The sequence below is a fragment of the Bufo bufo genome, chromosome 5 (genome assembly GCF_905171765.1).
Source record: "Bufo bufo chromosome 5, aBufBuf1.1, whole genome shotgun sequence".
NCBI classification, from domain to species: Eukaryota; Metazoa; Chordata; class Amphibia; order Anura; family Bufonidae; genus Bufo; species Bufo bufo.
Genome location: NC_053393.1, coordinates 197,506,439 through 197,578,527, shown reverse-complemented (window position 1 = coordinate 197,578,527; position 72,089 = coordinate 197,506,439).

Below are 72,089 nucleotides of genomic sequence, written 5' to 3'. Positions count from 1 at the left end.
TTCCACATAGATGTTATCAGAACTAGAGTTGAGCGGACACCTGGATGGTTGGGTTCGACGAGTTCGGCTGAACTTGAAAAAAAAGTTCGGGTTCGGGACCGAACTTGACCCGAACGCAAACCCCGAACGCAAACCCCATTGAAGTCAATGGGGACCCGAACTTTTGGGCACTAAAATGGCTCTAAAATAGTCCTGGAAAGGGCTAGAGGGCTGCAAAAGGCATCAAAATGTGCTTAAGAGCATGGCAACTGTTCTGCAAACAAATGTGGATAGAGAAATGACTTGAAATAACATAAAATACAGAAAAATTTAAAATAACAATCTGGATCTAGGAGTAGGAGGTTGAGGAGGCGGTGGATGGGTGGATGTGGCGGTGTACAGTCGTGGCCCAAAGTTTTGAGAATTACATAAATATTGGAAATTGGAAAAGTTGCTGCTTAAATTTTTATAATAGCAATTTGCATATACTCCAGAATGTTATGAAGAGTGATCAGATGAATTGCATAGTCCTTCTTTGCCATGAAAATTAACTTAATCCCAAAAAAACCTTTCCACTGCATTTCATTGCTGTCATTAAAGGACCTGCTGAGATCATTTCAGTAATCGTCTTGCTAACTCAGGTGAGAATGTTGATGAGCACAAGGCTGGAGATCATTATGTCAGGCTGATTGGGTTAAAATGGCAGACTTGACATGTTAAAAGGAGGGTGATGCTTGAAATCATTGTTCTTCCATTGTTAACCATGGTGACCTGCAAAGAAACGCGTGCAGCCATCATTGCGTTGCATAAAAATGGCTTCACAGGCAAGGATATTGTGGCTACTAAGATTGCACCTCAATCAACAATTTATAGGATCATCAAGAACTTCAAGGAAAGAGGTTCAATTCTTGTTAAGAAGGCTTCAGGGCATCCAAGAAAGTCCAGCAAGCGCCAGGATCGTCTCCTAAAGAGGATTCAGCTGCGGGATCGGAGTGCCGCTAGTGCAGAGCTTGCTCAGGAATGGCAGCAGGCAGGTGTGAGCGCATCTGCACGCACAGTGAGGCGAAGACTTTTGGAAGATGGCCTGGTGTCAAGAAGGGCAGCAAAGAAGCCACTTCTCTCCAAAAAAAACATCAGGGACAGATTGATCTTCTGCAGAAAGTTTGGTGAATGGACTGCTGAGGACTGGGGCAAAGTAATATTCTCCGATGAAGCCTCTTTCCGATTGTTTGGGGCATCTGGAAAAAGGCTTGTCCAGAGAAGAAAATGTGAGCGTTACCATCAGTCCTGTGTCATGCCAACAGTAAAGCATCCTGAGACCATTCATGTGTGGGGTTGCTTCTCATCCAAGGGAGTGAGCTCACTCACAATTTTGCCCAAAAACACAGCCATGAATAAAGAATGGTACCAAAACACCCTCCAACAGCAACTTCTTCCAACAATCCAACAACAGTTTGGTGAAGAACAATGCATTTTCCAGCACGATGGAGCACCATGCCATAAGGCAAAAGTGATAACTAAGTGGCTCGGGGACCAAAACATTGACATTTTGGGTCCATGGCCTGGAAACTCCCCAGATCTTAATCCCATTGAGAACTTGTGGTCAATCCTCAAGAGGCGGGTGGACAAAAAAAAAACACTAATTCTGACAAACTCCAAGAAGTGATTATGAAAGAATGGGTTGCTATCAGTCAGGAATTGGCCCAGAAGTTGATTGAGAGCATGCCCAGTCGAATTGCAGAGGTCCTGAAAAAGAAGGGCCAACACTGCAAATACTGACTCTTTGCATAAATGTCATGTAATTGTCGATAAAAGCCTTTGAAACGTATGAAGTGCATGTAATTATATTTCACTACATCACAGAAACAACTGAAACAAAGATCTAAAAGCAGTTTAGCAGCAAACTTTGTGAAAACTAATATTTGTGTCATTCTCAAAACTTTTGGCCACGACTGTAGGTTGACGTGGCGGTGTAGGTGGAAGCGGCGGTGAAGGAGGAATAGGTAGCCAACACTGATTTGTTTTATTTATTTTTTTTAAATTGGGGTATCCCCCAAAATATTGGGACATATAACAAAATAAGAAAACCACAGAAATAAGATAATAATGCACTTAGTAAAGTAGATGCAAGCATTATATATGGACAAAGTCCTCACTCTGATATGATAATATCTGAGACACTTAGTCAATATAGTTTGATCAAAACACATCTAAGTCCGCCTACCAAGCGCCAAGGTGGTCTCAGGTCAGGCGGGTCCTACGCTAAGCCTACCTAAGCCATTGGGCTTCTATGTTCAGGAGCGCAGACGCCGCACATATGGTGTGCTGCTCCTAGTCACCTCCATGTGCATGAAGCAACCAATGGGAGGAGGAGCAAGCACACCCATATGTACCACCTAATCAAGGCGCTCTATTGGATAGGAAGGGCAAAAGTGCAGAGGAATGCTACTCCCAAGATAAAATAGGTGCGCATTCACACTTGAAGGTGCCACTCCCTCAAGCAAATACTACAGACAAAAAAATTCCACAGAAAAAACTAAGATAAAAACATCCTGCACGATATGATATACAAATGTGCGGATGTCCCTGGCCATATTATTGAAGAAAACCACAGAAATAAGATAATAATGCACTTAGTAAAGTAGATGCAAGCATTATTTATGGACAAAGTCCTCACTCTGATATGATAATATCTGAGACACTTAGTCAATATATTTTGATCAAAACACATCTAAGCCCGCCTACCAAGCGCCAAGGTGGTCTCAGGTCAGCCGGGTCCTACGCTAAGCCTACCTAAGCCATTGGGCTTCTATGTTCAGGGGCGCAGATGCCGCACATATGGTGTGCTGCTCCTAGTCACCTCCATGTGCATGAAGCAACCAATGGGAGGAGGAGCAAGCACACCCATATGTACCACCTAATCAAGGCACTCTATTGGATAGGAAGGGCAAAAGTGCAGAGGAATGCTACTCCCAAGATAAAATAGGTGCGCATTCACACTTGAAGGTGCCACTCCCTCAAGCAAATACTACAGACAAAAAAATTCCACAGAAAAAACTAAAATAAAAACATCCTGCACAATATGATATACAAATGTGCGGATGTCCCTGGCCATATTATTGAAGAAAACCACAGAAATAAGATAATAATGCACTTAGTAAAGTAGATGCAAGCATTATATATGGACAAAGTCCTCACTCTGATATGATAATATCTGAGACACTTAGTAAATATATTTTGATCAAAACACATCTAAGCCCGCCTACCAAGCGCCAAGGTGGTCTCAGGTCAGGCGGGTCCTACGCTAAGCCTACCTAAGCCATTGGGCTTCTATGTTCAGGAGCGCAGACGCCGCACATATGGTGTTCTGCTCCTAGTCACCTCCATGTGCATGAAGCAACAAATGGGAGGAGGAGCAAGCACACCCATATGTACCACCTAATCAAGGCGCTCTATTGGATAGGAAGGGCAAAAGTGCAGAGGAATGCTACTCCCAAGATAAAATAGGTGCGCATTCACACTTGAAGGTGCCACTCCCTGAAGCAAATACTACAGACAAAAAAATTCCACAGAAAAAACTAAGATAAAAGCATCCTGCACAATATGATATACAAATGTGCGGATGTCCCTGGCCATATTATTGAAGAAAACCACAGAAATAAGATAATAATGCACTTAGTAAAGTAGATGCAAGCATTATATATGGACAAAGTCCTCACTCTGATATGATAATATCTGAGACACTTAGTCAATATATTTTGATCAAAACACATCTAAGCCCGCCTACCAAGCGCCAAGGTGGTCTCAGGTCAGGCAGGTCCTACGCTAAGCCTACCTAAGCCATTGGGCTTCTATGTTCAGGAGCGCAGATGCCGCACATATGGTGTGCTGCTCCTAGTCACCTCCATGTGCATGAAGCAACAAAATAATATAACAAAATAAAACAAAGAATAAGTGCACTTGAGTACAAGAATGGATGGTTGAGGCTGGTATAAATGTCGATTCTGCACAAGTCCTGTGGGATCCATGCCTGGTTCATTTTAATAAACGTAAGCTTGTCCACATTGGCTGCGGCCTGTGATAATGCTCTCTGCCGTGCTAAAAGCACTTTCACACTATACACTGGCTGCAGGGCAGGTCAGCACCTCCAAGGCTGACAAAGCTTTTCCATGGTTCATTCACGGCAAAAGGGGGTTCTTGTCACCCAGCAATAGAACAGAGGATTTTGAGAGATTTAGGCCCCTATCACCCAGGCACAGCAGGGGTTCATTCACGGCAAAAGGGGGTTCATGGGTTCATGTCACCCAGCAATAGAACAGAGGATTTTGAGAGATTTAGGCCCCTGTCACCCAGGCACAGCAGGGGTTCATTCACGGCAAAAGGGGGTTCTTGTTACCCAGCAAAACAACAGACGATTTTGAGAGATTTAGGCCCCTGTCACCCAGGCACAGCAGGGGTTCATTCACGGCAAAAGGGGATTCATTTCACCCAGCAATAAAACAGAGGATTTTGAGAGATTTAGGCCCCTGTCACCGAGGCACAGCAGGGGTTTATTCACGGTAAAAGGGGGTTCATGTCACCCAGCAATAGAACAGAGTGACATGAACAAAATAGTCCTTGAAAAGGCTAGAGGGATGTAAAAGGCAGTAAAATGTGCTTAAGAGCATGGTAACTGCTCTGCAAACAAATGTGGATAGGGAAATAACTTAAAATAAAATAACTAAAAATTACAAATTATTAACCTGCAACTCAGAGAAGGAGGTGGATATGGAGTCGGAGGTTGAGCAGGCGGTGAATGTGGTGTTGTGGGTGGAGGCAGCCAACAATGTTTTTTTTTTTTTTTTGGGGTAGGTAGCCCCCAAAATATTGTGGTGGTATAAATGTCATTTCTGCACAAGGTACAGACAAGTCTTGTGGGATCCAAGCCTGATTAATTTTAATGAACGTGAGCTTGTCCACGTTGGCTGTGGACAGGCGGCTGCGCTTGTCTGTGATGACGCCCCCTGCCGTGCTAAACACACGTTCAGATAATACACTGGCTGCAGGGCAGGCCAGCACCTCCAAGGTGTAAAGGGCAAGCTCAGGCCATGTGCCCAATTTGGAGACCCAGAAGTTGAAGGGGGCAGACCCGTCATTCAGTACGTGTAGGCGTGTGCACACATACTGCTCCACCATGTTGTTGAAATGCTGCCTCCTGCTAAGACGTTCCATATCAGCTGGTGTGTCACCGCCAGTTCTGTAAGAAGATCTGGCAGATGTTCTTCTCTACCTCTTGTATGATGTTCTTTGTTTTGGTTTGACTTTCTCATCTCCTTTCCTTCTGCCAGGTGTGACTTATTTCGACTAATCGTCTTCCTTTATAATCCCTCCCATACTGCCTCACTTTGTGGTTTATGCTACTTCCTGGATGAGGTGTTCACTGCTGGAGGCTGCTTCGGCTGTTTGTTCAGATAAGTCTTTTACTTTATTGTGTTTCCTTGCTGGCTTGATTCTAGGTGACCCTGACTCCGTCCGTATTAAGTGCAGGGAGCCGGTGGTCGTGTCCCCTCACTATTTTAGGGTTTTCATGTGTCACACAGGATTAGGTACGCGGGCATGCAATCGTCTTCCATACAGACCCTTGCATGTGCATAGCAGTCAGGGAGAGCTCTTAGGGTTTTATAGGGCTCACCTAAAAGCTCCTTAGTTTGGGATCAAGCCAGTCGCTTGTTTATTTATATGTTCCAGCTATCTGCTAACTTCATCCGTGACATTATAAACTACCATAACCGTCTTAAGCATGGATCCGGTTTCAGCCTTGATTGACCGCATGCAAGGTCTTTCGCTGGAGGTAGCAGATCTCTGTAAAACTGTGTCTCAGTTTCAGGTGACCGGTTCTGCTAGCGTTCATGGAGTTTGTTCCGAGCCTAGGGGGATATCAGAGGGCCTGAGCCTCTGTAGGCCTGAAGTAAATATATCTTTGCACAAAAAGGCTGTATTTCAAATGGCTGTATTTCAAATGCCTAATTCAAACCCCTGTATGTAGGGGGGTATCTCACACGGTCTGAACCTGTGTAGGCCTGAAGTAAATATATCTTTGCACAAAAAGTCTGTATTTCAAATGGCTATATTTCAAATTCCTAATTCAAACCCCTGTATGTATAGAGGGGATCTCACACGGTCTGAACCTGTGTAGGCCTGAAGTAAATATATCTTTGCACAAAATGGCTGTATTTCAAATGGCTGTATTTCAAATGCCTAATTCAAACCACTGTATGTAGGGGGGTATCTCACACGGTCTGAACCTGTGTAGGCCTGAAGTAAATATATCTTTGCACAAAAAGTCTGTATTTCAAATGGCTGTATTTCAAATGCCTAATTCAAACCCCTGTATGTAGGGGGGTATCTCACACGGTCTGAACCTGTGTAGGCCTGAAGTAAATATATCTTTGCACAAAAAGTCTGTATTTCAAATGGCTGTATTTCAAATGCCTAATTCAAACCCCTGTATGTATAGAGGGTATCTCACACGGTCTGAACCTGTGTAGGCCTGAAGTAAATATATCTTTGCACAAAATGGCTGTATTTCACATGGCTGTATTTCAAATGCCTAATTCAAACCACTGTATGTAGGGGGGTATCTCACACGGTCTGAACCTGTGTAAGCCTGAAGTAAATATATCTTTGCACAAAAAGGCAGTATTTCAAATGGCTGTATTTCAAATGCCTAATTTAAACCCCTGTATGTAGGGGGGTATCTCACACGGTCTGAACCTCTGTAGGCCTGAAGTAAATATATCTTTGCACAAAAAGGCTGTATTTCAAATGGCTGTATTTCAAATGCCTAATTCAAACCCCTGTATGTATAGAGGGGATCTCACACGGTCTGAACCTCTGTAGGCCTGAAGTAAATATATCTTTGCACAAAAAGGCTGTATTTCAAATGGCTGTATTTCAAATGCCTAATTTAAACCCCTGTATGTAGGGGGGTATCTCACACGGTCTGAACCTGTGTAGGCCTGAAGTAAATATATCTTTGCACAAAAAGGCTGTATTTCAAATGGCTGTATTTCAAATGCCTAATTCAAACCCCTGTATGTAGGGGGGTATCTCAAGGTCTGAACCTGTGTAGGCCTGAAGTAAATATATCTTTGCACAAAAAGGTTGTATTTCAAATGGTTGTATTTCAAATGCCTAATTCAAACCCCTGTATGTATAGAGGGGATCTCACACGGTCTGAACCTGTGTAGGCCTGAAGTAAATATATCTTTGCACAAAAAGGCAGTATTTCAAATGGCTGTATTTCAAATGCCTAATTCAAACCCCTGTATGTAGGGGGGTATCTCACACGGTCTGAACCTGTGTAGGCCTGAAGTAAATATATCTTTGCACAAAAAGGCTGTATTTCAAATGGCTGTATTTCAAATGCCTAATTCAAACCCCTGTATGTATAGAGGGGATCTCACACGGTCTGAACCTCTGTAGGCCTGAAGTAAATATATCTTTGCACAAAAAGGCTGTATTTCAAATGGCTGTATTTCAAATGCCTAATTTAAACCCCTGTATGTAGGGGGGTATCTCACACGGTCTGAACCTGTGTAGGCCTGAAGTAAATATATCTTTGCACAAAAAGGCAGTATTTCAAATGGCTGTATTTCAAATGCCTAATTCAAACCCCTGTATGTAGGGGGGTATCTCAAGGTCTGAACCTGTGTAGGCCTGAAGTAAATATATCTTTGCACAAAAAGGTTGTATTTCAAATGGTTGTATTTCAAATGCCTAATTCAAACCCCTGTATGTATAGAGGGGATCTCACACGGTCTGAACCCGTGTAGGCCTGAAGTAAATATATCTTTGCACAAAAAGGCTGTATTTCAAATGGCTGTATTTCAAATGCCTAATTCAAACCCCTGTATGTATAGAGGGGATCTCACACGGTCTGAACCTCTGTAGGCCTGAAGTAAATATATCTTTGCACAAAAAAGCTGTATTTCAAATGGCTGTATTTCAAATGCCTAATTTAAACCCCTGTATGTAGGGGGGTATCTCACACGGTCTGAACCTGTGTAGACCTGAAGTAAATATATCTTTGCACAAAAAGGCTGTATTTCAAATGGCTGTATTTCAAATGCCTAATTGAAACCCCTGAATGTAGGGGGGTATCTCACACGGTCTGAACCTGTGTAGGCCTGAAGTAAATATATCTTTGCACAAAAAGGCTGTATTTCAAATGGCTAATTCAAACCCCTGTATGTAGAGGTAGTATCTCAGAGGGCCTGAACCTCTGTAGGCCTGAAGTAAATATATCTTTGCACAAAAAGGCGGTATTTAAAATGGCTGTATTTCAAATGCCTAATTCAAACCCCTGTATGTAGGGGGGTATCTCAAGGTCTGAACCTGTGTAGGCCTGAAGTAAATATATCTTTGCACAAAAAGGTTGTATTTCAAATGGCTGTATTTCAAATGCCTAATTCAAACCCCTGTATGTATAGAGGGGATCTCACACGCCCTGAATCAGTGTAGGCCTGAAGTAAATATATCTTTGCACAAAAAGGTTGTATTTCAAATGGCTGTATTTCAAATGCCTAATTCAAACCCCTGTATGTAGGGGGGTATCTCACACGGTCTGAACCCGTGTAGGCCTGAAGTAAATATATCTTTGCACAAAAAGGCAGTATTTCAAATGGCTGTATTTCAAATGCCTAATTCAAACCCCTGTATGTATAGAGGGGATCTCACACGGTCTGAACCTCTGTAGGCCTGAAGTAAATATATCTTTGCACAAAAAGGCTGTATTTCAAATGGCTGTATTTCAAATGCCTAATTCAAACCCCTGTATGTAGGGGGGTATCTCACACGGTCTGAACCCGTGTAGGCCTGAAGTAAATATATCTTTGCACAAAAAGGCAGTATTTCAAATGGCTGTATTTCAAATGCCTAATTCAAACCCCTGTATGTATAGAGGGGATCTCACACGGTCTGAACCTCTGTAGGCCTGAAGTAAATATATCTTTGCACAAAAAGGCTGTATTTCAAATGGCTGTATTTCAAATGCCTAATTTAAACCCCTGTATGTAGGGGGGTATCTCACACGGTCTGAACCTGTGTAGGCCTGAAGTAAATATATCTTTGCACAAAAAGGCTGTATTTCAAATGGCTGTATTTCAAATGCCTAATTGAAACCCCTGAATGTAGGGGGGTATCTCACACGGTCTGAACCTGTGTAGGCCTGAAGTAAATATATCTTTGCACAAAAATGCTGTATTTCAAATGGCTAATTCAAACACCTGTATGTAGAGGTAGTATCTCAGAGGGCCTGAACCTCTGTAGGCCTGAAGTAAATATATCTTTGCACAAAAAGGCGGTATTTAAAATGGGTGTATTTCAAATGCCTAATTCAAACCCCTGTATGTAGGGGGGTATCTCAAGGTCTGAACCTGTGTAGGCCTGAAGTAAATATATCTTTGCACAAAAAGGTTGTATTTCAAATGGCTGTATTTCAAATGCCTAATTCAAACCCCTGTATGTATAGAGGGGATCTCACACGCCCTGAATCAGTGTAGGCCTGAAGTAAATATATCTTTGCACAAAAAGGTTGTATTTCAAATGGCTGTATTTCAAATGCCTAATTCAAACCCCTGTATGTATAGAGGGGATCTCACATGCCCTGAATCAGTGTAGGCCTGAAGTAAATATATCTTTGCACAAAAAGGTTGTATTTCAAATGGCTGTATTTCAAATGCCTAATTCAAACCCCTGTATGTAGGGGGGTATCTCACACGGTCTGAACCCGTGTAGGCCTGAAGTAAATATATCTTTGCACAAAAAGGCAGTATTTCAAATGGCTGTATTTCAAATGCCTAATTCAAACCCCTGTATGTATAGAGGGGATCTCACACGGTCTGAACCTGTGTAGGCCTGAAGTATATATATCTTTGCACAAAAAAGCAGTATTTCAAATGGCTGTATTTCAAATGCCTAATTCTAACCCCTGTATGTAGGGGGGTATCTCACATGCCCTGAATCAGTGTAGGCCTGTAGTAAATATATCTTTGCACAAAAAGGTGGTATTTAAAATGGCTGTATTTCAAATGCCTAATTCAAACCCCTGTATGTAGAGGTGGTATCTCACAGGGCCTGAACCTCTGTAGGCCTGAATCCAATATTGGTGCACCAAATGGCGGTATTTAAAATCTCTGAATGTAACCCAAATGTATTAAGGGTGTATCTCACAATGACATCTGCATCAAAGGCTGTCAACTAAATTTTTGGAGCCCAAACGACTGTTTGTTTATCAACTGAATTTGACAGCAGTATATAAGCCTGTAATTTCACACGTGCTGATGCTGCAAGTTCTGAAAATAGTGTTTTTTTTGTCAAATAAGTGTGTTTTTCAAACCCCAGAAAATGATGGGTGTATTTCTAGCTTAAATTGCACACTGACTAATACAGATGTTGTAGATTGCCCAAAAAGTCATTTTTTGCTAACAGAATATGAATGCTGTATATATTAAACTTGAATTTAACACTTGCAGATCTGGCAAATACTGTTTTTTGGGGGGAAAAAGTGTGTTTTTCAAACCCCAGAAAATGATGGGTGTATTTCTAGCTTAAATTGAACACTGACTAATACAGATGTTGTAGATTGCTCAAAAAGTCATTTTTTGCTAACAGAATATGAATGCTGTAATATTTAACTTGAATTTAACACTTGCAAATCTGGCAAATACTGTTTTTTGATGGGTGTATTTCTAGCTTAAATTGCACACTGACTAATACAGATGTTGTAGTTTGCCGCAAAAAAATTGTTATTTGCAATGTCCCAAAAGCTCAGATGCGGTGATGGTGCACTGAGCATGCATAAAATGCCCGCCGCCGCCACTCACCTAACTAACAGAATTCTAAAAGTTAGTATTTTTGGTCAATGAGCTCAGGGCAGGGTAAAACGATAGTGCCCTACACCCACACAACTATTTGTCTGTAGATCTGTAGATCGCTGAGTTAAATTCTCTCCTATGCTCTCCCTGAAATCACAAGTCCAGCAGCATCCTCTCCCTACACTTGTAACAGCAGAGTGACTTGAAGCGCTACGTGACCCAAGCTTATATAGAGCCTGGGTCACATGCTGCTCTGTCCAATCACAGCCATGCCATTAGTAGGCATGGCTGTGATGGCCTCTTGGGGCAAGTAGTATGACGCCTGTTGATTGGCTGCTGTGCAGCCTTTCAAAAAGCGCCAATAAAGCGGCGAACACCAAACCCGAACTTTTACGAAAATGTTCGGGTCCGGGGTCCAAAAATCCTAAAGTTCGGTACGAACCCAAACTTTACAGTTCGGGTTCGCTCAACCCTAATCAGAACCTGTTCTATTAAACGCTTATACAAGTAGAGCCCCCTGACAGAGTGGAGAGGGTGTCAGCAGTAAGTTTGTGTTTACGTCACTGATTATTTTGCCCTTCGTCTGATCCGTCAGAACAATAACTCCCAAAAAACAGATCCTGTCTGTTGAGCATCCGCCTTCACTCGTTCAGCATTTGGTCAGTAATCCATCAGTATTGCTAATGCCAAATAAAACAGGAATGGATCTAAAACTGAGATGACACGTTTATAAAATATTTGCATGTCTTCTGTCTTTTGTACCCATTCCTGCTTTTGGCTACCAAATCATAATCCAATTATGATGGGACCATACAGGCCTTACAGCCGCTACACAGAAAGTATCTGTTGTGCGTCTCATTTTTCCTTCCTTCTGACAGATCAGAAGAAGGGTCAACTAAATGATGATGTCAGCCAGGCTGAAAGGAAGAATAGTGGCTGTGGGGATTCGCTCTAGTAGGCAGGATAAGCGGACGCAGAACAGAGGCACAAAAATAGTTTGTAAAGCAAAACTTCAGTGTTTATTCAACACAAGGCAAAAACAAAGCAACATTTTTCAGTCTTGGTGTTAGTTCACACAAAGGAAAGTCCACAGAACAAAATAATCACCTTGTTGATGGTGCAATCTCCAGCAATCCACAACAGGCTTTAGGAGGGCCTGTTTCCCCAGCGTGTGGCACCATGCCTCAGATCCCAAAAGAGAGACACCTTGCTGCTGAGCCCAGCTGCCTTTTAAGGACAGCTAGGTGTTGTCAAAACCCGGAGAGACACCTAAAATCCCACCTGGCTGCAAATCAGCCCAGCAGCACACACTGGGAGAAAAATACCTGTCCTCCAAGACCATACCCTTCACTGTGTCACATACCCCCCCCCCCCTTTGTTCAACCTCAACCCTACGGGGCTGAACACTCACCAGACAATGTACTCGGGACAGGGCATCCGCCTTTCCCTGTAACCGGCCTGCCGTGTGCTCCACTGTAAATTTTAAGTTCTGTAGGGAAAGGAACCATCGGGTGACCCGGGCATTTCTGTCTTTGGCCTGGCTCATCCACTTGAGAGGGGAGTGGTCGGTCACCAAGCGGAATTTTCTCCCCAACAAATAATAGCGGAGAGACTTGAGTGCCCACTTGATAGCCAGGCACTCTCTCTCCACTATACTGTACCTGGTCTCGTCTGGGGTGAGCTTACGGCTGAGGAAGACAACGGGATGCTCCTCCCCTTCCTGGGACAGTACAGCAACGTAGTACAGGGCCGACTTCAAAGCGGAGAACGCCTCTTCCGCCTGATCATCCCAGCTAACCATCATGGACCTATGTCCCTTCAAGAGTCCTGTCAATGGCGGGGCTATCGTAGCAAAGTGGGGGACGAAACTCATGTAATAGCCCACCATCCCCAGGAACGACTTTACTTGCCTAGAGGTGACAGGTCCGGGCCAATTCCATATCACCTCTATTTTGTTTACTTGGGGTTTGAAGACTCTGCGCTCAATGACATACCCTAGGTATTTAGTCTCCTCTAACCCTATCGCACATTTCTTTGGGTTAGCTGTTAGTCCAGCCTTCCGAAGCCTGTACTTTGGCCAGTTGACTTTCCCAGTCGGTACAGTGTATGACAATATCATCCAGGTAAGCTGAGGCGTACCGCCGATGTGGACGAAGCACAATGTCCATTAGACATTGAAAAGTGGCGGGGGCGCCATGCAGACCAAAGGGTAACACCTTATACTGATACAGCCCCTCAGGCATGATGAAGGCAGTTTTCTCTTTGGCAGCCTCAGTTAAGGGCACCTGCCAGTACCCTTTCGTGAGGTCCAAAACACAAAAATGCTGTGCTTGTCCTAACTTCTCGACTAGCTCATCCTCCCCGGGCATGGGATATGCATAGAATTTAGATATTTCGTTCAGCTTACGAAAATCATTACAAAATCGTAACATCCCATCCGGATTGGGTATTAAGACTATAGGACTGGCCCACTCATTTTTAGACTCCTCAATGACGTCTAGCCGCAGCATAAGCTGCGCTTCCTCCGAGATGGCTTGTTGCTGAGCCTCGGATACCCAGTATGGCTTTAACCGGACTTTAGCCTGAGGCTCAGTGACAATGTCATGCCGGATTGCCAAAGTGCGTCCAGGGAGGTCCGAGAACACGTCCATGTTCTGACTAATGAACTCCCTGGCCTCCTGAGCCTGTTTAGAGGAGAGGCTGTCAGCAAATTTTATTGTGGCAACCGCTTCCCTTTCATCAGACAGAGGGGCCAGAACCTCTTCCCCTAGAAAACCCGGCCGCGGTCTGTCTTCAGTACAGGTCTCCCTATCTTTCCAAGGTTTTAGCAAATTAACATGGTAAACCTGCTCCGGCTTCGGCCGCCCTGCTGGTGTACCTTGTAATTTACCTCTCCAACTTTCTCGAATACCTCGTAGGGCCCCTGCCACCTAGCCAGGAACTTACTGTCCACGGTCGGTACCAGAACCAGAACCCGATCACCCGGGTAAATATCTGGACCCGGGCCTGCCGATTATACATCCGACTTCGTGCTTGTGAGCTGCCTCCATATGCTCCCTAACAAGAGGTAACACTGTCTCTATGCTTTCTTGCATCTGGGTAATGTACTCAAGAACACTTTTTTGTGGAGTAGGTTGCTGTTCCCACACCTCTTTGGCTATGTCCAACAAACCACGAGGAAGTCTGCCATATAGCAGTTCGAAGGGCGAGTGCCCAGTAGGGGTACCTCTCGCATAGCGAACATGAGATAGGGCAGAAGAAGGTCCCAATCCTTCCCATCTTTTGACACCACCCTTTTTAACATGGTTTTTAATGTTTTGTTAAACCTCTCTACCAGACTGTCCGTTTGCGGATGGTACACGTAACTGTTTGATATGCAGCAACTTACAGAGCTCCTTCATGACCTTGGACATAAAAGAGGTCCCCTGATCAGTCAGAACTTCTTTAGGTAGCCCCACTCGGGAGAACATCTCCATTAGCTCCTTAGCTATAAGTTTAGCCGATGTATGTCCCAGTGGCACCACCTCCGGGTACCGAGTGGCGTAGTTTAGGTTCAACCAAGATGCGTTGGTGTCCTCTAGCGGATTTCGGCACTGGGCCTACGAGGTCCATAGCTATTTGCTCAAACGGTACCTCGATGATCGGGAGAGGGACTGCGGAAAAGCTGCTGGGGGCTAGTTGCCTGGCAGGTTGGGCAAGACTTACAGAATTCTTCCACCTCCCTAAACACACTGGGCCAGTAAAACCGTTGTAGTATCCGGTTCTTTGTTTTCTACTTTCCCAGATGACCCCCAAGAACATGTTGGTGGGCTAACTCTAACACAAGTTTGCGATAAGCGTGGAGCACCACCAACTGTTCCACCCCACAGCTGGTTTACCTGATACAACATATCCTGATAAACCACAAAACGGGGGAACACCGACTCTGCCCCAGCTTGTTGTGGTTCACCATCTATTATTAATAAATTTTCCCAGGCTGGGGATAAGGTTGGGTCCTGGTGTTGTGCAGTACCAAATTATCCCCGGAGACATTGCGGTCTGCCAGCTCAGGCCCCAGCGGCAAGTCCTCCACCATTACACTCAGTGGGGTAGTCTTCCACCGAAGTGGTGGTCACCCTTACCGCTGGCCTTCGGCCTCGGATTCCCAGGGTTCTGGCCTCCCTCTGGAGCAAGGCCACTCTGCTGGGGTTATCCCTGTCTCATGGGCACCAGTCACCCTCGTAGCAGGCCATAGTGCCGGGAAACCCGGGAAGTCTCTCCTGATTATATGTTCGTAGTGTACGTTTGTGGCCCCGTGGTTAGCGACACCAGGGCAGTGGGATAGTCTTTCAAGTCCACATGAATGCAGATGACCCCAACTTTCCGGCCAGTATACTCAGTGGACCGTACCAGGGGAGCCCTTACTACACTCCAGCAGGGCCTCCGCTGGAGTGTCTCCCACCTGGCACAAGTGATCTAGAGTCTCTGGGGTACCTGTTGCACACAGCTTGCTGGCATATAGCGACTGACAGTAGCCATAGTTAGTGTCCATGGGCTCAACCCGATGGGGACAGTTAGCCCTTACATGGCCAGGCTCCTGACACCGCCAGCAGATTATCGGAGCCAGGTCCACAGTGGGTACATTCTGAGCAGGTTTTATCGGCTCAAACCTCCGGGTCGGGGGTGGAGATTTCCAGGGTTTGACTGGCCCACTCCCGAAAGAACCCCCCTTTAGATTCCTGGTAGCCTCATAGCGTTCCACCAGGTGCACCATCTCAAGGGCATTGCCAGTAGACACCTGGCCGATACAGTGCTGGAGAGGGAGGTGGCAAAGCCGTCCAGAACATATCAGCTAACAGACGGTCCAGCATAGCAGTGGGGCTCAGCACATCAGGCTGTAGCCACTTTTTCAAGAGGTGAGGCAAGTTATAAAACTGGGGGCTCACGGGCTCAGCCGGGTTGAACCCCCACTGATGCACCCGCTGGGCCCGGACCAACACATTCACCCCCAGTCTTGCCAGAATCTCACCCTTGAGTTTCTGGTAGTCGGATGTCAGGAACGGAGAGACGGAGAGACGAATTCAGCCCACTGATCTCGGGGTAGATTCTCCCTTGTGGCCACCTTCTCGTACATCGCCAGGTAGGTTTCGACGTTATCTTGGGAATCGCCACACAGACCGCTTTCCGGACATCATGGACACTCTGGGACGCTCCTTCCATCTGTAAAGCCATCACGTGTTGTAACAGCAGCTGGTTTGTTTATTGCTGGTGCTGGTTAGCCTCCACGAGAGCTTTCATTACAGCCTCCATTTTGTCACATGAGAATTTAATTTAGCTGGTTTAATCCAGGACATCCAGCTGTACCTGAAAACAAAAATATTTCGGCGTTTACGCCAGCCTCACTGCGCGTGCACGCATCCTCCACTAATTCTGGGGATTCACTCTGGTAGGCAGGGTAAGCGGACGCAGAACAGAGGCAAACAACCAATTTGTAAAGCAGAACTTCAGTGTTTATTCACACACAAGGCAAAAACAAAGCAACATTTTTCAGTCTTGGTGTTAGTTCACACAAAGGAAAGTCCACAGAACAAAAGAAATCACCTTGTTGACAGTGCAATCTCCAGCGATCCACAACAGGCTTTAGGGGGGGCCTGTTTCCCTAGCGTGCGGCTCTCAGCCCTCTAGTACGGCACCATGCCTCAGATCCCAAAAGAGAGACACCTTGCTGCTGAGCCCAGCTGTCTTTTAAGGACAGCTAGGTGTTGTCAAAACCCAGAGCGGCACCTAAAATCCAGTCCGGTGTTTGACCCCACCTGGCTGCAAATCAGCCCAGCAGCACACACTGGGAGGAAAATACCTTTCCTCCCAGACCATACCCTTCACTGTGTCACATGGCCCAGTCATGAAGTGGGGAGAGTGGGAACAGCACGAGAAGTCCACAGAGTGTCCCTATAATATAGTGTTGAGGTGGAAGCAGCATGATGATGCCACATAGTGGCACAATGACAGTGTGAAGGTGACAGCAGCAGCATCAGGAGGAGGCCACAGAGTGGCACAATGACAAAGTCTGGAGGTGGCGGCAGCAGCAGCATCAGGAGGAGGCCACAGAGTGGTAAGGTGACATAGTGTGGAAGTGGCAGCAGCATGAGCAGACCACAGAGTGGCAGAATGACAGAGTGTGTTGGTGGCAGCAGCATGAGGAGACCACGGAGTGGCAGAATGACAGAGTGTGGTGGTGGCGGCAGCATTAGGAGGCCACAGAGTGGCAAAATTACAGAGTGTGGATGTAGCAGCAGCATGGTGAGACCATATAGTGGCACAATGACAGAGTCTGAAGGTGGCGGCAGCATCTGGAGGCCACAGAGTGGCAAGGTGACATACTGTGGAGGTGGGTGGCAATACCAGTACCCTCTGAAGATGGTGGGTGAAAAAAGGAGCACTTGGTATCAAATGTGTGGCATCAGGCGTGTGACAGCATCAGAATAGTAGCTGAGGCAGGTAGCCAGAGGAAACCGGTCTCTTTTGTCAAAGTGTTGGTGTCGCAACATGGATGATCTAGTCTGATGCATCAGACCTTGGTGTGTGGAAATCCTGGCTGATCCACGTCTGATTAATCTTGATGCAGTGTCCCACTATGTGCTATATGTGGGCACTTTAAACTCTTGCTAAATGTCATATCAAATGTATTGCGGTATCATGCTGTAATTCCCTTTAACATCCTGGCAGTGTCATTTACCTTTTTTTGCCCCTAGGTGGTGCTGGCACCACTTATATACAGTATATAGCTGGGGGGGGGGGGGGGTCAAGTCAGTGTGTGTTGAGGATGAGAATGAACAGAGGAGGAAGTTAATGGAGGAGGTGAATCAGAGTATCATAGCAGTCCACAAGTTAGCTGCTATTTTAGCCCCTTAGCTAAGGCAGTATATAGAACACTATTACAGCAGCACAGCACAGACCATTGAGTCTACATCTGGATATATAGAAAGTCTAGTGGAGGTTAGAGCTAAATTAGTTAACCTTACCACATGCCTCTATGGACATTGTGGATTAGAGAAAATGAAGTCATCCTTACAAATAATAGAGCAGAGGATTTTGCCTACCGTTAGGGAGACCGCCCTGTGGATTGCTAATTACAAGTAAGTATTTATTATATCCAGTACCTGAGTGCTAGAGTGTGGACAAAGTCTTGAAAGATATAGAAAGAAGGAAAACTCGTCAAGTTATAATTGCGATATATAAGGGATCGATATTACGGTACAAGAAGAGGAAGTGGAAGCTCCTCCCTTGAAACCCCTCCTTTATCACCAGTGTGTGCTAGCCAGAGAGGTAACAAAATGACGTGTCCTCGTCAGCCAAACTGGGGCAATGAAGTGCCCGAGATGCAGGCAGCACCCGAAGAGATAAGCGTCTCTCAAGTGCAGCGGCGCCTTAAAAGGGAAAAAGGTGGCATTCCCCGTGCAGGCTGATGCTGCAGAGGCAGCCGGAGTTACCACTCCGCTGCCCAGGAAGCATGGCTCTTTTGAAGGAATAAATCCCATGGTCCCCAGAGAGATTACGGCCCATGGGGTAAATATGTGGCAATATCGGAAAGCTATTGAGGACTGGGCAGTCAGGGTCAGGGATCGACCCCAGCACAGGGACCCGAATTTTGAGAGTAAGATCGGGAGCGTGGTGTGGTTCTCGGTTGAGAGGGGGTCTGGCTTCATCCAAGATGACAAGACCAGGCAGGAGCTGTATGTTAGCAGGTGCTCTGTGAAGTGCCTTTACCCTCCTCAGGCCCGCCACAGCCTTCATAAGGTTGACATTGTAGAATACATTCCCATGGTGTCCCTTCAGGGTCCATTTGCTGTAGCGTTAATCTGCCTAGAGAAATCTCTGATCCTGTTGTCAGCACCAGAGTTATGACCAGATGAACCAGCTGCAATAAGAAAAGTGCGCTGTCTGCAAGAGTTGGTAGACGGTGTGCTCCGCTTCCGAGAACGACCTCAGCCAGAGCCGCTCATCCCAGGGTTTGCGTACTCCACCTGAGAGATGGGAGGAACACCAGACCACTGACCTCCCTGCCTGTGGCCTATGTACGACCCCAGAAGGTCTTTGCTTTGGCCCTGTCTCCCAGCCGGAAGTTTGGGCTGAACCTTCCCAACTTCCTTCAGAGAGAGAAACATGTACCAGTGTAAGAAACATGTGGCTTCAGCTTCCTCTGATGTGTATGCCTATGGAGTCCTTTTGTTATGACTTTGCACAGGGAGCAAGAATGGTATGCACAATTCTGATGGAACTCCTGATCTTAAAAAAAACTGGACTTGGACTCCAAAGCAGAGGCTGTTTTGTGTGCTGTGGAGATCGAATGCAGACAGAGCAGATAAAAACACATGAATGTTTTCAACTTACTGAAGCTGCTTGATTTAATTATGCATAGATGGTAAAGGCAAAGTCTGCTGGTGTGTTGTCATCAGCGTCTTCATTATGTTTACTGCTGGACCCACGACAACCTAATTTGGTCTATACTGCAAAAGAAGGTCTACAAACACCCATCAATTTTCCCTGAAGAAAACATGGTTGAAATAAAAAATTTCACCAATGAAAGGATAATGGAATTCGGTTCATACAGAAGAAAGTCTACATTGACCCATACATTTTCCGAAAAAAAGCCAGTGTCACATAAAGAATTTCACCACTAAGTACTTCAGTCCATACCGCAAAAGGAGGTGCACATTCACCCATACATTTCCCGAAATAAGAATTTCACATAAAGAATTTCACCACTACATTCACCCATACATTTTCCGAAAAAAGCCAGTGTCGCATAAAGAATTTCACCACTAAGTACTTCAGTCCATACAGCAAAAGGAGGTGTACATTCACCCATACATTTTCCGAAAAAATCCAGTGTCACATAAAGAATTTCACCACTAAGTACTTCAATCCATACCGCAAAAGGAGGTGTGCAATCACCCATACATTTTCCTGAAAACATGGTTGAAATAAAAATATTCATGAATGAAAGGATAATGGAATTCGGTTCATACAGAAGAAAGTCTACTATCACCCATCAATTTTCCCCCAAAAAAGCCTGTTTCACATAAAAAATTTCACCACTACGTAATTCTGTCCATCCCGCGAAAAGTGCTTCACCACATATAACTGCGCCTTTGAATGGCAATTAGGCCCAAATTTTTTCTATTTTTACACAAAAGGCTTTTCAACAGATAAGTGCAATGATGAAAGGCGAATATATTTGTATTTCACCAGTAATACACAGCAAACTGGGCTGTAAAATATCTCACTGCACTGCTGAACGGCAATTAGGCCCTCATTTTTTTCTATTTGTACACAAAAGGCTTTTTAACAGATAAGTGCAACGATGATAGGCAAATATATTTTTATTTCGGCAGTAATACATGGCAAACTGGGCTGTAAAATGTCTCACTGCACCCCTGAGCAGCAAATATATTGTTCCTTTTTCCACTAATACACGCAAAAAATGGCTTTAAAACAGATAACTGCACTGCTAGGCGACAAATATATTTTTCCTTTTTCCACTAATACACACAAAAAAGGGCTTTAAAACAGATAACTGCACCTCTGAGCGGCAAATATATTTTACTTTTGCCACTAATACACGACAAAAAGGACTGTAATTTTCACACTTCACCACACAACGGCTAATAAGCCATTTTTTCCCCACTAATACAAGCCAAAAAATGCTTTAGAACATATACAGTAGATCACAAAAGTGAGCACACCCCTCAAGTTTTTGTAAATATTTTGTTATATCCTTTCATGGGACAACACTGAAGATATAACACTTTGATGCAATGTAAAGTAGTCTGTGTACATCTTGTATAACAGTGTAAATTTGGTGTGCCTTCAAAATAATTAATCAAACAGCCATTAATGTCTAAACCACTGGCAACAAAAGTGATTACACCCCTAAGTCAAAATGGCCAAATTGTTCCCAAAATGTCAATATTTTGTGTGGCCACCATTATTTTCCAGCACTGCCTTAACTCTCTTGTGCATGGAGTTAGTTCACTAGAGCTTCACAAGTTGCCATTGGAATCCTCTTCCATTCCTCCATCATGACATCACAGAGCTGTTAGATGTTAGAGACCTTGCACTCCTCCACCTTCCATTTGAGGATGCCCCACAGATGCTGAATAGGGTTTAGGTCTGGAGACATGCTTAGCCAGTTCAGCACCTTAACCCTCAATTTCTTTAGCAAGGCAGTGGTCATCTTGGAGCTGTGTGTTGGGGTCGTTATCATGTTGGAAAACTGCCCTGCAGCCCAGTTACTTAAGGGAGGGGATCAATCTCTGCTTCAGTATGTAACAGTGCATGTTGGCATTCATGGTTCCCTCAATGAACTGTAGCTCCCCACAGCCAGCAGCACTCATGCAGCCCCAAACCATGATACTTCCACCCCCATGCTTGACTGTAGGCAACATACACTTGTCTTTGTACTCCTCCCCTGGTTGCCGCCACACACGCTTGACACTATCTGAAACAAATAAGTTTATCTTGGTCTCATCAGAGTACAGGATATGGATCCAGTAATTATCCATGTCCTTAGTCTACTTGTTTTCAGAAAACTGTTTGCAGGCTTTCTTGTGCAACATAGAAGAGGCTTCCTTCTGAGATGACAGTGTAATGACCGACGACACGCACAGGGAGGAAAACAGGGAAAGCCCTGCCCAAGGGAGAGGGAAAGGTGGTGACCCCTAACTCACCTTGCGGCTGGCACCTGACTGCCCTGACGTCCCTAGACGGGTTCCTCACCCGTGCGGCGATCGCGTGCCTAAACCCTGGCTTTCCCTAATATGAGCCCTGGATAGTGAACAGGCCGGTGGGATCGCTAGTCCACACCACTATCACTAAGAGGGAAACACCAGGGAGAGGACAGACAAAACATACAAACACATACACCCAGGTGGGCGACCACAATAAACCAAAAAGGTCAAACAGGGATCTGGAGGGTAGCGTACTGGACCAACTACCAGCGAACGCAGCAACACAGCTCCAGAAGGTCAGAATAGATGTCCAGGCAGGAAGCTCTATCTCTGGCAACCAGAGAAGTGTGAGAGAGAAATATAAGGAGGTCTGGGAGTGCTGGACAAGGAACAGCTGAGGAGAAGGAGCTACGGATCCCTGAGTGAGCCAAAAGGGTTTGCTAAGCAAACCCAGAAAGCTACCATAAGGAAAACAGCCCTATCTTAAATAGAGCGTGCAGCCAACCGCTGCGACTTCCTGACCCCGGGTATAACGGAGTCAGGCGTGGTCCTCGACACCCTCGTGACAGACAGCCATGCAGACCAATTTGATGTAGTGTGTGGCGTATGTTCTGAGCACTGACAGGCTGACCCCCCACCCTTTTAACCTCTGCAGCAATGCTGGGAGCACTCATACATCTATTTTGACAAGTCAACCTCTGCATATGACACTGAGCATGTGCACTTAACTACTTTGGTCGACCATGGCGAGGCCTGTTCTGAGTGGAACCTATCTTGTTAAACCGCTGTATGGTTGTGGCCACCGTACTGCAGTTCAGTTTCATGGTGTTGGCAATCTTCTTATAGCCTAGGCCATCTTTATGTAAAGCAACAATTCTTTTTTTCAGATCCTGGAGAGTTCTTTGCCATGAGGTTCCATGATGACCTCCCAGTGACCAGTATGAGAGAGTGTGAGAGCGGTAACACCAAATTTAAAACACCTGCTTACCATTCACACCTGACACCTTGTAATACTAAGAAGTCACATGACATCGGGGAGGGAAAATGGCTAATTGGGCACAATTTGGCTATTTTCACTTAGGGGTGTACTCACTTTTGTTGCTAGTGGTTTAGACATTAATGGCTGTGTGTTGAGTTATTTTGAGAGTACACCCCATTTACACTGTTATACAAGCTGTACACTAACTACTTTACATTGTATCAAAGTGTCATATCTTCAGTGTTGTCCCATTAAAATATAATATAAAATATTAACAAAAATGCGAGGGGTGTACTCACTTTTGTGAGATACTGTATCAAACAGCATCTTTCCCTACACCTTGAATAATCTTTCCCTGCACTTGTAAATCTTTTTTTTATCACTATGATGTTTTTTCTATCACTGTCCCTAGCGCCTGCAGACACGTCTCTCCCTGCACTAAGTACACTGGTGAATGGCAGAATCTAAGATGGCCGCCGTATTTATAGGACTTGACATCACAGAACTGGCAGGCTTCTGATTGGCTGCATGCATGTCAGTATGGGTGATCCCGCCTTCCCAGTGTTCCTTTCTCCATGTCCTCACACGTGCAGCAGCCATTTTAGGAAAAATGCAAATCGTTAGCACGAACTGCAAGGAAATTCGCATTCGGTGCGAATAGAATTTTTCCGGAAATTTGGATAGAATTCTACTTTGTCAGCTTCGATTCGCTCATCTCTACCCATGACCAATGTAAAAAAAGAAAATCAGACATCATATAGTACATGACAGTTTCTTTCACACAAAGCTAGAACCAGCCCTGTACCTGACATGGATCCAGATATCCCCCCATTAATCGCTCTAATTGTTCTGCTAGATTTCAAGCTGTCAGCTTAGGGGTGTGTCCTTTTTCAGGGACTGCAGTTGGTGGCAGTCATATAACTACACCTTAATATAGACGTGATGGTCAGGTGTCCAAATACGGTACTTTTAGTCCTATAGTGTAACTTTCTGAATTGCTCCAATGAATCTTAAACAAAGAATGAATCAAATAGTCTTGACTAATGTAGTCTGCCATTTGGTAATAGAGTCTTCAACCTCCATGAGCCACCTATGCAGTAATACTGGGGTCCTTTTTTGTGGGATCTTTAGGACTCCTTAGCCTTTGCACAGATACTTTTTACCTCCAGTAGCTACACTCCTATTCACAGGACACAAATAAACCTTTTGTGTAGTCTGACCCTGCAGTATTGTCTTACACCATTTCTTCCTTCTGTCTATAGTAGTGGAGGGAACAGATTGAGGAGAGTAATATGATTACTATATCAGACTACACACAGAGTTTGTTTATGGACTGTAACCAGAGACACATAGGTGTGTAAAAGACCTGTAGACACAATAGAGTAGAATATCTGATTTCATCAGCTGCATTGTGGGATATATTTGGATTAAACCTCTAAATATATTGTTCAGTATTATTAAAAGGCTTAAATAAACTTATTCAATTAGAACCAAATTCTTAAATGAGGGAGTGCTGCATGATCAAGAGCTTACAGTTGCAAGAAAAAGTATGTGAACCCTTTGGAATGATATGGATTTCTGCACAAATTGGTCATAAAATGTGATCTGATCTTCATCTAAGTCACAACAATAGACAATCACAGTCTGCTTAGACTAATAACACACAAATAATTAAATATTACCATGTTTTTATTGAACACACCATGTAAACATTCACAGTGCAGGTGGAAAAAGTATGTGAACCCCTAGACTAATGACATCTCCAAGAGCTACTTGGAGTGAGATGTCAGCCAACTGGAGTCCAATCAATGAGATAAGATTGGAGGTGTTAGTTACAGCTGCCCTGCCCTATAAAAAACACACACCAGTTCTGGGTTTGCTTTTCACAAGAAGCATTGCCTGATGTGAATGATGCCTCACACAAAAGAGCTCTCAGAAGACCTACGATTAAGAATTGTTGACTTACATAAAACTGGAAAGGGTTATAAAAGTATCTCCAAAAGCATTGCTGTTCATCAGTCCACGGTAAGATAAGTTGTCTAAAAATGGAGAAAGTTCAGCACTGCTGCTACTCTCCCTAGGAGTGGCCGTCCTATAAAGATGACTGCAAGAGCACAGCGCAGACTGCTCAATGAGGTGAAGAAGAATCCTAGAGTGTCAGCTAAAGACTTACAAAAGTCTCTGGCATATGCTAACATCCTTGTTAGCGAATCTACGATACATAAAACACTAAACAAGAATGGATTTCATGGGAGGATACCACAGAGGAAGTCACTGCTGTCCAAAAAAAAAACATTGCTGCACGTTTACAGTTTGCACAAGAGCACCTGGATGTTCCACAGCAGTACTGGCAAAATATTCTGTGGACAGATGAAACCAAAGTTGAGTTGTTTGGAAGAAACACACAACACTATGTGTGGAGAAAAAGAGGCACAGCACACCAACATCAAAACCTCATCCCAACTGTGAAGTATGGTGGTGGGGGCATCATGGTTTGGGGCTGCATTGCTGCATCAGGGCCAGGACGGATTGCTATCATTGAAGGAAAAATGAATTTCCAAGTTTATCAAGACATTTTGCAGGAGAACTTAAGGCCATCTGTCCACCAGCTGAAGCTCAACAGAAGATGGATGTTGCAACAGGACAACAACCCAAAGCATAGAAGTAAATCAACCACAGAATGGCTTAAACAGAAGAAAATATGCCTTCTGGAGTGGCCCAGTCAGAGTTCGGACCTCAACCCGATTAAGATGCTGTGGCATGACCTCAAGAAAGCAATTCACACCAGACATCCCAAGAATATTGCTGAACTGAAACAGTTCTGTAAAGAGGAATGCTCAAGAATTACTCCTGACCGTTGTGCACGTCTGATCTGCAACTACAGGAAACATTTGGTTGAAGTTATTGCTGCCAAAGGAGGTTCAACCAGTTATTAAATCCAAGGGTTCACATACTTTTTCCACCTGCACTGTGAATCTTTACATGGTGTGTTCAATAAAAACATGGTAACATTTAATTCTTTGTGTGTTATTAGTTCAAGCAAACTGTGATTGTCTATTGTTGTGACTTAGATGAAGATCAGATCACATTTTATGACCAATTTGTGTAGAAATCCATATCATTCCAAAGGGTTCACATACTTTTTCTTGCAACTGTAAGGGATGTTTTTTTTTTCTCACCAGATTATTTTTTCTAATGTTTATTCATAAAATCTGAAGACCAAAGTGGGAAAATACAGCAAAAATGCTTGCAGGACATGACCACCTTCTCTACAGTTAACTGTCATTTCTGGTTCAGGTAAATTAATGATTTCAATCATTTTTGTTTACATCTGTTATCACTGGATATGTATAAAAAATTATCAAGTTTGGCAAAGTGACTAAGGTGGGAAATTGTCCAACACACCAAGGATAGCCAAAAGCTTGAGGCAGGTTATCAAAAATTGAATCTTTTAATGCAATTCCTTCCTCTGGAAATATGCCTAGCCTTTACTGGGAAACATTTATTTCAAGGAAATGAGGCCATTTAGAGAACACAGTTTTTCCTCTTATAACTTGAGTAGCTATAGCAACGTGTTCTTTATGGCCTCTAGGGGTCTCACCAGTGGTGTCTGTCCACCAGCTGAAGCTCAACAGAAAATGGATGTTGCAACAGGACAACAACCCAAAGCATAGAAGTAAATCAATCACAGAATGGCTTAAACAGAAGAAAATACGCCTTCTGGAGTGGCCCAGTCAGAGTTCTGACCTCAACCCAATTGAGATGCTGTGGCATGACCTCAAGAAAGCAATTCACACCAGACATCCCAAGAATATTGCTGAACTGAAACAGTTCTGTAAAGAGGAATGCTCAAGAATTACTCCTGACCGTTGTGCACGTCTGATCTGCAACTACAGGAAACATTTGGTTGAAGTTATTGCTGCCAAAGGAGGTTCAACCAGTTATTAAATCCAAGGGTTCACATACTTTTTCCACCTGCACTGTGAATCTTTACATGGTGTGCTCAATAAAAACATGGTAACATTTAATTATTTGTGTGTTATTAGTTCAAGCAGTCTGTGATTGTCTATTGTTGTGACTTAGATGAAGATCAGATCACATTTTATCACCAATTTGTGCAGAAATCCATATCATTCCAAAGGGTTCACATACTTTTTCTTGCAACTGTAAGGGATTTTTTTTTTTCTCACCAGATTATTTTTTCTAATGTTTATTCATAAAATCTGAAGACCAAAGTGGGAAAATACAGCAAAAATGCTTGCAGGACATGACCACCTTCTCTACAGTTAACTGTCATTTCTGGTTCAGGTAAATTAATGATTTCAATCATTTTTGTTTACATCTGTTGTCAGTGGATATGTCTAAAAAATTATCAAGTATGGCAAAGTGACTAAGGTGGGAAATTGTCCAACACACCAAGGATAGCCAAAAGCTTGAGGCAGGTTATCAAAAATTGAATCTTTTAATGCAATTCCTTCCGCTGGAAATATGCCTAGCCTTTACTGGGAAACATTTATTTCAAGGAAATGAGGCTATTTAGAGAACACAGTTTTTCCTCTTATAACTTGAGTAGCTGTAGTAACGTGTACTTTATGGCCTCTAGTGGTCTCACCAGTGGCGTCTCTAGCTTTCAAATTTTGGGGGGCACACTGGGGGCCAGGACAAAAGTAGGGGGGGCAGCTATAAAAACGTTACATTTACACAAGTATGCTTAGAAATGCTGCAATGCTTTACCCAATACCTAAAACCGCAATGGGGAAGAAAAACCCCAATCACTCAGATTTCAACATGTCCTATCTGCCTGTGGATCTGTGGATGACACTTATGGAGGGGCATCTGTGGATGACACATACTGTTTATAGCATCTTATGCTATGTGTCATCCACAGATCCACCCCATATAAGTGTCATACCGGGATCCCATCCCTATAAGGCCCCATTCACACATCTGAAATTTGCGTAACGGAATTGCGGACCCATTCATTTCTATAGGGCAGCACGACGTGCTGCTGCATACGGAAATGCGGACCCACACTTCCGGGTCCGCAATTCCGTTCCCGAAAAAAAAAAAGCGGACCCGCACATTGCCGCTGTTACGGACGTCTGAATGGAGCCTAACAGTGTCATCCACAGAGTGGCACAGATCCCCCCCCCATAACCGTGTCATCTACAGATCCCCCTCCCTATAACAGTGTCATCTACAGATCCCCCCCCATAACAGTGTCATGACATCCACAGACCCCCAATCCCCCTCCCTATAACACTATAAGAGTATCATCCACAGATCCCTCCCCCCTATACCAGTGTAATGACTCATGACATCCACAGACCACAGATCACCCTCCCCACCGCTCACATTTGAACATGATTTCTCTAAACGGTAAAGTAGTAAACACTGTAATCATCCAGGCTGCACTGACATTAACTTCAAAGGGGTTCTGCACTTTCATTTAACTGATGTTCTATCCTCTGGATAGATCATCAGCTTCTGATCGGCGGGGGTCAGACACCCGGTACCCCCGCCGATCAGCTGTTTGAGAAGGCACCGGCGCTCGAGCAGCACCGCGGCCTTCTCACTGTTTACCGCCGGCCCACTGACTGACATCACGACTAGTATCAACTAGCCTGAGCGCGGCTAAGCTCTGTTCACTTGAATGGAGCTTAGCCCCGCCCACGCTAGTTAATACTAGTCGTAACTCGTGACATCACTGGGCCGGCGGTAAACAGTGAGAAGGCCGCGGTGCTGCTCGAGCGCCGGTGCCTTCTCAAACAGCTGATCGGCGGGGGTACCGGGTGTCTGACCCCCGCCGATCAGAAGCTGATGATCTATCCAGAGTATAGATCATCAGTTAAATTAAAGTGCAGAACCCCTTTAACTTTTAAATCAGGAAGATTCAGTGGCAGCCGCCAGCCAGCTCTCCTCTCAGACTCAGTCAGAGTCAGATATAATCTCTCTAGTTAGAATAGAAAGAGACTTAGTCAGTCCACTCAGTCACTAGTCACTACTTGTAAGTTGTACCTTATTATTATTAAGTTAACCTGCTACACCGTCACCACTAGGTCAGGCTCAGTCAGTCTCAGTCCAGTCTGTTCAGTATCGGTAGGTTAGGGTAGGGTAGGGTAGGGCCACGCCACGCCACACACTGTCTGTTTCACAGTATCTAGTCTGTGCCTGGCTGGCTTAAAGGGCTTCTGTCACCCCACTAAAGTCATTATTTTTTTTTGGGCAACTTAAATTCCTTATAATGCGTTATATCAATATATAGTGCTCTTACTCATTTTGGTTGGGCAGTTTCTTAAAAAAACTGACTTTTATAATATGTAAATGAGCTCTCTACCAGCAAGTAGGGCGGTTACTTGCTGGTAGCAGCCGCATCCTCTTTTCATAAAGACGCCCCCTCCTCATGTTGATTGACAGGGCCATCGAATGCCCTCGTCCTCTGGCTGGCCCTGTCTGTGTTCAAAATCTGGCGCCTGCGCCGTACCTGTCTTCAGTCGGCGCAGGCACACTGAGAGGAGGACGCTCGCTCGGCCGCTCCATCCTCAATGCGCCTGCGCCGATGACGTCACATCTACACCCGGCGCAGGCGCACTGAGGATGGAGCGGCCGAGCGAGCGTCCTCCTCTCAGTGCGCCTGCGCCATCTGAAGACAGGTACGGCGCAGGCGCCATATTTTGAACGCAGACAGGGCCAGCCAGAGGACGAGCGCGTTCGCTGGCCCTGTCAATCAACATGAGGAGGGGCGTCTTTATGATAGGAGGATGCGGCTGCTACCAGAAAGTAGCCGCCCTACTTGCTGGTAGAGAGCTCATTTACATATTATAAAAGTCAGTTTTTTGAAGAAATTGCCCAACTAAAACGAGTAAGATCATTATATATTGATATATCGCATTATAAGGAATTTAAGTTGCCAAAAAAAAAATAATGACTTTAGTGGGGTGACAGAAGCCCTTTAAGCAGCTGCTGCCAGTAGTTGAATGAATCAGAATCAGCTAGTCTCGACTAGCGGCGTGCTGATTTATGCACAGCACTGCCACTGAGTCTGACTGAGTCTGACTCAACTGGTCAGGTCCTGGGGCCGGGGGCGGGGCCAGGGACATGGCGGCGGTGGGTGGAGACTAGAGAATGAGACCGCAACGGCACCGAGTCCGAGACTCAGTCAGATCAGATCATCAGATGTGAAGAAGATGTCCGGTAGGGCTGCCTAGTGCCTACGCAGTGTGCAGCAGCGCAGCACAGACCAACTAGTACCAAAATGAATGGGGGACATTTTAGTTGGGGGGGCACATGGGGGGGCACAGCTTGATGTAGGGGGGCCATGGCCCCCTCTGGCCCCCCCCTGGCGACGCCACTGCGTCTCACTACTGGTATTGTATTGGAACTTGATGGTTGTAGCTTACCAGACATCCAGAGGTGTGATGGTAGCTAACATTTCGGTTCACTAAAAGTACCGATCACTATATGTAGAAGCATCTGGAAGAAGAGTCAACAGAACATGGTGGCAGCTGGGCACAGGACCTGTGAATAACAAGTCTACTGTGTGCAAATGGTAAGAGATTTGTTTTAACCTGGCACATACATAGAATCACAGCAAGTTTAAGTACAGAGTTACAGGACTTTGTGCAGCCAAATCACTATGCATTGCTTTGCTCTGAGGTTTGCTGTTCCAAGTCCTGTCAGTGTGATTCGAAGCCGAGCCAATCAGGCTTCTGACTCTGTGTCCAATTCCACAGTGAGGCAGGGGATTTACAACTGCTGGTTCCTCATTAACTTGCCTGTGATTTTCTTCATTGAATTCCTGAATGTTGAGCAGTGTGCTTCTCACTACTATTTCATTTGAACTTCTGGTATCTGACTGCTGCCTGTTTTCTGGATTTAACTCTCGTCTCATATCTCGGCTTGTTCTGATTATTTTCAGTATTGGCTTCTTATGATTATTCCCGGTATTACCCTTCGACTGTTGATTTTTTTTCGTCCACCTCTCCTGTTTTTGACCCTGCTTGTCGACTACTCTTTGCACCACTAGTCATTCTGGTAGGTCTGCTTCTAGTGAGCATGCACTGGTTATTCGATTCCTTTCTCCGCAGATGTAACTTGTGTCCCTAGCAGCCAAGTTGATGCTGCCTTGGAGCAGACTCTGGTGAACACCTAGAAATAGCCTTTGCTTCCTACCAACCATAGTGGTTAAGGAGGACTGGTAGCACTTTTGGGGTTCACTGGTTGTGGTCTGAATAGTGGCCTTAGTACTCCCTAACACAGAGTCCTTGTCTCAGTCACATAACTACACTAGTGAAAGTGGACCAAAATCTCCCCAGAGACTGAATGTTACAATGCTGGTGCAGAGGTGAATCCTATAAAATTGTAATCCAATTGATGCAGGCTACACTGTGGCATAGAGCCTGAGGGATTATATAAGTAGGGATGGACATTCCCACAGTGAATCTCGGAGTAGTCTGTAGTAACTGTACACCAAGGTGAGCACCATCTTTGCACACCTGAGTGTAGATTTATGCCTGAACCGCTACCAAACCCTGTGACAAAAGGAACTGTCACAGTGCTGGTGTCTCGTGGTCAGAAGAGATTCTGGAGATGCCGGCAAGGGACCAATCAGAGTGGTCCTTTGTAAGTAATTGCTCTGATTGGTTAGTCTGAACAACATAATCTGTTTACAGAGGAACTGAGCTCCCTCTCTCCCCCATTGAGCCCATGCAATGCAATCACAGGAGCATGATGGTTACCCTGGCAGCGGGAGGCCTCAGAATAGCCTCCAGGCTTGCTTTGTACCTAAGCCTGCCAGACCCTGCCAGAGACAAAATCTGCCAGAACTAGTGTCAGTGTAAAACTGACAGTACAATGTACTTTAATAAATGACTATTGCAGTGTATTGTACAACCATTAGACCACTGGATCTTCAAGAACCAAGTAAGACCACAAAAAAAAGTGTAAAAAAAAGGTAAACATTTTAAAAATAAAAAAAGTCAATAAAAAAAAGAAATAGCTTTTTCCCATATCTGCTCATTTAAAATTGGTTAAAATTTGGAATAATAAAATAAACTACAGATAATTCCTACATGGTGAATGCCATAAAAAATTAAAAACCAATGACGGAATTGCTGCTATTGTTACCTCACCTCCCAAAAATGGAATAAAAGTAACCAAAAAGTCACATGTATCGCAAAATAGTACCAGTAAAAATTACAGCCTGTCCTGCAAAAAACAAGCTCTCAAACAGCTACATTGGCAGAAAAATTGAAATGTTATGGATGTTAGTACATGATGATGCAAAATACAACATTTTTTCATAAAAAAGTGATTTTATGATGCAAAAGTAGTAAAACATAAAAGACTATTAAAATTTGGTATCACCATAATCGTATTGACCCACCAAATAAAGTTATCATATCATATATATCGCACTGAAAACCCCATAAAAATAAAAAATAGACAGAATTGCAATTTTTGCCAAACTCACCTTCCAAAAACTGAAATAAAAAGTGATAAAAAAGTCATATGTACCCCAAAATAGTACCAATTAAAACTACAACTTGTCCTGCAAAAGTAAGGTTCTGTACAGCTCAGGCAACAAAAAATATGTGCTTCCTGTTGCGACCCAGTGGTCATGTGACTGCTGGGGCCGGGAGAGTGCAAGAGCTGTCGGGTCTTTCACAGACCACGATCAGCCCTGCACTGAGGCTGTACAGTGTTGTGTTCTGCTGTACAGCCTCTCTGGGGGCTGTATTTCCACTCTAACTGGGGCTACTATGTCAGCCCTAGTTACAGGAGAAATCAGAGGTCTCGTATGACCTTATGGGGGACACAAAGTGTAAAATAAAATAAAAATTAAAAAAATTAAGTGTTTTTTTTAAAAAAAAGGCTTCACATGTAAAAAAAATAAGAAAAAATCCCCAATTAAGTAATTAAAATATATTTTTTTTAATTGAAAAAAATAAATAAAATAGACATATTTGGTATTACCGCGTCCATAATGACCGGCTCTATAAATATATCACATGATCCACCCTGTCTGATAAACACCATGCAAAAAAATAAAAACTGTGTCAAAAAAGCCATTTTTGTCACCTTACATCACAAAATGTGGAACTCCAAGTGATCAAAAAGGCGTATGTCACACAAAATTGTACCAATAAAATCATCAACTTATCCCGCAAAAAATTAGCCCCTACATAAGAAAATCGCTCAAAAAAAAAACAAAAAACTATTGCTCTTGAAACATGGAGACATTTAAATATAATTTTTTTGCTTCAAAAATGCTATTATTGTGTTAAAGTGAAATAAATAAAAAAAGTATACATATTAGGTAAGCACCAAGCGATCAAAGCTGCGTATTCCCCCTAAAATAGTACCAATCAAGCCGTAACCTTATCCCGCAAAAAATGAGACCCTACCTAAGACAATCGGTCCAAAATAATTTTAAACTATGACTCTCAGACAATGGAGACACTAAAATATGTTTTTTTGCTTTAAAACTGCTATTATTGTGTTAAAGTGAAATAAATAAAAAAAAGTAGACATATTAGGTATCGCCACATCTGTAACAACCAGGTCTATAAAAATGTCACATGACCTAACCTTTCAGGTGAACACCATAAAAAAAAAAAACTGTGCCAAAAAAGCTATTTTTTGTCACCTAACATCACATAAAGTGCAACACCAAGCGATCATAAAGGTGTATGCCCCCCAAAATACCAATCAAACCCTCACCTCATTCTGCAAAAAATGAGAGCATAACTAAGACAATCGGTCAAAAAATAAAAAAGCTATGGCTCTCAGACTATGGAGACACTAAAACATGATTTTTTTTGTCTAATAAATGGTATTATTGTGTAAAACTTAAATAAATAAATAAAAGTATACATATTAGGTAGTTCCATGTCTGTAACGATCTGCTCTATAAAAATGTCACATGACCTAACCCCTCAGGTGAACGCTGTAAAAATAAATAAATAAAAGTTGTGCTAAAACAACCAATTTTCTGGTCACCTTGCCCCATAAAGTGTAATAATGAATGATCAAAAAATCATATGTACCCAAAAATGGTACCAATAAAAATGTCAACTCTTCCTGCAAAAAACGAGCCCCTGCACAAGACGATCGGCAGAATAATAAAAAAATATGGCGTTCAGAAAGTGGAGACACAAAAACATACTTTTTTTTTTCAAAATTGCTTTATTATGTAAAGCTGAAATGGGGTCACTTTTTGGGAGCTTCTAATGTAAGGGTGCATCAGGGGGGCTTCAAATGGGACATGACATCTAAAAACCAGGTCAGCAAAATCTGCCTTCCAAAAACCATACGGCTCTCCTTTTCTTCTGCGCCCTGCCGTGTGCCCTTATATCAGTTTATGACCACATGTGGGGTATTTCTGTAAACCGCAGAATCAGGGTAATAAATATTGAGTTTTGTTTGGCTGTTAACCCTCGATGTGTTAAAGAAAAAATGGATTAAAATGTAAAATCTGCCAAAAAAGTGAAATTTAGAAATTTCATCTCCATTAAAGGGTTAACAAAGTTTGTAAAATCAGTTTTGAGTAACTTGAGGGGTGTCGTTTCTACAAAGGGGTCATTTATGGGGGGTTTCCACTATGTAAGCACCACAAAGGGACTTCACATCTGAACTGGTCCTTAAAAAGTGGGTTTTTGGAAATTTTCTTAGAAATTTTAAGAATTCCTTCTAAAAATCTAAGCCTTCTAACGTCTTAAAAAAATAAAATGACATTTTCAAAATGATGCCAACATAAAGTAGACATATATGGAATGTTAAGTAATAAATATTTTATGAGGTATCACTTTCTGTTTTAAAAGCAGAGAAATTGAAATTTTGAAAATTGCGAATTTTTCAAAATTTGGGGATTATTTTATAAATAAAGGTGAAATATATCGCCTCAAATTTACCACTGTCATGAAGTACAATTTGTCACAAGAAAACAATCTCAGAATGGCTTGGATAAGTAAAAGCGTTCCAAAGTTATTACCACATAAAATGACACGTCAGATTTGCAAAATTAAGCCTGGTCAGAAAGGGGGTAATGGCCAGGATATGAAGTGGTTAAAACAACAGCAAATTCCTTGTTATAAAATCCAGATACTATGTCCCCAAACAGCAGTTTATGACCACATATGGGGTATTGCTGTATTTGGAGAAAATTACATAACAAATTATGGGTTGCATTTTCTCCTGTTAGCCATTGTGAAAATGAAACATTTAGGCCTGTTGGGCCAAGGCACTCACTAAACACCTTGAAATATTCCATGAGGTGTGTAGTTACAGGAAAAATTGATTAAAAATAAAAATCTACAAAAAAAGTTAAATTTTGAAATGTCACCTCCATTTTCCTTTAATTCTTGTAGCACACCTAAAGGGTTAACGGTTTGTAAAGATTGGTTTTGAATAATTTGAGGAGTGTAGTATCTAAAATAAGGTCATTTATTGGTGGTTTCTGTTATGTAAGCCCCATAAAGTGACTTTATAACTGAAATGGTCCGTTAAAAAGTGAATTTAAAAATTGCTTCTAAAATTCTTCTAACATCCCAAAAAATAAAATGACGCTTACAAAATGATGGCAACATATATAGCATACAATTGTTCAAATTGGAAATTTTAAGTAATACTATTTTATGAGGTATCTATCTTAAAAGCACAGAAATTCAAATTTCAAAAGATTGCAAATTTTTTTATGCGATTTTTTTTAAATAAAGGAAACATATTGACTCAAATTTACCACTGTTAAAAAGTAGACCGTGTCACGAGAAAACAGTTTCACACTGGCTTGGATAAGTAAAAGCGTTCCAAAGTTATTACCACATAAAGTGACACATGTCAAGTTTGCAAAAATCTGCCTGGTCTTTAAAGGGGTTGTCTCACTTCAGCAAATGGCATTTATCATGTAGAGAAAGTTAATACCAAGCACTTATTAATGTATTGTGATTGTCCATATTGCTTCCTCTGCTGGGTTGAATCATTTTTCCATCACATTATACACTGCTTGTTTCCAGGGGTTATGACCTCCCTGTAGTCAAGCAGCGGTGGACGTGCTTGCACAATATAGGAAAAAGTAAATACATTTCTGACTCTGTTTCATGTAGCTGTTGTAGCAATCAAAATAGCTAAAAAGCTATGAAAAAAGCCCTATTTATGACTTTTACTATTAAGATGTAACCTTTATTCCATTTTTCTTTTAAAATAAATTCCCCAAACTAAACAAAAAAAAAGTTAAAAATTAACTGTCCTATGAAATCTGTAATATACTTACAGTTGGAAAGGTGAAGATCTTGAATCTACAACAGTGGATCTTAATTAGAAGATAATACAATTCCTGAATTTCTCTAACCTCAAATGGTGGGAAAGTGTGACCTTAAGATCAATAGAAGACATACCTACATAGTACACCCACAGATGTACATGGACTATGATGATTCCTGGGCAGGGTAACTATCTTTCTAAATTTATCAGATATGCGTGACACACTGAGGCAGCTAACTTACAAAGATGTGTTCTGAGAATGGATGGACAGCCAGGAAACTGTCTTCCAGTTAGTGAAGAAGGCCATTGCAGGCATAGCAAGCCTAAAATATTTTTATATAGATCAGGCAGTAGTAAGGACTTGTGTTGGGCGAGCATGCTCGGCCAAACATCAGTTCGGCTCGAGCATCTCTATGCTCGGCTGAATATCGCGTGTGCTCGAGCGCGATGCTCAAGTCAGTGTATTTAAATCTAATTTAGCCTCTTTTTCTGAATAGCTTCTGGCAGGATTTGAACTCACAACCTTCTACATTACAGCCAAGAATGTTAACCACTACACTATAGAGCTGCATGGCCAGTTACTTAAAAAAAATAAAATAAAAAAATTTTGACTTCTGCTATAGAGGAATTCTTACTAGTAGTAAGTATTCCTCTACAGCAGAAGTCTCATATTTTATTTTTATTTTTTAAGTAACTGGCCATGCAGCTCTATAGTTTAGTGGTTAACATTCTGGGCTGTAATGTAGAAGGTTGTTAGTTTCTTTTCAGAAATAGAGGCTAAATTAAATTTATAGATTTAATATTTTTTTTGTAATTGTAAAAAATGTGTAATAAAAAAAAAATACTACTAGTAAGTATTCCTATACAGCAGAAGTCTCATATTTAGATTTTTTTTTTTTAAGTAACTGGGCAGCTCTATAGTGTAGTGGTTAAGATTCTTGGCTGTAATGTAGACGGTTTTGAGTTTGAATCCTGCCTGAAGCTTTTTAGAAATAGAGGCTAAATTTTATTTAAATACACTGGGTGTCCCCAAGCACTGACTCCATATATGGACATAGCTATATATGGAGTCAGAGCAGGGACTCCTAAGACCAACTAGAGTCCTGACACCCTCCTCTCTTCAGAGCGGGGGGTGCCTAGTTTAATGCTCGGGTTCTCCCATTGACTTCCATTGTGCTCTGTAGAGCACCCGAGCATTTGGAAGTGTTCTACTCGAGCACACAAGCAGGACCCCTTGAGAAAGTTCCCTGCGAAACGTGAATCGTGGTGGTCTGGTGTAGTGGTGTAGTACATATTTATGGGTTGCTATTTTTTGACTTGGGCTTCTACTTGGGCTTGTCACTATTGATCTTGCTGCTTATTATTTATTTCTTATACTTACATCTTATATGCTCTATTTTTGTGGGACATTTATTTGGTCTCCTTGAACCTTTTTTGTATTGCCTAGGCCATTGATTGCATCAGTTGACTCCTGTCAGAACTATTGGGTATAAATAAAATCCATAAGTATAAGGCCTAGATAAGACAATGTATTAGACCTGTGCTGAGTCTTGATGATTTTCAGTGTATAGAAAGACTCTAATCTTTCTTTGGGGTTTTTATATTAAGCGATGTATGAGTAGATTGATTTTTATATCATCAATTTAAATACATGTGTTGTACTGTATATATAAGAGTGTGGTCCTTATAGATATATTCAGTTTTAAGGTTAGAAATGAGGTAAAGATTCCTCTGTCACTTTTAGAATTTCTCTCAGTATAAAACACAAGTTAATTATTTCTTTCCTCGAGGTTCTCTTGAATGGAGAAATGTGGACACAGGTGATCATAAATAAACCCTGTCTTTTCCCCAGACAATGACTTGAGTATGGTCATGTGTATCTTGATTTAATTAGGTCTGGTCAAAAGATTAAGGGATATGCGAGGTGTTTGACCAGATACAAAAGTCATTGTCTATTCAAGATCTCCTCAAGGTTTTGTCTGAAACCTTAGTTAAAATGTATCGCTAGTAAATGAATAAGAGAATATATAGAAAATATAAATGAGTGCCTCGATTTTTGTATGGAGTACTAGTGCCATCTAGTGTTAGGGTAACATAAAGATCTAGGGTGTATTTTCCCTAGAGGGAGGTTCTATTAATTATAAAGTGAGGTCACAAGTTAATGATAAAACTTGGCCAAGCCCTTTTTAAGATAGGATAAAAAGATGGTCTTGGCTGACAGAAAGGAGCTCTCTCTAACTATCATCAAGGGACGATCATCAGGAAACCATCAAAAGGGAGAAGACCAGGTCCAGCCCTGACCACCTTTTCAGTCATTGGAGGCAGCCATCTTAGAACCATTGAAACTGATTTCTGCTAGCTGACATTTTGGTATTTTGGTATAGTATAACCTTACCTATATTTCATAGGATAATTAAGTAATATAATACATATCTATATATATTCAATTAACCATACCTTGTGTATAGTATCTGTTTTGGAATAAGATTGGGGTTTACCTGCAGCATCATCCTGAAAATTAATCCAATACAGGGAGATTAAAAATATACTGGTGAAAACACGGTATTATCTCCAAGGAATTGAATTCAGTGCTAGACCGGTACGGTTGATTATATATATATATAAATATCTGTATAGATAAAAGATAAACCAAATTTGGGTTTAATCGGACATTTGTCGGCTGAGAGAAATCAAGTATTAAATTGATTTAAAATATAATTGAGGGGTATCATTATAAGAAGGCAAAATTGTGTAGATATATATTCTCAATTATTTTTTTTGACTTTCTCACTATTTTGCATATCATTGATTGAATTTCAATTGTCACCAATTTTATTATATATTATTTTGTACTAAAAATTGTATTAATAAATTACATATATATTTTGTCTGTAACTGGGTTTTGTCTTCAATTCAACGCAGATCACGAGCTTGTTTTAGCTTGATATTTATGATAATAAATTATAATCTCCTTCATTATAGATTTTAATTTATTCACATAAATAATATAGACTGTTAATCGGAGACAGCATAAATATTCCGACATAATCTGGAGGTCCGCACCGAGATCTGCTTGTAATAGAAACAAAATTGTGGGGTGCAAAATATATATTTGATAAAGTTATTGTGATACTTGTAGTGCAACAAGTAAAAATATGTCTGAGAACAACAGTGAGGCTGCTGCTGCAGTAGTAAAGACTGATTTGCATGATAGAAAGACTCAAGAATTAATTGAATATATTGTGATGTGTCATATGCATGACAGGTTGGATATTAAGAGAGAGTTAAAGGATTGGAGGGTTGAATTTGAAAAGAGAGCTGTAGAATATGCAGATGATGTCTGGTCTGATAAATCCCGGTTTGCTGATTATCTCTGTCACATTTCCCTAGCTAAACATAAGAAAGATAAGGATTCATTAATCCTTCAATCTTGGCCTGAATTTGTATATTTAGTTGTTGAAATAGCAAAGCAATTAGAAAAGGCAAAATATAAAAATGTTGAGCAGGCATATGAAATTGATAAATTTCAAAAAGACCTATCTGAAATGGAAAGTAAGGCGGCCACGGTTTCTGGTGAATTAGCACAATGGTCTGCTAAATTATCAGAATATAATGACAGAGACAATCAACAGCAAGAGGTAATAAGAACTCTGGAATGGAAATTAAGTCAAGCTACTAATGAACTGTCTAAATGTCAATTGTCTATGGTGGATCTAGATGAGGAATGTAAAAAGTTGTATAAGGACAATAGAGATTTACAAACAGAGTTAGATAACAGGGATCTTGACCCTTTGCCATTCAGACAGCCTAAGAATTCTAATAGACTGAAGGTAAAATATTCCAGGGGGGAATCAGATGCAGAAAGTAAATATGACAACCCCTTTAATGGAGAAGAGCTAATTTCTCTGGGAGAACATTCTCTTCCTAAATTAAAACCAATTTCACCTCCTAGGTCCTCTAAAAATTTAGTACAGAGATCTTCTCAACCCATGATAGACACTACTAAAGTGATCAAGTTTCTCAAGGAAACTGTAGGTCAATTTGCTAAAAAGGGATCACCCTCCATAATAAGTCATTTGGAAATATATGAGGAGGCCATGAAAACTTTACATTTAGAACAGGACATACAGAAACTTGAATTTATTACCTGGGTATTCAAACCAAAACACCGGTATTTCTTTAATTCCCTTAGAGATATGGGTAGGGATTCTTGGTCAGATGTGGTCGCAGAAATAAAAACTGAATTTGGTCCCTATAAGTCCGCTACTGCTGCAAGGAGGGCCTTATTTACCCTGAAATGTAGACCTAATCAAAGTCCCAGGGAATTTTTGTCAGTCCTCAAAAATGCCTATAGTTTGTCCGAAAAAGATCCCAATTTTGAAGGTAGTGACTTCATCCAGTTATTTTATGACGCTTTGCCCAATAAAATAAAATTTATTTTGGCCAGGGATTACCATCCCAGAAAGACTCTGGATTGGTTACTCACTGAGAGTACAACTCTGTATGCTGCAATACAAAATTGTGATCAGTCTCCTGATAGAAAATTTAAAAGAGCAAGTGAGGAAATAGCAGAAACTCACATAAAAAGAGATCAGGGAAAATTTGAGAGCCCTAAAAAGAGTTATGCTGAAGTGTTGAAAACTCCTAGACCTTCCCAGCCAAATAAAATTCAGCCTAGGCCAGATGGGAATAAGGGTCCAAATGTTGCTGAAAGGAACCCAAACCACCAGAAGGAGTTTAGAAATAGACGGTTCCCTCCTTTTCAACGATATCAAAATAATTATTATAGGGGATATCAACGTAGGCCAGAAAGGGCTCAAAGTGGTTCTGAGTCAGACGGTTCTGGGAGGTCACAATCATATCGGTCCCAAAATCAATCTCCCAAAGATTATGGGAGAAAGAGAAGTAGCCTATATGATCAAAACCAAAATCAGTTTGGAATGTTGATGCAGCGGATGGAGGAATTATCTAAAACCATCACTGCTAACCCTAAAAATCCTTTTTTTGGGGTAACCCCTCCTGTAGAGAGTCCGCCCCAAATATAAAGGGCGAGAAGCAGGTAAGTATGTCAAATGTTGCAGAGGTTGATGACTTAAATGTATGTGAAATGGAGCAATCTAATGTAATTGTCTTTCCCCATAAAAGGAATTTAACCCTTACAAAGCCACATGGCAAGGGGGAGGGGAAACCTGTTTGTTCTGTCTTACAGCACACAAAGTCTTCAGCTGCAGAGATTAAGGTATACGATCCTGCTAATAAAAGGAAGGAGGAGGAGTTGAGGACAAGTATAACTGCCAAGCAGGAAAACAATTTCAATAATCATTCCAAATATCTTTGTTCCATACAGGAAATAGAAAATAGATATTATATGAAAGTTGAATTATTTGATAATTTCTCACCAATAATAGCCTTGATAGATACAGGTAGCCAAGCAACTTTATTATCTTTAAAGTACTTCCAACAATTGCAGGATGTATCTTCTAACAGGTATGAGTTAAAAAGTTTTAATGCTAACCTGGTAAGTGTCTCAGGCAATGCCCTCAAGGTTTTAGGTAAAGCTTGGTTGGATTTTAAAGTAGGAAACAAAGTAATTAGCCATCCTACATTGATCATGGATATGCCCATTGATAGATTAATTATTGGCATCGATTTTCTGAAAAGATTAAGCCCAGTTATTGATTTTGTTAATAAGGTGATATGGTCTCAAGTGAGGATGCCCATCAATTATGAACAATCACAATCCTATCACAATAGGCGTAACTGCCATGTGATAGAGGAAAGGCCGGATTCCATTGAGGTACATTTCCGAAATAGCCAAGTCCCTGATGTCTCTTTCCTGCAAACCACTCCAAATTCCACTATAGGTGAACAGGAAGATAACACCATATGTGTGTCTCCTGAACGATTAAAAGATGTCTGTTTGGAAGGGGATGTTCTTACAATCCACCTACACCCAGAAAATACTGACCCTACTGAGTTTAATGGTCACGAACAATTCTTAGTGGGAATGGAAAAGGTGGATGAAGAGATGTTCTTCCCAGTACAGGTGAATGACTTAGGAAGAACTAAGAGGGCTAAATTGGACTTGCGCCATGAAAATAGTTATATTAGTAGGGATCTACTAAATCAAGTGGCCCATTCTAAAGTGATTCAATATCCAAATCCACAGGATAATTGGATACATGACTTGGATAATGATTATGATAATCATAATATAATTGCAAAATGTATATTAACCATTTCTATTGCAGGAAAATCGGCTACTCATTTATTCCTGGTGCTTGATGAACCCAGATATCCCATGTACATTGGCAACGATATTTTACATCGTTTTGCCATCCATGTGGATATAGTGAATTCCACATTGTGGACAAGATTAAAATGGAATCCTGATGGTTTTATGGATGAACATGAAGCACTCAAGTCATCCCAGATACTGCCTTATGCAGTCAATGTATTAGTGCCACGAGATATAATAATCCCTCCAGGTACTAGTAATTTCCTGTTACCCATTCAGGTGTCAAAAGGCCAAAAATTAAAGAATTGTGATGCATTGATATGCCTATCAAACAGAATGCAACAATTAGGTATTTCAGTAAATCATACCCCTATGGTGAATTTACAAACCTTTAAAACCCAAATAATTGTGAATAAGGGTATGCCAAATGAAGTCCATTTGTCTAAAGACACTATCATTGGTATGGCATTAGATTCAGATTATTATACGTTTGGGTTTCAGAATGTAATTATTGGCCTAATACCTGAATCGTATCTAACAGAAGAACAATTGGTTGAACAAACATTTTATTCTTCTCCTGAAGGATTGTTCACCATTAGTTCAGTATATCCTTTTAATCTTGAAGAAGGTACCTGCAAGGTAGAGGAATCTTCCCTTACCTTTGATCATACAATCAATGAGCAGGAAGCCCAGGAATATCATGAGTTTGCTGCAAAAGCAGGTAAGTCAAATCATGACCACACTGACAGGTTGGAGGAAACCTATGAAATAGGTCAACCAGAAGTTTTCCCAGGGTTTATGGAAATGGTACAGCAACAAATCTCATTAGCTGATGGATGCTCCAATGACCCAGAGCGACAACAACTAAAGGAAGTTCTCTTAGAATTCAAGGAAATCTTTGCTAAAGATTCCTTTGATTGTGGTCTGACATACACATTGCCAGGATTCAGACTGATCCTGAGGCACCTCCCGTTTATATCAAGCAATATCGTCTTCCACTAGCTTGTTACGACTCGCTAGCAGAAATAATTCGTAATCTCAAAGAGAGAGGTATTATAAGACCAGTGCACAGTTCTTATAATAATCCTATTCTTGGAATTCTTAAACCGAATGGTCAATGGCGTTTATGTGCTGATCTTCGTCAGCTTAATAAACGTGTATATATGTCCGGCTGGCCCGTGCCATATATAGACCAATGCTTGGTACAAATGCAAGGCGCTAGGATCTTTACCACCTTAGATTGCGCTCAGGGATATTGGACCATTAAAGTGAGTCCTGAAGACCAATACAAATTGGCCTTTACTTTTGGTAAAGAACAGTTTGCCTGGACTAGACTACCGTTTGGGTACATAAATTCAGGTCATGAATTTGCGGTGTTTTTACATAAGGCTATGCCTGATGCCACAGAAAGAGGAAACTTAACTTATGTAGATGACATTTTGATGAAAAGTACTTCATTTGACCAGCATATCCAAGAAATTAGACATGTACTGAATCAGTTGAAAGAGGCAGGTGTGAAAATTTCTTTACAGAAAGCCCAGTGGTGTCGAACCAAGGTAAATTTCCTTGGACATGAGGTTACCTGTGAAGGCCTGAATCCCCAGAAGAAAAAGGTGGAGGCTGTGATGAAATCTAAAACGCCCACCAATATCAGTGAATTAAGATCATTCCTGGGAATGATGAATTATTCCCGTAAATTCATTGATAACTATGCAGAGATCAGTAAACCGTTGCTGACATTGTTAAAGAAAGGTGTACCCTGGACATGGGGGGAGGATCAGGAACAAGCTATGTCTGAGCTTAAAAGGAGACTCACCCAAGCCCCATGTCTAGTTTATCCAGAGGGGGGTAAACCCTTTTATCTGGAAACTGGTTTTACGAATCTTAGTATTAGTGCTGTCCTATGCCAAAAACAGGATAAATTGCATAAAGTTATAGCTTATGCAAGTAAATCGCTGTCACCAGTAGAAATAAAGTTTAGCAACTGTGAAAAAGCTTTACTAGCCACAGTCTGGGCACTTCAAAACTTTAGAAGTTTTGTACAGGGTGAGAAAATCATTGTTGAAACGGCCCATCAACCCCTACAATATCTACAGAGTGATAAAATTAGGGTAACTTGTCTGTGAGCTGTTTGTGAGTCGGCCTTATGCTCCTGTAATTTGCCCACTGGCTCCTGGTATTGCCCATACGGCTCAGGTAGGAGAGTGTTAGGTCCCGGGCTACTTGAGAAACCTTGGCGTGGTGCCCGGGCTTAGACATGTTCTACACCGTAGAACATGTTGACTAATCTCTCAATTTTAAAATCAGTTTGAGGGTTTAGTGAGACTACAGAGTGCACCTGTGTTTGTTATGGTAACTTGTCTAACAGCAGGATGACTGCTTGGACCTTGTCTTTACAAGGATGGCCGTTGGAGGTTCGGTACAAGCAAAATAAAAAGTGTCCAGTAGCCCAAGGACTTGCTGAACTGCATAATTGCGCCGCTCATTCTCATACCGAAGAGCTGATAGATGATTTTCTAGAGGAACAAAAATCTTCCCCTTACAAAGTGTATGACGAAGACTATTGCTCTCTACTCCCCTGTGCGTACATAGATGGTTGTGCTTACCATACCACTGTAGGGGACGAAAGAAAACTAGTGGCAGGAATTGGCATTACTTGGATAGATGAGTGCCCGAGTATTTCAATAGGTTACAGTATTGGTGCTAAGAGTAGCCAGGTAGCCGAATTAGCAGCTGTCTACCAAACTGTTAAAATTGCTATAGAGCACAATATAAAAGAATTCGCTATAGTTACTGATTCAAATTATGTGCGGAACAGTTTTGTAGAATATATGCCCACATGGAAGAGGAGTCACATGTTACGGTCCAATAACAAACCAGTGAAACACGCCAAGTTGTTTTGTACCATAGATGAGCTGGTCCAACATAATGATCTAACTATTTATTGGAAAAAGACTAAAGGTCTTTTTTTTCACGATCTGAGTTTTCACGATCTCATTGATTCTCATTATGAAAATTCGCATTACAAAAATTCGCAATCAACACTACTCCTAACGAATATTTGAATTCGCGAATATTCAACGAATATTCAACGAAATATTCACGAAATATTGCGAATTTGAATATGACCCCTGCCGCTCATCACTAGTAAAGTAGAGGACTCATCATAGGATTGATGCCTAGATATCATTGTGAGGCGCATAAAAATGCTCCGTATGCTAAATCTTCACTGTGGAACACATATGCGCTCCATTCTTAATGAGATCACTTCCTTCATCAGCTCCTGGGATGCAGCATGCATTCCACAGGGCCGGAAGCTATGACGCCGATACATAGAAGTGTCAGGCTTTAAAGTGTAACACAACTTGCATTCCGCAGACCCGGAAGCGATACATATTCATAGGGATAGAAGGCAATTCATGTATAATATGTTATTAAATCACTTCAAAGATAGATTCTTTATTATTGGGCAACTAGTAAACTAGGTAAATACAATGGTGAAAATTATTGTGGAGTATTAATATTTAAATTACATATATAACCACACCACCAATGAGTCTAAAGTTCCTACAGTATAGGTAATAGGGGGAGGGGCCATGGCGAGGAGAATTGAGACACGATTAAAGAAAAAGTCTCAACAAATAATAATGATAATATATCAGGGAATTCACCCTAACATGTATGTTTTCTGATATATACACACAAATAGATGAAAGATTATAATAACAAATACATTTTGATCAATTCTGACCCAATAGTGACTGGCTGCTCAGAGAAGGGATACTAGATATTAGTAAAGTAGGCCCAAGACATAGTAAGAAAGTCTATAGAAAGCAACTGAAGGACAATTGTTAAGACCTGTTGGATTCAATGTTTTTAGCTTGAATATCCATTGAGCCTACTTCTGTAGGATTTTCCTATCCAGTCTCCCCTTCAAGACGAGGGACGAACTACGTACCTCAGTCTGAAAATTGAGGGAACCTGGATTTCCATTGTGGTATTCCAAAACGTGATTAGCTAGCGGGGTGTCTCGTTTATATTTAATGTCCCCAAGGTGGTCTCCTATTCTCCTTCTCAATTCACGTTTGGTTTTCTCGATGTAATTTAGGGGGCAATTGCAAGTGACTAAGTACACCACACCACTTGTTTTACAATTTGAATATTCCCTCAGTATATTCTTTACCTGTCAAGACGCTTTTAAATCTTTTGGACACCAAGATATATGGGCATGCTATGCACCCACCAAATCTAAAAGTGCCCACTGGTTTCCAGTACAGCCATGTACCAATTGATCTAGGTTTTTCTTATAGGCTATGGACCAATCGGTCCCTAATAGATCTATCTCTATGAAAGGTAATCGAGGGATAAGGGATGAGAACATCTGTGAGATCCTAATCAGTACGGAGGATTCCAATGCTTTCTCAGGATCTCAAAGATTCTCGTATTGGCGTTATCAAAAGTCCCTATTATTCTCATCAGACTCTTAGTGTTCTCCTGGAATTGGGGCTTAAGCAACTCCCTCCTATCCAGGGAGAATGAATGCTCAAACACCTTCTTAAAAGTATCATCCGTGTAACCCCTTTGGAGGAATCTTTTCCTTAGGTCCACTGACAGTTCTAGAAATCTAGATGTTTCTGAACAATTCCTTTTTATTTTAATATACTGACCTTTTGGGATCACTTTCTTAAGGGGACCCGGATGATAGCTATCCCAGTGGAGTAGATTGTTTGTTGCAGATGGTTTGCGAAACACTTCTGTGTGTAGTATGCCTGCCTTTTTAGAGACATCGAGGAAAGAGATCACATCTGAATCTGCTTCCCATGTAAAGTGAAAATTACATAATATAACGTGGTCTCAAAAAACAGTAAATGCTCGACCCCATATGCAGTTGTGCATTTATATCCAGGGGAGAAAATCCTGCATTTGTGGTCCATTGCTAATGGTGATCCCCAGCAAGATATGGAGGATGCCCGCAGCAGACCACAAGTGCCACATAGACATCCTACACCAGATAGCAAAATGTACTGCCTATATGGCACAGGTAGGTTAGCGTTAGGTCCCGTGCCACCTGAGATATCTTGACGTGGTCCGCGGGCTCCGGTATGTCCTTCATATAAGGATATATTAGCTAAAGTCTAATTTTTAACATCAGTGTGAGGGTTTAGTCAGATTTAGTTGATTGCATCCACCACAGTAGTGCACCTAGTCTTATAAATGTTTATTCCATGTAAAATGAAGACCAATAAGTTTTGTATTAAAATGTTTCACAAATCTTTGTAAGGAGTGTATTGATCCATCCCAAAATATCAGGATATCATCAATGTATCTCCCCTAATAGAGAATCTTGGTAGTCCATTGATCCTCCACATCTTCAAAAACGATCATATCCTCCCACCAGCCCAGGAGTGAATTTGCATAGGTCGGTACACAGAGGCTACCCATAGCGGTACCCCTGAGATGGTGGTAGAAACTGGATTCAAACATAAAATAATTGTGGGATAAAATAAATTGTACCAAGGATAAAATAATTTTGTTATGCTGCCGAAATTGTACTCCTCTTGATTCAAGGAAATAATGGACAGCTTTAAGGCCCCACTCATGTGCTATACTACTGTAGAGGGCCTCTACGTCAATAGATGGTAGTAACACATAGCTGTCTATATTAATATCTTAAATCTTAAGTAGCAAATCAGTGGTATCCCTTATATATGATGGTAATGACATCACATATGGTTGTATAATTTTATCTACATAAATGCTCGCATTTTGAGTAAAGGAGTCTTCCCCTGAAACTATTGATCTTCCATTAAGCGGTACAGTCCCCTTATGTATTTTGGGTAGTGAGTAAAAAGTGGGGATTTAGGGATTTCTTGGGGACATGAATTTCATCTCATCCTGAGAGAACAATTTATGTTCAAAGGCTTTTTTGAGTAATATTTCCAGTTCCCCTATAAAGGTATCAGTGGGGTCTACTTATTATCCCATACCAGGATCTATTATTTAGTAGGAAGTGGCACATCTGCAGATAGGATTCATGATCAAGAATCACATTACCACCCTTATCGGATGGTTTGATGATAATGTTGTTATTAGTGATGATCAAGCATGCTCCGGCCGAATACCTGTTCGGCTCAAGCATCTCGATGCTCGGCACATGGCGGTACTCGGCCGAGTACCGCATGTGCTAGAGCGCCATGCTCGAGTCTCCTCCCCGCACGTTTCTTGACTGCTACATAGCCAATAAACGTGCAGGTAAGTACTGCCCTCACTGTAATGCCAGTAGCCAAGATGGCTACTGGCATTACAGTGATTGGCTGCCCGGAACATGATTGGCTGGCCGGAATGCATGTTCGGCTCATTCGTAGTCAGGGAGAGCTGAGCATAGGAAGGGACAGAGAGTGTAGGGAGTGTAATTGAATTTTTGTAAGGACTATTGTGTATGACAGCAGCAATATATGCTTGTAGCGCAACCTGCTCTAAATTGCTCAGTGTTAGGGAGAGCTGTGCATAGGAAGGGACAGACAGTGAAGGGAGTGTAATAGGAAGATTTTTATACAAAAAAGATTGCAGAGACCGAAAAGTCCTTTTAAGGACTATTGTGTGTGACAGCTGCAATATATGTTTTTAGTGCATCCTGCGCTAAATACCGTGTAATAGGCCGCTGCGGACAGTTTAAATATTTGCGCCACATCTCCTGTGTAAAGTGTGCGCATCCCTAAAATATCAGTGACATCCAGTGTACTTTTTCCATAGACGGTGTCCGCCTCGGACAGTTAAATTATCAACACCACATCTCCTGTTTAAAGTGTGCACATCCCTAAAATATCAGTGACATACAGTGCACTTTTTCCGTAGACGGTGTCCGCTGCGGACAGTTAAATTATCCACGCCACATCTCCTGTTTAAAGTGTGCGCATACCTAAAATATCAGTGACATCCAGTGCACTTTTTCCGTAGATGGTGTCCGCTACGGACAGTTAAATTATCCGCACCACATCACCTGTATAAAGTGTGCACATCCATAAAATATCAGTGACATCCCGTGTACCTTTTTCCGTAGACGCTGTCTGCTGCGGACAGTTAAATTATCCGCGCCACATATCCTGTTTAAAGTGTGCGCATCCCTAAAATATCAGTGACATCCAGTGCACTTTTTCCGTAGACGGTGTCCGCTGCGGACAGTTAAATTATCCATGCCACATCTCCTGTTTAATGTGTGCACATACCTAAAATATCAGTGACATCCAGTGCACTTTTTCCGTAGATGATGTCTGCTACGGACAGTTAAATTATCCGTGCCACATCTCCTGTTTAAAGTGTGCGCATCCATAAAATATCAGTGACATCCAGTGCACTTTTTCCGTAAATGGTGTCCGCTGTGGACAGTTAAATTATCCGCACCACATCACCTGTATAAAGTGTGCACATCCATAAAATATCAGTGACATCCCGTGTACCTTTTTCCGTAGACGCTGTCTGCTGCGGATAGTTAAATTATCCGCGCCACATATCCTGTTTAAAGTGTGCGCATCCCTAAAATATCAGTGACATCCAGTGCATTTTTTTCCGTAGACGGTGTCTGCTGTGGACAGTTAAATTATCTGCACCACATCACCTGTATAAAGTGTGCACATCCATAAAATATCAGTGACATCCCGTGTACCTTTTTCCGTAGACGCTGTCTGCTGCGGACAGTTAAATTATCCGCGCCACATATCCTGTTTAAGGTGTGCGCATCCCTAAAATATCAGTGACATCCAGTGCACTTTTTCCGTAGACGGTGTCCGCTGCGGACAGTTAAATTATCCGCGCCACATGTCCTGTTTAAAGTGTGCGCATCCCTAAAATATCAGTGGCATCAGTGTACCTTTTTCCGTAGATTATGTCTGCTATGGACAGTTAAATTATCCGTGCCACATCTCCTGTTTATAGTGTGCGCATCCATAAAATATCAGTGACATCCAGTGCACTTTTTCCGTAGACGGTGTCCGCTGTGGACAGTTAAATTATCCGCACCACATCACCGGTATAAAGTGTGCACATCCATAAAATATCAGTGACATCGCGTGTACCTTTTTCTGTAGACGCTGTCTGCTGCGGACAGTTAAATTATCCGCGCCACATATCCTGTTTAAAGTGTGCGCATCCCTAAAATATCAGTGACATCCAGTGCACTTTTTCCGTAGACGGTGTCCGCTGCGGACAGTTAAATTATCCATGCCACATCTCCTGTTTAAAGTGTGCACATACCTAAAATATCAGTGACATCAGTGCACTTTTTCCGTAGACGGTGTCCGCTGCGGACAGTTAAATTATCCGTGCCACATCTCCTGCTTAAAGTGTGCGGATCCCTAAAATATCAGTTACATCCAGTGCACTTTTTCCATAGATGGTGTCTGCTGTGGACAGTTAAATTATCCGTGCCACATCTCTTGGTTAAAGTTTGCGCATCTCTAAAATATCAGTGGCATCCAGTGTATCTTTTTCTGTAGACACTGCGAACAGTGACATTAACTATGGTACCAGTCCTGTATAACGTTTCCAAATCACAAATACCCCACTTCTTCTCCTCCACCTCCTCCTCCACCACCTCCTCCAAATCACAAATACCCCACTTCTCCTCCACCTCCTCCTCCACTTCTACCTCTGATTTATCCGTGTGCAGCACCAGTCAGTCATCAGTCGGTAGCTGGAAGCAGTGTAGCACTGCAGTGGGTAAGCGGCAACAGGCCATGACGAAGTTGATATGCTTAGGGGACAAACAGCACACCGCCACAGAGCTGTGGCAGGGGGTAAGAGACCAGATTGAACTGTGTCTCTCGTCACTCAACCTTCAACCAGGCATGGTTGTGTCTGATAATAGCCGTAACTTGGTGGCGGCTTTGGAGCTCAGGAAGCGCAGACACATCCCATGCTTAGCCCACGTGTTCAACCTTGTGGTTTAGCGGTTTCTCAAAACCTACCTCAATTTCCTTGAGCTACTGGTGAAGGTGCGCCGCATGTGTGCACATTTCGGCAAGTCATCGACAGCTTCAGCCGGTCTGGCAATGCTCTAGCAACGCTTGAAATTGCCAGCTCACCGGCTGATGTGTGACGTGAGCACGCGCTGGAACTCCACGTTCCACATGTTGGCCAGGCTTTGTGAGCAGCAGAGGGCAGTATTGGAATACCAGCTGCAACATGGTCGTCGCCTTTCCAGTCAGCTTCCGCTAAACACAAGCGAGGAGTGGGCATGGATATCTGACCTCTGTGAGGTTTTAAGAAACTTTGAAGAACCAACACAGATGGTGAGCGGCGATAACACTATTATCAGCATAATCATCCCACTTTTGTGTGTACTCAAACACGGAGGAGGAAGAGGATGCACCCGAGGATGCACCCGAGCATCCCGATGTCTTTGGCCCGAGCCCCCGAGCACTATGGTGCTCAATCAACACTAGTTGTTATCCCTTTCCAGTATGACCAATGCATCACATTAATCCGGACTAAGATAATTTTTTTTCTCAGATTAGACCTATTTATCTTCTCAAGTTCTTGTATGGCCAGCTTAGAAAAAAATATCTATAGCAGAGGACTCCTACTGGGGTGGCATTCTCTTAATTTTAAGGTGTAAATTAGTAAATGTACCACATCCCTCCACTCTTTTCCCTTCCAAAATGAGAGATTCCAATAGTCTAGTTCCTTCTAGACAGTCCATTGGGATACCTAACTTTTCACATTCTCATGATCGCTATTCTTGTAAAATGTATGCCATTTCAGGCTGAGTGTAAACAGGTTAATGTCCTTAACCCAAGAAAAAACTTTAAAGCAAACCATCGGTAACATGTGTAGCCGCTATTTTAGGAAAAACTGATTTGTTACCATGAAACGCGAACAAATTTGGAATTGTTGTTTTTGGAGTTTTCCTAAACTTTGGACCAAATTCTGCTTAAAATGCTTCACTTCGCTCAACGCTAGTTATGAGCATACTCTCAGGAACGTCCCTGTGGAGATCTGTCCATTTTATGTCATTTTTTATTTTAGCATTTGTTATACCTGGAAAAAAATGTAATAGCAAAAAATGCAACTAAAATACTTTTTTTTAAATTATGTATCCTTTCTATAAGGGTGGTTTTGATATAGGGGGATATATAGTTTATGATTGCAATGGCCGTTGCTAGAAGCTGCGGTGTGGTACATGGTGGCATTTATGATTTTTTAAAAATTTTGTTTTATTTTTAATGTATTTTTTACACTTTGTGCCCCCCATAAGGTTATACAAACAAGACTTTTGGGAGCATTAAACATTACATTTTTTTTATTTTCTTTAACTGAAGCCGACATATTAGCCACAGATATTGGGTGAATAGTGATCCTAAAGAGGTTGAAGAGGTTGTATAAGGCTGATTTACTTTTCCAGGCATATATACACAGTATGTATATATATATATATATATATATATATATATACAGTACAGACCAAAAGTTTGGACACACCTTCCCATTAAATGAGTTTTCTTTATTTTCATGACTATGAAGGCATCAAAACTATGAATTAACACATGTGGAATTATATACATAGCAAACAAGTGTGAAACAACTGAAAATATGTCATATTCTAGGTTCTTCAAAGTAGCCACCTTTTGCTTTGATTACTGCTTTGCACACTCTTGGCATTCTCTTGATGAGCTTCAAGAGGTAGTCCCCTGAAATGGTCTTCCAACAGTCTTGAAGGAGTTCCCAGAGATGCTTAGCACTTGTTGGCCCTTTTGCCTTCACTCTGCGGTCCAGCTCACCCCAAACCATCTCGATTGGGTTCAGGTCCGGTGACTGTGGAGGCCAGGTCATCTGGCGCAGCTCCCCATCACTCTCCTTCATGGTCAAATAGCCCTTACTTTCAAAGTTTTCTCAATTTTTCGGCTGACTGACTGACCTTCATTTCTTAAAGTAATGATGGCCACTCGTTTTTCTTTACTTAGCTGCTTTTTTCTTGCCATAATACAAATTCTAACAATCTATTTAGTAGGACTATCAGCTGTGCATCCACCTGACTTCTCCTCAACGCAACTGATGGTCCCAACCCCATTTATAAGGCAAGAAATCCCACTTATTAAACCTGACAGGGCACACCTGTGAAGTGAAAACCATTTCAGGGGACTACCTCTTGAAGCTCATCAAGAGAATGCCAAGAGTGTGCAAAGCAGTAATCAAAGCAAAAGGTGGCTACTTTGAAGAACCTAGAATATGACATATTTTCTGTTGTTTCACACTTGTTTGTTATGTATATAATTCGACATGTGTTAATTCATAGTTTTGATGCCTTCAGTGTGAATCTACAATTTTCATAGTCATGAAAATAAAGAAAACTCTTTGAATGAGAAGGTGTGTCCAAAATTTTGGTCTGTACTGTATATATACACACAGTATATACATATATACACTGAACAAAAATGTAAACAACACTTTCGGTTTTGCTCCCATTTTGCATGTGCTGAACTCAAAGATCTGAAGCATTTTCTACAAACACAAAAGACCCATTACTCTCAAATATTGTTCACAAATCTGTCGAAACCTGTATTAGTGAGCACTTCTCCTTTGCCGAGATAATCCATCCAACCTCACAGGTGTGGCATATCAAGGTGCTGATTAGACAGCATAAATATTGCACAGGTGGGGGCGGGGGGTCAGAAAACCAGTCAGTATCTGGTGTGGCCACCATTTGCCTCACACAGTGCAACACATCTCGATCGCATAGAGTTAATCAGGTTGTTGATTGTGGCCTGTGGAATTTTGGTCCACTCCACTTAAATATTTGTGCGAAGTTGCAGAATATTGTCAGGAACTGTAATACGCTGTTGTATGCACCGATCCAGAGCATCCAAAACATGCTCAATGGATGACATGCCTGGTGAGTATGCTGGCCATGCAAGAACTGGGATGTTTTCAGCTTCCAGGAATTGTGTACAGATCCTTGAAATATGGGGCCATGCATTATCATGCCGCAACATGAGGTGATGGTCGTGGATGAATGGCACAACAATGGGCCTTAGGATCTCGTCACGGTTTCTCTGTGCATTCAAAATTCCATTAATAAAATGCACCTGTGTTCGTTGTCCATAACATACGCCTGCCCATACCATAACCCCACCGCTACCATGAGCCACTTGATTCACAACGTTCACGTCAGCTAACCGCTCACCCTCACAACGCCACACACGCTGTCTGCCCTGAACAGTGAAAACTCATCCGTGAACAGAACGCCTCTCCAACGTGCCAGACGCCATTGAATGTGAGCATTTGCCCACTCAAGTCGTTTACGACGAAGAAACTGCAGTCAGGTCCAGAACCCGATGAGGATGATGAGCATGCAGATGAACTTCCCTAAGATGGTTTCTGACAGTTTGTGCAGAAATTCTTTGGTTATGCAAACCGATTGCTAGTTACTACTGCAGCTGTCCGGGTGGCTGGTCTCAGACGATCATGGAGGTGAACATGCTGGATGTGTAGGTCCTGGGCTTGTGTGGTTACACATGGTCTGCGGTTATGAGGCCGGTTGGATGTACTGCCAAATTCTCTGAAACGCCTTTGAAGACGGCTTACGGTAGAGAAATGAACATTCATTGCATGGGCAATAGTTCTGGTAGACATTCCTGCAGTCAGCATGCCAATTGCATGCTCCCTCAAACTTTGCGACATCTGTGGCATTGTGCTGTGTGATTAAACTGCACATTTCAGAGTGGCATTTTATTGTGAGCAGCCCAAGGCACACCTGTGCAATATTCATGCTGTCTAATCAGCACCTTGATATCCCACACCTGTGAGGTGGGATGGATTATCTCGGCAAAGAAGAAGTGCTCACTAACACAGATTTAGACAGATTTGCATAAAGACCCCACCTTACATAAATGGCATAATTTAAAAGGTTTTTACAGATGTGGTCAATGTGGTAATTGCAAAATAACAACATTCCCTTAAAAAACTACAAAAATGGTATCATCAAACAATACTTTTTTATGGGATATTAAAGACTTTTTAACATGCAATTCAACAAGTGTAATCTATATAGTGGAATGTCCGTGCAAGAAACAATATATTGGTAGAACAAAAAGAACAATGAAAAAACTAATTTCAGAACACATAGCGAATATAAAAAAAGGGTACGAATAACATTCTTTGTCTCTACATTTTAAACATAAACACAATAAAGACCCCACAGGAATCAAATTCGCAGCTTTAGAGCAAGTTAAAACACACTGGAGAGGGGGGATCACATCCTTAAGATGTCTAGACAAGAATCAAGACGCATCTATGAATTTGATACTTTACAACCTGGATTTCTATAGATATATGGGAGGGTCCCGCTCTAATGGAACATCGCGTGTCAGGCTATTTTACCAGCACCACGATCTTCCCTCGGGGTGGGACCCCTCCAACCCCACTCCTAGCAACCATCATCAATCAAAACCCATATGTTTTAATTTTAATTTTATTTTTATTATTTTTACATTTTTTATCCATATTGAAGTCACTAACTTCCTCTTTTTACAACTATTGAAGCAAAATCTCTACAAATAAATCTTTACATAGATATTTACTTTTATATGGACACTATCTTTTGTATTGTCACTTTTACTTTTATATGGACACTATCTCTGTATGGTTATAATTTTTGTATGATTACAAACATTTTTTTAAATTGATTATTTTACATGTATTTTAACCATAAAGTGTACACAATAATGAAAGTGTGGTAAACTGATGAAAAACAACAGAAACGCACAAAAAGAAGAAAAAACGCATGAAAACCGCATCAATAACGCAGATGCGTCTTTGTTGTTTTTATAGATAATCTTAGAAATTATATTGATTGTATAAGAATTAATGTGTGGACTCAAACAAAAGTAAAGAATGAGATAAAATGATGCTGAATTATATTGGGATGGTCTGTCCATTTAAGAGATCCAGATCGGGTTTTGGTGGGTTCCATTAAGAAAAGGGTATAAATGGAGGGTAGATGAGACTCTCAGTATGGCCACTGAGGAAGAGGTTAGAAGACCTCGAAACGCGTCTGACAGAATTAGAGATCGCAACTACCCACCACTACCCGCACACAGTGTTTGTGATATTTATAAAGGATTACAGGATCAAGAAAGATTTCCATTTACGATTTATTCAACATCCTTACTACTCACGCTTCATTCAACACCCCCTTGAAACATCACATGACAGAACCACAAGCTCCGTCACACAAGTCACGTGAAGGAGCATCACGTGAGACACCAGTTTTACCACAAAATCGAAACAACACGGCCGCTGTACAAAGAATCGATACAGTATATACAGAATATACAGCAACACGAAGGCGGTGAGTCTTTATACACCACGAGGGACGCCTCTGGTGGAGACGCTGAAGCAACTACAAAGTGAGTAGAGTCATTCATGAATACTTGCAAATAAAGTAAGATACTTAGAATTTAAAGGATTGCCCTTTTTTCTTATATGCGATCATATAGATGGACAGATCAAATAATATAGTACTTATATTCTTAATGATGAACAAAATGACATTATCTATTCGCACTGGTTTCAATTTATGAACTACTATACCATATGGATCGGCTTTGAACCTCTCGTATATATATCCACGAATGTCATCGCATATTTATTAGCTCAAATTTCTGGACGTTTTATGCATTTTAGCAAGATCAAGTTTTAAGTGGATGTTGATTGGACATTTTTACATTTTATCATTTCATTTTATTTTTTCAATTTTAGCATCCTTGTATATGGTGAACATATTCGATTATAGTATATGGTTAATAATCGATTTTAGCATTTATTCAAATTAAATAATTTTTATTTACCTACCTCAAGTCTTTGGTTTTAGATGTGTTTTGGATGGTGAGTGCTTGTTTATTTATTGAATTTTACCATATTTTATTATACCAGTGACTGGGTGAGCCACTTCTAAAATAAGCACCCCTACCATTAACAAATAAGATAAGTGAGCCACTATATCTACAATTACCAATATTTGAGAGTAATGGGTCTTTTGTGTATGTAGAAAATGTTTCAGATCTTTGAGTTCAGCTCATGCAAAATGGGAGTAAAACCGAGTGTTGCGTTTATATTTTTGTTCATTGCATATACAGTATATATATACAAAAAAATAAAGGGAACACAAAAATAACACATCCTAGATCTGAATTAATTAAATATTCTTCTGAAATACTTTGTTCTTTACATAGTTGAATGTGCTGACAACAAAATCACACAAAAATAAAAAAATGGAAATCAAATTTTTCAACCCATGGAGGTCTGGATTTGGAGTCACACTCAAAATTAAAGTAGAAAAACACACTACAGGCTGATCCAACTTTGATGTAATGTCCTTAAAACAAGTCAAAATGAGGCTCAGTAGTGTGTGTGGCCTCCACGTTCCTGTATGACCTCCCTACAACTCCTGTGCATGCTCCTGATGAGGTGGCGGACAGTCTCCTGAGGGATCTCCTCCCAGACCTGGACTAAAGCATCTGCCAACTCCTGGACAGTCTGTGGTGCAACGTGACGTTGGTGGATAGAGTGAGACATGATGTTCCAGATGTGCTCAATTGGATTCAGGTCTGGGGAACGGGCGGGCCAGTCCATAGCATCAATGCCTTTGTCTTGCAGGAACTGCTGACACACTCCAGCCACATGAGGTCTAGCATTGTCTTGCATTAGGAGGAACCCAGGGCCAACCGCACCAGCATATGGTCTCACAAGGGGTCTGAGGATCTCATCTCGGTACCTAATGGCAATCAGGCTACCTCTGGCGAGCACATGGAGGGCTGTGCGGCCCTCCAAAGAAATGCCACCCCACACCATTACTGACCCAATGCCAAAACGGTCATGCTGGCGTTGCAGGCAGCAGAGCGTTCTCCACGGCGTCTCCAGACTCTGTCACGTCTGTCACATGTGCTCAGTGTGAACCTGCTTTCATCTGTGAAGAGCACAGGGCGCCAGTGGTGAATTTGCCAATCTTGGGGTTCTCTGGCAAATGCCAAACGTCCTGCACGGTGTTGGGCTGTAAGCACAACCCCCACCTGTGGACGTCGGGCCCTCATATCACCCTCATGGAGTCTGTTTCTGACCATTTGAGCAGACACATGCACATTTGTGGCCTGCTGGAGGTCATTTTGCAGGGCTCTGGCAGTGCTCCTCCTGTTCCTCCTTGCACAAAGGCGGAGGTAGCGGACCTGCTGCTGGGTTGTTGCCCTCCTACGGCCTCCTCCACGTCTCCTGATGTACTGGCCTGTCTCCTGGTAGCGCCTCCATGCTCTGGACACTACGCTGACAGACACAGCAAACCTTCTTGCCACAGCTCGCATTGATATGCCATCCTGGATAAGCTGCACTACCTGAGCCATTTGTGTGGGTTGTAGACTCCGTCTCATGCTACCACTAGAGTGAAAGCACAGCCAGCATTCAAAAGTGACCAAAACATCAGCCAGGAAGCATAGGAACTGAGAAGTGGTCTGTGGTTACCACCTGCAGAACCACTCCTTTATTGGGGGTGTCTTGCTAATTGCCTATAATTTCCACCTGTTGTCTATCCCATTTGCACAACAGCATGTGAAATTGATTGTCACTCAGTGTTGCTTCCTAAGTGGACAGTTTGATTTCACAGAAGTGTGATTGACTTGGAGTTACATTGTGTTGTTTAAGTGTTCCCTTTATTTTTTTGAGCAGTGTATATACATTTTTTATTTTATTTTTTTACGCCTTTTTTATGGTTACAAAATAAGCCATACTGAGTGGAGTCACCATTCAGACCAATAAAACCCCTTTAATATATGGCCAGTTCAATGTTTTAGGTGAACATCCTCTTCAGCCCTTACAGGCATGGCTAGAACCATAACTTATTATTTTATGATTGGCATTGGCACAATTTGAAGATAGGTGCTATACAAGTAATAACATTATATTAGGAAATGAGCGATTGCAGGACAGTGATATGTACTGTATGAAAAAATGTTAAGAAGAACTGGAAAAGAACTGGAAAAACCCTATAATAAAAGAATATTTATTCATCTAAAATGTGCCCTTTATTCCCAGTCATAGTGTAATAACTGAAGTAAAAAGTAGACATTGATGCCATCTTCTAATCACGTTTTCACCTACAATATTATCTCTAGTCTTCAGTACTGGTCTTTAGATAATAAAATTGCTTAGCAATATGATCGGACCTGATAAAACAATATGTAAATGAGTGGAGAAATGTGGCCATTTTATTCCCAATCTATTTCTTTCTACAGTGCACATTTTCCTGTAACTTATTTTAACGTATTCACTCCATAGAGATTTTGTTAATGATATCCTAGAGATCTGCAACATAACTGAAGTAAATTTAGATGCCAGGTTCTTTATTTCAACAAAGTCCTCCCTGATATACAAGTCAAATCTGCCTTTTTTCATTGGGCAATGATTTATTTCCCTTTTAAATTGGCTGGAGCGGTTAGTTTTTTATTTTTATTAAGTCACACCATTCTTAAATGAAAGTATTGATTTAAAGTCAGCTTAGTGAGGATTTAATTTGTTTTCAGGGGATTAAAGCAGGTAACATGGGATAATTTTACAATAAAGTGGAATAGAAACATTCCTTCAAATTACCCTCAACTTTTTTTCTGCCAAGTTGCACAGACATTACACATTTCCAAGTAAATTGTGGAAATACATTCATAAATCAGCCCCAACTCTTGTACGTGTTTTAAAGATTGAGAAAGAAATAGTTTTCTTTTGACCTTGTTCTGTACTTTCAGACATACCAAAACCAGATATCAGTGCAATATGTTTTATGTACATAATTTACAAATATATGCTCTAAATATTGAAGAACACGTACTAGACAGTTGTTAGGCAGTTTTTTTGTGTTATAAAAAAGTTTGTTTGTGGCACTAGTTACATTATTCACTCTATATAGTCACTTGTAGGTATCTTCCCAAACCATTTATTAAGGAGGTTGTCTTGGGAAGACAGTACTTTTTTTGCCTAGAAGCTTGATTGGGATGAATGATGCAGTTCCCTCTGGGATTAGCTGTTATTGCCAGAGGAAGCCATGTTTGGCCAGTCGTTTTCCCTGCTGGTGGCAAAAAGATGAAACTCCACCTTATAAAACCCTAATGGGGAAAGGTACATTTGCTGTCTCAAAAAGGTCAGGTGCTATAAAAGTTTTTTGTCTAACATACCGTATGATCTAGCTTTAAGATCAAATTAAATCAGAAGCTGTTTCAAACAAACTTACAATGTAGGCTTGGTCCTGAATGCTGTTGAAAAAATTTGGTTTAGTTCTATTTTATTACTTGCTACATCTGCTTGTTTACCACACCAAAAGCTACTAGTACACCATCTTTCTTGAATATCGGTGTGTTGTATACAGACGAGTGAATCGATTCTAAACTAATTGGATTCATTATGAATTTCATAAAAAATCTTCTTCCAGACAAATCTGAAATTTTGGTGATTTACTTCCGACAAATAGCGCAAAGGAGCACTCGGCATTTTACTTTCAAAATTCAGTACACGAGCAAGGAAAACAGAGCAGGAAAGATGAAGACAGAGGATCACATGACTCGGGACGGGGCTCCAGCTGGCGGGTGTGCCCACAGTGCTTTGAAGTCAGTGTGACAGCCAATCAATAGGGAGGATATTGGATGCTTTGTTTGGCTCTCTGATAGCTTTGAAGCACAGGTGCCATTGTGAGCTTAGCCACTAATGTGACAAGATGTGTCTTTCCTATCCAATAGACACTCAAGAAGACATTTTAGAGTCTTGCTGGGACAGTGTAGGGATTCTGAATTAGGGACAGCATAGGGGCAGTTAGTGTACAAAATAGATTTAGTGGCTGTTACTGAGACATGGTTCAATGGGAGTAATGACTGGGATATAACAATACCAGGGTTCTCTCTATATAGGAAAGACAGAAAAGGCAATAAAGGGGGAGGGTGGCCCTGTATGTGAAAGATAGCATAAAATCTAATTTAATACAAGTTAGCGAGACCAATTTAGAGTCAGTTTGGGTTACCTTGCCGCTTGATAATCATAAGGTAACTCGTGTAGGTGTGATATATAGACCACCTAGCCAAGTCAAAGAATTAGATGATCTACTAGTTGAGGAAATAGCTAAAATGACATTGAAAGGGGAAGTTATTATGGGAGACTTTAATCTTCCTGATGTAAACTGGAAAACCAAAATAGCTAGTTCTGCCAGCAGTACAGATATTCTAAATTCTCTACTGGGATTATCTCTACAGCAAGTAGTTGAGGAGCCAACCCGGAAGGAGGCAATTTTAGATTTAGTATACACAAATGGGAATTTGGTATCTGATATTACTGTAGGGGAAAGCTTGGGATCTAGTGATCACCAGTCAGTGTGGTTTACAGTACAGTGACTGAGTCACACCATACAAAAACAAAAGTTTTAGATTTTAGAAAAACTGTATTTTCTAAAACTAGATTAGTGGTATACGAGTCCCTAACAGATTGGAACAGTTTCAATGGACTCCAGGAGAAATGGGACTACTTAAAAGTGGCACTATTGAAGGCAACAGATAATTGCATTAGGCTTGTCAGTAAAAGCAAAAAAAGGAAGAGACCACTGAAGTGGCCAAAATCATTAAAAACAAAAAGATAGCATTTAGTAAATATAAAAAAAAAATACGAGGATGACAGGCAAATTTATGAGATTAGGCAGAGAGAGGTCAAACAAGTTATAAGAGCTTCTAAAGCACAGGCAGAAGAGAAATTAGCTCAGTCAGTGAAAAAAGGTGATAAGACATTCTTCAGATACATAAATGAAAAAAGGAAACTAAAACAAGGAATTACCAAATTAAAAACAAAAGAAGGAAGGTATATGGAAAAAGATAAAGAACTAGCTGAATGCCTCAATGAATACTTCTGTTCAGTTTTTACAAAGGAAAATAAAGGAAAAGGACCTCAGTTAGGAAGGAAGACTAATGAATCTTTTGATGCATGTGTCTTTACAGAGGAAGAGGTTCTAAGTCAGCTGTCTAAAATTAATACAAATAGGTCACAGGGGCCTGATGGGATACACCCAAAGCTATTAAAAGAGCTTAGCGGTGAACTAGCAAAACCATTGACAGATTAATTTAACCAATCACTGGTAACAGGAATCGTACCAGAAGATTGGAAATTAGCAAATGTTGTGCCCATTCACAAGAAAGGTAGTAGGGAGGAATTGGGCAACTATAGGCCAGTAAGCCTAAAATCAATAGTGGGGAAATTAATGGAAACCATACTTAAGGAGAGGATCGTGGAACATCTAAGATCCCATGGATTGAAAGATGAAAAACAGCATGGGAGATCATGTCAAACTAATCTTTTTTTGATTGGTTGACTAAAATAATAGATGGCGGAGGTGCAGTAGACATTGCTTATCTAGACTTTAGTAAGGCTTTTGATACTGTCCCACATAGAAGGCTTATCAATAAATTGCAGTCTTTGTGCGTAGACTCCCATATTGTTGAACGGATTAGGCAGTGGCTGAGGGACAGACAACAGAGGGTTGTAGTCAATGGAGTATATTCAGACCATGGTCTTCTTACCAGTGGGATACCTCAGGGATCTGTTCTGGGACCCATATTGTTTAATATATTTATCAGTGAAATTGCAGAAGGCCTCGATGGTAAGGTGTGTCTTTTTGCTGATGACACAAAGATTTGTAACAGGGTTGATGTTCCTGGAGGGACACACCAAATGGAAAAGGATTTAGGAGCACTAGAGGAATGGTCAAAAATCTGGCAACTAAAATTAATGTTGATAAGTGCAAGATAATGCACCTGGGGCATAAAAACCCAAGAGCAGAATATAAAATCAGTGATACAGTCCTAACCTCAGTATCTGAGGAAAGGGATTTAGGGGTCATTATTTCAGAAGACTTAAAGGTAGGTAGACAATGTCATAGAGCAGCAGGAAATGCTAGCAGAATGCTTGGGTGTATTGGGAGAGGCATTACCAGTAGAAAGAGGGAGGTGCTCATGCCATAGTGCGCAGTACTGAAGACCATATCTCCAGAAGGATATTGATACTTTGGAGAGAGTTCAGAGAAGAGCTACTAAACTAGTACATGGATTGCAGGATAAAACTTACCAGGAAAGATTAAAGGACATGTATAGCTTGGAAGAAAGACGAGACAGAGGGGATATGATAGAAACGTTTAAATGCATAAAGGGAATCAACAAGGTAAAAGATGAGAGAATATTTAAAAGAAGAAAAACTGCTACAAGAGGACATAGTTTTAAATTAGAGGGGCAAAGGTTTAAAAGTAATATCAGGAAGTATTACTTTACTGAGAGAGTAGTGGATGCATGGAATAGCCTTCCTGCAGAAGTAGTAGCTGCAAATACAGTGAAGGAGTTTAAGCGTGCATGGGATAGGCATAATGCCATCCTTCATATAAGATAGGGCCAAGGGCTATTCATAGATGGGCCAAACTAGATGGGCCAAATGGTTATCTGCCGACACATTCTATGTTTCTATGTTTCTATGTTTCTATGTAATATATCTTACAGTGAGAACTGCTGGAGCTGTTCACAAATCACATGTATACAGGGTGCTGCACAGAGATCCTTAAAGAGACAGTATACTATTTGTTTTTATGTGCAGGAGCCAGCCTTTTTTGACCAAGAACCTTTTGCAAATCTTCTCCAGTTTATAAGTGTGCAGTAGGTATATTTCCCAACATCACCAGCAGCAAATATTTTGCTGCATATGCTGTGCCATTGCACCTTTTTATTTCTAAAAACCTATTGCAATTTGTCTCCCATTCATAAGTGTGCCGATACCTATATTTTAGTGCGTCAATACAAGTGTGTAGTTTGTTTGCAGCCAGGGGACTTTCCATTAGGCTTGTATTTTTTTCCCCAAAAATTCAGTTCCAATCTTAATTCTGTATATGATTTCACAAATAAGTGTATTTTAGTATGCCAATACCATTGTACAGTTTGGTTGCAGCCAGGGGACATCAAATTAGGCCTGTAGTTTTTTTCTAAAGACCTGTTAATAAATAGGCATATTTTAGAGCATCAATAGCAGTAAACAGTTTGGTTGCAGCCAGTGGACATCCAATTGTGTCTTTTGCATTTTCCCAAAAACATGCTGCAATTAGTCTACTATTTCAGTGCATAATTCGGTTTATTTCAGTACATCAATTACAGTGTGTAGTTTCGTCACAGGAAGTCCAAGTGGAGCTGTTGTCGCTATTTTTCTTCCAGGTATAAGTGCGCAAATAAGCATATTTTTGTTGTCACTATTAATGTATATCTTGGTCATGCTCAATAGATGTACAACTGTGTAGGGAAACTAAAAAACTAGAGATATTAAGAATTCTAGCTACAGGAAAAATGTAATATAAATAAAGAAAATGCAAAAGAAAAATCTCATTAAGGCCCCCTGCACACGAACGTATGCTTCCCGTTGCCGTATTGCGGACCGCATTTGCGGATCCGCAATACACGGGTGCCGTTCCGTGTGCATTCAACATCACGGATGCGGACCCATTCACTTGAATGGGTCGGCAAATTCGGAGATGTGGAATGGTACGGAACGGAAGCATGGAACGGAACCCTACGGAAGCACTACGGATTTCTGTTGAGACATTCAAACGGTAGAGTCCGAATTTGGCATAAACAGAATGAGAACATGTATCCATCATGCCTTGTTACCACTGTGCAGGCTGGTGGTGGTGGTGTAATGGGGTGGGGGATATTTTCTGGGCACACTTTAGGCCCCTTAGTGCCAATTGGGCATCGTTAAAATGCCACGGGCTACCTGAGCATTGTTTCTGACCATGTCCATCCTTCATGACCACCATGACCACCATGTACCCATCCTCTGATGGCTACTTCCAGCAGGATAATGCACCATGTCACAAAGCTCGAATCATTTCAAATTGGTTTCTTGAACATGACAATGAGTTCACTGTACTAAAATGGCCCCCACAGTCACCAGATCTCAACCCAATAGAGCATCTTTGGGATGTGGTGGAACGGGAGCTTCATGCCCTGGATGTGCATCCCTCAAATCTCCATCAACTGCAAGATGCTAACCTATCAATATGGGCTAACATTTCTAAAGAATGCTATCAGCACCTTGTTGAATCAATGCCACGTAGAATTAAGGCAGTTCTGAAGGCAAAAGGGGGTCCAACACGGTATTAGTATGGTGTTCCTAATAATTCTTTAGGTGAGTGTAGTGTAGGGACAGGGATGTTAAACATTTTTGTAATACATTTTATTAGGGAAAGATGTTTCTTTGTACTAGAAAACAGGGTGTAAAGAGTTGTTTTAGCAAAGCTCTAACTAGCGTTGCTAAGTAGAATCTTTCTTCAGTCTTCAGCATTCTAGCGAATGCTGAAAACGCCTGTGTGTAACATACAGAGACTTCCAGTTGCCTCTTGTCACTACCTCAGTCCCTGACTATGGACATGTGGCCTATCATTGCGCATCACCCTGCCTACCTGACTTGTTAGGCGTCTTCATCGCTCAATAGGATTGAAGACTAAACACAGACTTTCCTTAGCAACAGTCATTTGGATCTTTTTTTAAGAAGACACTTACACTATGTTTTCTAGTACAAAAAACATCTTTCCCTAATAAAGTTACTACAAGAATGTTTTACATCCCTGTCCCTATACCATATTTAAAATTACCCAAAATGACAGTTACACTTTAACTACTCTGAAGAGAATACATTGTTATAATTAGTGATGAGCGGGAGGTGCCATATTCGATTTCGCGAATATTCTATTGAATATTCATCTTATATTAGTCGAAATCGAATATTCGTCATTATTCTATTTATCGCGAATAATATGCGATTTAATTATTCGCGTATTGCGATTTTTTCTTTTAACTGTATAAGGCAACTTTCCTATTGGTTGGCTTTGGCTATGTCTAATATGACTCATTGACCCACAAGAAAAAATCAGGGAGGAATCATGTTTTCAGATGTTAAAAAATGACGAATATTAGATATAGCGAATATATAGCACTATATTCGTAATATTCGCGAATTAGCCACAATGTAAAGTATATGTATAACCCATGTAATGATTCTTTTCAGTGGTGGCCAACTGCACAGGAAAGTTCAGGCCACTTAGCTTTCCTATACAATAGAAAAAGGAATATACATGCATATATACAGTCTGACAGAGGATAAAAGGACACATTTGTGACCTATGACCAGTGAATTGTGGTTGTGCGTGGTGTATGAAAAATCACAGAAAATAATGCACTAACACAATAGATGCAAACATTATATATGGACTAAGCCCTCATTCTGATACGATAAAATCTGAGACTTCTTCAATTGTATACTACAGACTAAATAGAAATCACAGAAAAAGATAAAAAGCATCCTGCACAAAATCTGAATCATGACCTGCACAAAAATGCTACTTCCAGGAGTGGCACCTTCAAGTGTGAATTATCTGGGGAGCAGCATTTTTGCGCACTTTTGCCCCACGCCAGGGCCGGTGCAACCATTAGGCGAACTAGGCGTTTGCCTAGGGTGCAGGCCTGCTGGGGGCGCCCTGGTGGGCTCCCCCTGACTGGGGCTACAGCCCTGGGTGAGCGGCTCTTGAGCCGCCCCAGTGCCGTTACAGGGGGGCCAGGAGGTGGAGGTCCTTCTTAAATATGGCAGAGCAGGGATCTGCTTACCCTGATGGCAGGTGCCTGCTCTGCCATTAAATTACCGGAGGAGAGGAGGCGGGCAGCAAGGGAGGCTGTTCTAGCAGCTCCCCACTCCTCCCTCGTGCGCCCTCTGTGATGCCGGAATATGACGTCATTCCGGCCCCAGCACACTAAACGGCGCGCTGGAGGACTGAGGAGCTGCACCACACTGGACCCCAGGGAGGTGAGTGTTTAAGTGTTTGACTGAGTGAGTGTCTGCCTGTGTGTCTGTAATTAAGTGTCTGTGTGTGTATGTCAGTGAGTGAGTGTATGTCAGTGAGTGTGGATGTCTGTCGGTCAGTAAGTGTCTGTGTGTTTGTCAGTGAGTATATGTGTGTGTTTGTCTGCCAGTGAGTGTCTGTCAGTGAGTTTCTGTGTGTGTGTGTTTCAGTGGGTAGGTGTATGTCTGTCTGTGAGTGTCTGTCAGTGAGTGAGTGTGTGTCTGTCTTTCAGTGAGTGTATGTGTGTCTGTCTGCCAGTGAGTATGTCTGTCAGTGAGTTTCTGTGTACGTCATTCAGTGAGTGTCTGAGTGCGTGTCTGTCTGTCAGTGTGTGTGTGTCTGTCAGTGAGTGAGTGACATGAGGGGGCGGCAAAAATCCTTGCAACGACCCTTGCAACCTTGATTAGGTGGTACATATAGCTGTGTGTGCTCCTGTGGTTGCTTGATGCACACAGAGGTAACTAGTAGCAGCACACTATATTTGTAGGGTGTGCTCTCCTGAATGTAGATGCCCAGCAGCATAGGTAGGTTTTGCCCTGCCTATCCAACAGGCGATCCTGATTTGGTGGTACATATAGCTGTGCAGGCTCTTCCTCTCATTGGTTGCTTGGTGCACACAGAGGTGACTAGGAGCAGAACAGTATATGTGCAGGGTCTGCTCTCCTAAATATTGATGCCCAACATCATAGGTAGGTTTAGAGTAGGACCTGCCTGACTGAGACCACCTTGGCACGGGTAGGTAGGCACAGATGTGTTTTGATCAAAATATATTGGCTGAGAGTCTAAGATTTTATCATATCAGAGTGAGGGCTTAGTCCATATATAATGTTGGCACTATTGTGTGCAATATTTTCTGTTATTTTTCTTTTATAAATGTAGCCATGCACATCCGCATGTTCAGTTATCATATTGTGCAGGATTATTTTTTTTATTTTTTTCTGTGATTTCTGTTTATGCATGGTGTATGCACTGAGATCCCTCACAGCACATATACCTAATGCAATGTGAGTCCTTAAAAACATTGCATAATATAAGAAAAATCCATTTGAATATCCCTTTTTACAATTAACTGTTAGTTGTGAAATATTTTTGGGCAGAACTTTTTTTTTTCCCCGAGTCTTATGGAAAGAACTATAAGACTAGATAATGCCTTTTTGTTTTGTGTGCAGTTTTAAGCATTGGACCACTCTTCAGCAGTAAATCACAGTTCTGGCTCACGTAATATTATGAAAGTGCAGGCATTGAACTGACTTACATTAATCAATCTAGCATGAGAGACAAAAAACCCACAACAACGGGTTTTTTTTTCCAACTGCAAATCAATGCATAATATCAGGGGATTTTTAGTTTATTGTCCCAGAGTGCCTCTCCCTAAAAGGATTTAGATAGCAAAAGAATGTAAGAAAAATCAGCTTCATGTTTTCTGCATGCAGAGAAAGAAAACATAATAAATTAGTTGGGGGGAAGGAGTGAAATAAAGGCCAGGGGTAAACGGAGTTTAATTGTGTGAGCTGTACTTCCCCTTATGGTTCCTGCCAGCTGCTGCTGTTATTGCTACCTTCTTGTTTTAAGCTGAAAGCAGTGATGGATAGACATATGAGACACACAAAAGAACCTATTTGGACTGGCATGTCAGCTCATCTTTATCAAATGTTGCACAGGTATATTTTGCTGCCATGGTCCATTACCTCAGAATGGCGTGCCTGAAATGTTTGTCTGCAGTGTTGTCTCTGCTCCCTCTTTTGTTATAGCCTATGAGTTCTACCAGGGCAACCTAAACATTGTCAACTATTATGAATCTGAAGAAAGGAAGAATGAAGTGCACCAGAAATGAAAGGCTGAAGATGAGAGAAGTAGGGAGTAGAAAACACCAGGTTCCTCTATTGCATCCTATAGCAGAGAGAAGTAACACCTTGGAATGTGACTGATTGGTATTATTATAAGACAGTTGTAGCTCAGGGCAGGTGAGTGGTGTGTTAATGAGACGCCACCTCCTGTTTTCTGACAGATGACTGTCATTGTTCGACTGCTGCCATCATACTGATTGATCGCCAGGTTATTCTGCCCTGCAGTTGGAGCACGCTGTCTTCTTTCTTCTGCTGATGTGTCTAATCTGTTGACCTGAAGATGACCTAGCAGAGGTGGAGCTGAAAATTAGAATGCAATTTTGCCAAGTTAAATTAAATACGAAAGATCGCAGTGAATTGTGCTTGACTTTAATAAATAAATATAAGCTCTCGGAGGTAAGACACGGTGACAAGTAAAATTTAACTCTTAGAATTCCTGAAAATATGCTTGTTTACAAAAAGGAAATCACCCCAAAAAAATGTTCATGCAAAAACATCTATAGAAAGCAGCATATTGAGATAAAAATGTGACTGACTGCAAGCATGCCAGCATTTACATATGGATTATAGGGAGAGTTATGCAACTGTATTTTGTCACCTATGTATTACAGTTTTGATATATATATTTTTTTAGGTTTCTATTTAAAATATTATGAAAGGTTCATCTTTAAAAAAAAGTGCCTCAGAAAGGACAATTAATGTCAGATGATTGGTGGCTTGAAAAATCATTACAAGTATCTGATGGTCACTTCACGTGGTACGAGGGGCATTCATTAAAGATTTTCCCTGACCCACTTCTATTTATCACAGGATGCTGGAACTACACATGTGTAATGATATAAGTCTCTATAGGTTACATGCTAATTTGCAACTCTTTACTGATAACGGTCTTGATTTTACAGGTGCTGAAGAGGTGTGAGGTTTGATAACCAAAGGAGACGTTCGATTAGATGAAAGAGGTTTATGGTAATGATTTCCCATCATATAATGTAGTCAAGAACTGGCATTGTCAATTCAAATGTGGTCAGACTTCGGTGGAACCAGCTCCAATTCCAGGGCGACCCCACTCTCGATGAACACACCATCCAGCAAGTGGAGGTCGCTCTTTTGGAAAATCGCAGCATAACCATTCGCCACCTAGCCCAAAATGACAAGATTAGTGTTGGGTCCGTGGAAAAAATCATCCAAGACCATCTTCACATGCATAAAGTATCCGCTTGATGGGTTCCCCGGCTGCTCACACCTTTCCAGAAGCAGGAACAAGTCGAATGCTCTCAGGTTCTTTTGACGATGTGCCATGGAAACTAGGAGGACTTTTTCAACTGACTGATAACTCAGGATGAAAGCTGGGTCCATCACTATGATCCAGAAACTAAAGTCCAGTCGATGCAATGGAAGCATCATGACTCACCGCCTCCAAAGAAGGCACATGCCCAACCCTCGGCAGGCAAGGTCATGCTCACAGTCTTTTGGGACCAGCATGGAGTAGTATTGATGGATTTCCTAGCAAAGGGTACCATGATCACTGGGGCATACTGTGCTTCACTGCTGCGGAAATTGCGGGAGGCCATCAAAACCAAGAGACGTGGCATGCTCAGCAAAGGTGTCCACCTTCTGCAAGACAATGCACCAGTTCACAACTCACATGTTGCCCAAATGGAAGCATGCTCCTGTGGCTTTGGAATTCTACCGCATCCCCCTTATTCACCCAACCTCACACCATCGGACTTCCACCTCTTTCCAACAATGAAGTTATTTTTTAAGGGCAAGCATTTTCCAGATGATGAGACTCTGATTTCTGAAGTCACCACAACGTGGCTTTTAAAGCAACCTGGCGACTTCTACAAGCACAGTGTTTACAGTTGCATAACGAGATGGGAGAAGTGTGTGTCCCTAGGTGGCAGGAGAATAATAACTGTGCCAAGTTTCATTGCTCTCAGTCCACAGGAAGTGGGTCAGGGGAAATCTTTAATGAACGCCCCTCGGTAATTTGTTGTTGTAGATCCACATACTACATAAATGAACCCTGATATGCTCCCTGTTTGCATCTATACCTTTCTATGTTTGGTCCCTGTATTGTGCTATTTTTATTCACCAAGCAGCACACTGCTTTAACCACCTCAGCCCCCAGTGCTTAAACACCCTGAAAGACCAGGCCACTTTTTACACTTCTGACCTACACTACTTTCACCGTTTATTGCTCGGTCATGCAACTTACCACCCAAATTAATTTTACCTCCTTTTCTTCTCACTAATAGAGCTTTCATTTGGTGGTATTTCATTGCTGCTGACATTTTTACTTTTTTTGTTATTAATCGAAATTTAACGATTTTTTTGCAAAAAAATGACATTTTTCACTTTCAGTTGTAAAATTTTGCAAAAAAAACGACATCCATATATAAATTTTGCTCTAAATTTATTGTTCAACATGTCTTTGATAAAAAAAAAATGTTTGGGTAAAAAAAAAAATGGTTTGGGTAAAAGTTATAGCGTTTACAAACTATGGTACAAAAATGTGAATTTCCGCTTTTTGAAGCAGCTCTGACTTTCTGAGCACCTGTCATGTTTCCTGAGGTTCTACAATGCCCAGACAGTACAAACACCCCACAAATGACCCCATTTCGGAAAGTACACACCCTAAGGTATTCGCTGATGGGCATAGTGAGTTCATCGAACTTTTTATTTTTTGTCACAAGTTAGCGGAAAATGATGATTTTTTTTTTTTTCTTACAAAGTCTCATATTCCACTAACTTGTGACAAAAAATAAAAAGTTCTATGAACTCACTATGCCCATCAGCGAATACCTTGGGGTCTCTTCTTTCCAAAATGGGGTCACTTGTGGGGTAGTTATACTGCCCTGGCATTCTAGGGGCCCAAATGTGTGGTAAGGAGTTTGAAATCAAATTCTGTAAAAAAATGACCTGTGAAATCCGAAAGGTGCTCTTTGGAATATGGGCCCCTTTGCCCACCTAGGCTGCAAAAAAGTGTCACACATGTGGTATCTCCGTACTCAGGAGAAGGTGGGGAATGTGTTTTGGGGTGTCATTTTACATATACCCATGCTGGGTGAGAGAAATATCTTGGCAAAAGACAACTTTTCCCATTTTTTTATACAAAGTTGGCATTTGACCAAGATATTTATCTCACCCAGCATGGGTATATGTAAAAAGACACCCCAAAACACATTCCCCACCTTCTCCTGAGTACGGAGATACCAGATGTGTGACACTTTTTTGCAGCCTAGGTGGGCAAAGGGGCCCATATTCCAAAGAGCACCTTTCGGATTTCACAG